This window comes from Pistacia vera, unplaced genomic scaffold, assembly GCF_008641045.1.
Source record: "Pistacia vera cultivar Batoury unplaced genomic scaffold, PisVer_v2 Contig862, whole genome shotgun sequence".
NCBI lineage: Eukaryota > Viridiplantae > Streptophyta > Magnoliopsida > Sapindales > Anacardiaceae > Pistacia > Pistacia vera.
In genome coordinates this window covers 268,905-340,993 of record NW_022196737.1, presented here as the reverse complement: position 1 = coordinate 340,993, position 72,089 = coordinate 268,905, and the positions used below count along the sequence as shown (strand labels likewise).

The window sequence follows — 72,089 nt, the reverse complement described above, 5'->3', positions numbered from 1 at the left end:
GCTCAACGTGGATGTAGTTTATCCTATAATGGGTAAGTAAACCATGGTAAAATATGTGTTCTTGCGTTCTTGATTTCTTTACAGTTTGATTGTGTGGTTGTGTGTGTGGAATTGTGGATTATTAGTTAGTGGATTTGCAGATTATCTATACAGCGGTATTAAAGCCATCAATTTAGGGTTTGTTGATTTTAGGGTTTACTATTGAAATTAGGGTTTGATAATTTTAGGGGTTTCTTGATTTAAAGATTCAGTGTAGTCTACGGTTAGGAAATCTACGAAATTGAGTCCCTAATTTCTTGAGGTAATCAGAATCTGAGCAAAGCCCTTGTTTAGAATCTGTCTGTCAAAATTCACCAAACACCATTCTTTTCTGTTTCACACAATGAGTACCACACGGGTTGAGATCGCACACTATGATGGCAAAATCGATTTCAACACTTGGAAGAAGAAAATGAAGGCACTCATGTCACATAACAAAGTGGCAGTCGCACTGGAGAGGGACTAGACCAAATGGCCCGAGGAAAAGCTGAAAAAGAAAGCCGAAATTGACGAGGAAGCATACAATCTTATCGTCATGAATCTTGCCGACAACGTATTACAAAATTTAGATGGTGTTGAGACACCGATAACTCTCTAGGGTAAGCTTGAATCTCTTTATGCAATTCAATCAGCTCCTAATCTTGCTTATTTGAAAGGTATGCTGTTTTCGTATAAAATGGATAGTGCTAGGACCATAGAAGAAAACTTAGATTAGTTCTTGAAAATGACCCTTGTACTCAAGGGCACTAATCAAGAGCTTAGTGAGTCTAGCTTAGCCATGATTCTTTTGAACTTTATTACCAAGGAATATCAGGTTGTCAAGAATGCTCTGCTTTGTTAGGAAATGATCCATTGACGCAGCGGAAAAAAAAAAATTAATAACATGATAGATCGTTCCTTAGAACCAAGATCAAGGTACAAAAATTACAGTTTATACATTATAATCAAATATGCAGAAAATCAGTTTAAATGTTTAGAAACCATACCCACGTTTGGAGGCTCCTCCAACTTGTCTCGGACCAAGTGTAGGATTGAACCGATGTAGTCTATATGAAGATAATCTTAAGGAACTAAAGAGGGATTTGCTAGATCCTCTTCAGCCTTAAGAAACAAGAAAGAAAAATCAAAGAATACTTTGATTCTAAGCAAAAAGCAATCTGGCGTGGGAGAGTGTTTTTGGGGCTGGAAAGTTTTCTTTCAATGAGTGAAATGAAATAATGAAAAATCTTACTCTCTCTCAATTAAACCTTTTCTTTTATAGTGCAAGTTTAATTTTCCTATTCCCTTATGGAATAGGCTTGGGCTCCAACCCAAACACCCCTTGTTTCTAAACACTCCCATTTATATATTTTAATTTTGTTTATCATTATCTCAATTAAAATCAATTAATATATATTTAATATATTAACATTTAACAATAATGATAATTTATTTAAATATATGTGAACACATATTTAAACGTAATCTCACTTATTTAATTTTTCTAACAAATTAAATAAAGGCTACGACCTCAGCAAATTTAATTGCACTGTGAAATTACCAAAATACCCTTTCGCCTTAAAAGACGAAAACGCCCTTCTTTCTTCTTGCATCTTAAATTGTCTTCTATGTGTGTGACCCTTAGGCTCCTCATCATATCGGCAGTGTATAGTATTGCGATTAACACCAATTAATCGTCTCACTAATACACAGACCAAGATTGGCCCCTAGCAAGGCATCATGGCCACCCGATAGATTCGGATTCAGCAAAGTAGCTACCTGTCAACGATATGGTTACCGTGCAATTCGATCCTTTCATCATACGTTATCTCGACGAGACGAAGGCATAGAAATAGTGTCAACCTTCGGTTACTCTCGATATTATTTATTCAGTTTCTGGACCAATGACCCGTATTATAAACTGGATAGAGCAACAACTCAATCCCACTGTGGCCACAGTTTTAGTGTCATTGCCATATACTGAATTGCGCCGTGAGATAACTTTCTCCCGTACCCGGGAGTGATAAATCCTCTGTCAATCCACCATAGTCTTGATACACTCCTTGATGCAGCCAATCACCACCGTATTGACAGCTCTGAAAAGAACTGCGTTAGGCTAGTGTCAAACTACACCAATCGGTGCACAAGGCGCTCCGGTGATCTCAAGTCTAAGGATCACATGCACCACCATTCGTTAGAGGATTTGTTCCATAGACACTGGGGTTACCATCCATATGGAATCCTCTGGTGGGTCAGTCCAGTGAACTTGCTGTGGTGTAATCGCCTACAACAAACACCCATGTGTTGCACCAGGTTGTCACCAAACAACCTTGACAAGTGAGATCAGTCACTGCCTTTCGACAGGGTCGTTCAACACTATGATAGCCTTACCGTATTATCTGTGCCCTTACTTCAGAATAATACTGGGGCTACGGACGTTTCTAGAATGGCCACCATATGTGCTCATAGGGTTCTCACTATCAAGATTTGAAACACTTGATACCCTCATAATGGTTCTACCACGCTAAAGACATATATCAATACATACAATGATGATTTACGCGATATAAAACAAAATGCCGTTTATTGATCAATGAACATTATTACAAAGAGTCAATTCTACAATAATTGATTGACTATAGGGCATCTACTCTAACATGATTTACACTAGAACTATCGCTAGTATAGACCTAATTGCATCAGGATTGAAAGCTAGAGAACTAGAGTTTAGGGTCCACAAGAAAAATAACAGTAGTTTGTTTGTAAAGGGAAAGGGAGATTCTAGGTAGTCTGGGGGTAATTCACAGTTTAATACTGGGTTTAGAAATAAAAAGAAGAGCAAGAACAATCATAAGACAAAAGGAGAGACAAGGAAATGTTTCTGCTGTAACAAGACTAGTCACCTGAAGAAAAATTGTTATGATTGGATCAGAAAACAAAAACAGAATAGTATAGAGAGTAATTTAGCCTCTAGTAAAAATGATGTCCAAGAATCAGAAGTCTTGACTGTATCTAGGTCTGAAAATATAGATGAATAGGTGTTAAACTCTGGGTGCTCATTTCATATGAGCCCTAATAGAGAGTGGTTTCAAGATTTTGAAGCTAGTACGTTAGAAACTGTGTATATGGGTAATAATAATGCCTACAAGGTTCATGGAATTGGGAGTATAGCTTTAAGACTCAATGATGGTAAATCTGCCAAACTAACTAGGGTGAGATACATACCAGAATTGAAAAGAAATCTAATCTCCCTAGGCACATTAGATGAGTCAAGTTGTTGCTATAAAACTGAATGTGGTTTCCTAAATGTGTATAAGAATAGGAACTTAGTCATAAAAGGTGTCAAACGCAATGGCCTTTACATCCTGTGTGGTAATTACTGTTCAAACTATGTTAATTCTGCTCTGTTTACTACTAACCTTACTGTTACAGAGAAGTGGCATCTCAGAATGGGCCACATGAGCCAGAAAGGACTCAACATTCTGATCCAGCAAGGTATGTTTGGTAAGGATCCTATTGACACCTTAAATTTTTGTGAGACTTGTATATTAGGTAAACAACACAAGGTGAGTTTCCAGAAAAGAACTCACCTGGCCACCAATTGCCTAGAATATCTTTATGCTAACTTATGGGGGCCTGAAAAAACCAAAACACATAGTGGAAGCATTTATTTTCTATCTATAGTTGATGACCATAGCAGAAAAGTTTGGGTTTACCTGCTTAAGACCAAAAATGAGGCCTTTGCTAGGTTTAGAAGTTGGAAAGTGTTGGTACAAAACCAGATTGATAAGAGAGTCAAAGCTCTTAAAACAGACAATGGCCTGGAATTCTGTAATTGTGAGTTTGACCAATTTTGTAGTGACCAAGAGATACTTAGACATAGGACTGTGAGGAAGACTCCACAGCAAAATGGAGTTGCTGAAAGGATGAACAGGACCGTGTTAGAAAAGGTTAGATGTTTATTGTTTACATCAGGTTTACCAAAATCTTTTTGGGGAGAGGCCCTTAACACTGCATCATACTTTATTAATAGGAGTCCCTCAAGTGCTATTAATTCCATATGCCTAGAAGAAAAATGGTCTAATAGGAAGCCCAACTTAGGTCATCTTAGAGCCTTTGGCTGTGCTACTTATGCACACACTAGTGAGGGAAAACTAGAACCTAGGTCTCTAAAATGTGTATTCTTAGGATACCAAGAGGGGACTAAAGGGTACAGGCTGTGGGAAAGAGATGCACCAAGGGTAAAAGTTATTATAAGTAGGGATGTAATCTTTAACGAGAATCTACTTCCTTGTAGAACTTCTAATAATCCTGTAGGTACCTCAACCAGTGAGAGTATTAGTCAAGATCAGCATCATGGGACACAAATTGAGGTGGAGCAGGTTAGAGTTCAAACTAAACTACAGAATCAAGAACAAATACCTGTAGCATCAGACTTGGAACATGAATCAGAGGATGATCAAACTAAAAATTCAGATCAGCCTCAATAGAAGTCATTGGCACAATATCAACTCACCAAAGATAGAACCAGAAGAGAAATCAGACCCCCTACCAAGTATTCGAATGCTGACTTAATCTATACTGCTCTAGTTCCAGGTGCTAAAATCTAGAGAACTGAACCAGATAGCTATGATAAAGCTATAAGGTCCAGAAACAGGGATAAATGGCAAGTTGCCATGGAAGAGGAGATGCACTCCTTGAAGGTAAATATGACTTGGTCCCCAGTAGCCTATCCGAAAAACCAAAAGCTTATTGACTGCAGATGGTTATACAAAGTAAAGGAAGGTATGAATCCCTTTGATCCACCTAGATTCAAAGCTAGACTTGTAGCAAAGGGCTACACTCAAAGGGAAGGGATTGATTTCAATGAAATCTTCTCCCTTGTAGTCAAATATAATACTATTAGGATTATGCTATCTATAGTTGCACACCTAAACCTAGAACTAGAGCAGTTAGATGTAAAAATTGCATTCCTGTATGGTAACAACCTATGGGATTTACTGATAGAAACTGCCCTGATCATGTGTGCTTGTTGCATAAATCTTTGTATGGGCTTAAACAAGCCCCTAGACAATGGTATAAAAGGTTTGATACCTTTATTACCAGTATAGGATTCAAAAGAAGTGAATATGATAGTTGTTTTTGCTATGACTTGAATGCTGGTATGCTTGTGTATTTATTGCTTTATGTGAATGACATGCTATTGATTAGTAAATAAAAAACCAAGATAAATGATTCAAAGTCTAGGCTGAATTCTGAGTTTGATATGAAGAACATAGGGAGTGCTAAAAATATGCTAGGGATAGTTATTGATAGAAAAAGAGAGGATTGTGAACTAAAACTTTAGCAGTCCTCCTACCTACTGGAACTGATATCTAGATTTGGAATGTCTGATTCCAAGTTAGTGTCCATGCCCTTGGCCAACCATTTTACACTTAGTGAGACTCAATGTCCTAAGTCTGAAATTGAATTAATTAGAATGGAAAAGATACCCTATGCTAATGTGACAGGATCAGTCATGTACGCCATGATTAGCACCAGGCTTGACCTATCTTATGCCATTTCTCTACTTAGTCGTTTTATGTCCAATCCAGGTATAAAACACTGGTTAGCATTGAAATGGTTACTGAAATATATTAATAGTACAATATATGTTTGGTTGGAATATACGAAAAGAGGAAACTCACTTGATCTTGTGGGATTTGTAGATTTTGATTTTGCAAGAGACAGGGACACAAGAAAGTCTACCACCTCATACTACTTCACATTGGGAGGAAATTGCATAAGTTGGAAGTCCCAGCTTCAACCCATTGTTGCCCTCTCCTCCACTGAAGCTGAATACATTGTTGTAGCTGATGTATTCAAAGAAGCATTATGGCTTAAGGGGATTCTATCTGAGGTAGAGTTGATTGATGGAGAGATAACAGTGTTTTCAAACAGCCAGAGTGCAATTCACCTAAGTAGGAATCCTGTCTACCATGAAAGGGTGAAGCATATGGATGTGAGGTTCTATTTTGTAAGGGATTTAATGGCTCAAGGAATTATAAATCTAAAGAAGATATCGGCAGAGGACAATCCAGCTAACATGGGCACAAAGGTAGTAACTGTCACAAAGTTCAAACACTGTTTGAACTTGCTGTTTATAAAATAAGCAGCAAACAATAGAGGTGAGAAGGGTTCTTGGAAGGTAGCTGCACTAAGGAGACTTAAACTAAGCAGTGTGGTTGTTTTTGAGCTTCAAGGTGGAGAATGTTAATGTGAAACCCAAAAACGGCATCGTTGAACTTTAAGTTCAACACTGTCGTTTTAAGCAAACTGCCACAAGAAGAGACCTTGACCATTGAAAGTATTCAGCATCTGACGGCTAAATTTATCCCTCCTCAAAACAGTATAGATCAAGACACTCAATCTGTCGAAGTAGAAGCTTTTCATACTGTTCTTTAGATTAGAAAATACTCTGTTAAGTTTTGCTATGAATCTCTATTATTGATTGTAATCTTGAGCGATTGGTTGTAATCGTTGGTTGAGGGTCGAGCTTCCTTCAAGTCTTGAGAATCTGGGTTTAGTATTCTCATAGGAAAGGTTACAATTTGTCTTGAGAGAGTGTTACACAGTGGATGAACTGATTGGGTGTAAATCTTGGTTGTATTAGTGCAGAAACTTAATCTCTAGTGCAGTGAGCCCCAAGTTTACTAGAGCTCAATGTGGATGTAGCTTATCCTATATTGGGTAAGTGAACCACTGTAAGATCCGTGTTCTTGCATTCTTGATTTCTTTACAGTTTGATTGTGTGGTTGTGTGTGTGGAATTGAGGATTGTTAGGTTAGTGGATTTGCAGATTATCTCTACAAATACAATATGTAATTCACATGTTTCTTGCCTTGTTCTTCTTACAACTTTACAAAATTGGGACTAAACTCAAAGTCTAAACCATTGCTTTGACACAATAATTCTCTTACTATGTTTATTGATATTCATACTTTTTTTTCATTCTTCTAGGTTTGGACATGTCAATTCAAAATTCTTTACTTAGTAAACGAAAAAGCTTAGACAAGGTCCATCTACCTTCTGAGTCATCGAAAAAATTGTACTCTAGATCTGATTGGAAGTAACCAAATTCAATCTCCAATTGCAGATATTGAGGAAGAAACACGTGAACAAGATGGTCTCCTTAATGATATTTATGGTAGCAGCGATACTATAAGGTCAAAATCAATTGCATGGCAACATTTTAAGAAAGTTAAAGTTGACGACAAGGATAAAGCAGAGTGTAACTATTGCCTTAAACAACTTTTTGGTGGTTCTAAAAAGGGGACAAGGCACACATTATAAAATTTGTCCTAGGCGAAAGTACAGAGATGTATAACAGAAGATTTTGTCGATGACCCAGATAGAGGATTTAAGTTCAAGGTCACAAATGACCTTACCTTCGCAAAATTTTGATCAAGAGTCGGTGAGGAAGGACCTTGCAATGATGATTGTTCTACATGAGTACCCTTTGAGCAGATTTCATCATTATGGGTTTAGAAGATTTTGTAACAACATACAACCGTTGTTCAAGGTTGTGAGCAGAAACACTATTAAGAAAGACATATTCAGGATTTATGATGTAGAAAAAAAGAAGACAATGAAATTGTTAAATAAAAACTGGAGTAGCATTGCTATCACTTTGAATTTGTGGACTACCAACAATCAAAACAAAGGATATATGACAATCACAACACACTTTATTGACAACAACTGGGTCTTACAAAGTCGATTCATAAGATATTATCTTTTAAGGTTTTATTATTCTTATTTTTTAAAACGATTTTTGCAGTTATATTAATATTATTTTTTATGTATAATTAATGTTGCAGATTTGTATATGTGCCTTGCCCATATACTAAAGATGTGTTTGTTGCGACGTTGATGGACTGCTTTTATGAGTGGAATATTGATAGAAAGTTTTTGACATTGATGCTTGATAACTGCTCCACCAAGGATACGATTGTTGAAGATATCTTGAAGGAACTTCCAAGTGCCTCACTTATGCTATGTGGTTCATTGTTCATATGCGTTGTTGTGTGCATATTCTGAATCTAATTGTTCAGGATGGATTATCAGTGATTGGACAAGCAGTTGCAAGAATCTATGAGAATGTTGCTTATTGGTCAACATCATCCAAAAGAGAGCAAAAATTTGTTGAAGCATCATGTGAAGAAGGCATTGAAAGTATGAAGAAGTTGGCTATTGACTGTAAGACTCGCTAGAACTCAACTTATTTAATGCTTGAAACTGCTTTCATTTACAAAGACGTATTTTTTCATTTAAAGCTTCGTGAGCTACAATATAGATGTATGCCATCTAAGGAGGAATGGGAGTTGGCTGAACAAGTTTGTTCAAAATTGAAAATATTTTACATTGCCTGTTGAAGTGTATAATTCTATATTAGGATATTGGGATTGTAATCAATTTATATTAGGATATTAGGATTGTAATCAATATATATTAAGAACAAAATCTGTAAAATAGGAAGTTAGATTATTCGTTTCTTAGATTAGATTATTTGTTTCCTAAATTAGTTCTTTATTTTCCTCTATATTGATTTATTTTTTTTTATCAATATACAAGTAATAAAACACATTATTAGTTCTCTTTGATTTTCACATGGTATCAGAGCTAGGTTATTAGAAATTTTAAATTTTTTTCTGGCGAAGCTTTCTACTGACGATTAGTCATCTCTCTCCGGTGGTCAAAACCTCCATATGACCATACACATCTCATTGTCTCTATCTCGCCGGCAAAGCCTCACAAAGATTGATGTCATTGGCTGTTGCACGTGCTTCCAAGCGCGGTGTTTCTTTCTGATAGATCCAACTCCGATCTCCTTTTCTGGCGAGCGTCAGTTCTCACCACTGACACCAGCTTGCTCACAAGACGACAGCGAGCAAAACCCACTAAGGTTCTACTACCTGCAACATCAAACTCTGACAACTTCATCGGATTCCGCTGCTGTCCTCACTGAATCTTTTGCTGATTGTTTTTTTGGACTGCTTATTATGTCTGTGATCTGTTTGTTTGATCCATGTTACCTTTGGTTCTGGCTTCTGATCAGATTTGCTAGTTATCATCGTTACTTCCAACTCAAGCTCCACTTCCGGTGGCTTTTCCTTCTTGTCTCTCCTACTAATCACCACTGATAAGTTGATTGGGAGTGCGGATTATTCTTCTTGGGCTGCCTCTGTCGAGTTATAATGTATGGGTCAAGGTTTGGAAGATCACTTGACCATAAAGGCTACTGACATCACATCAGATAAGTCTTCCTAGATCAAAATTGATGCTTTATTGTGTTGTCTATTATGGCAGTCAATTGACACTAATCTACATCCCATTTACAAAACATGCTGCACATGTTGTGAGATATAGAGTCAGGCTAAACTACTATATACCAATGATAGTCAATGCTTGTATTCCATTGTGTCCAATCTCATTCATCTAAAACAATAGGATATGAGTATGTCAGATTTTCTTGGTAAGATGGCCTCCCTCAAGGCATATTACAATCTTCTCCTACCCGCTGGTAAATCTGCTGCAGAAGATCTAGCACAACGAGACAAATTCTTCATGGTTCTAACCATTGATGCTATTAGTCCTTATCTCACTCTTGTACGAGATCAGATTTTAGCTAGCACTATTGTGCCATCTCTTGATGAAATATTTGCTAGGTTACTTCAGGTTTCATCCCCAAGTATTGTCCCAAGTTCTACTATTGTTAACTCTTCTACTCTGGCTTCTCAATCTCAAACTACTTATAAAAGAGAGTGGGGAGATTGTGGTCGAAACGGACGACCCAAGTGTAGTTACTATCATCGTTGGGGGCATAACAGGGGAAAATGCTACAAAGTACATGGTCGCCCTACTCGGACCGCTAATGTTGCTCAGGCTAACCTTTGTTGTGACTTTTCTAAAGAGACACTCAACCATCATTAACTATCACTGGGGCTGATTATGAAGAATACCTCTAGTTTCAGGCAAACAAGCAGTCTTCTTCATCTATTGCCTCTATCGCTTAATCGGGTAATTCAATTGCATGCCTTACTTAGTCTTCTTCTCTTGGACCTTGGGTTCTTGACTTGGGTGCCTTTGATCACATTTCTGGTAACCCTTAATTACTTTCTCATTTAACTAATGTTGCATCTTTATCATCCGTTACTTTAGCCAATGGCTCCAAAGCTGTTGTCAAAGTTGTAGGTCATGCCAAACCACTTTCATCCTTAGAATTAGAATTTGTTCTCTATATTCCCAATTGTCCATTTAATCTTGTGTCTGTCAGTAAACTTACCTGCTCTTTAAATTGTTCTATATCTTTTGATACTGACTCTGTTGTTATATAGGATCGACGCAAAGGACGGATGATTGGCACAAGACATTAGTCACAGGGCCTCTATCATCTCTACCTACCATCTATAGCATGCACTATCTCTGAATCACCAGCACTCCTTCATAATCGTTTGGGTCATCCCAATTTAGTAAAGCTTAAACAGATGCATCCTGGTCTATCTAATTTATCGTCTTTAAATTATGAGTCATGTCAGCTTGAAAAACATTCTAGTAGTACCTTTCCAAAGAGTGTCAATAAACGGGTTGCGTCTCCTTTTGAGTGAGTTCATTCAGATGTGTGGGGACCTTGTCGTGTGTCATCTGTTTTAGGTTTTTAGTACTTTGTTACTGTTAGGAAACGATCATACATCGCAGCGGAAAACAAAAATTATTTACATCATAGATCGTTCCTTAGAACCAAGATCTGGGCACAAATTTACAGTTTATACATTATTTAAGAATCTGCAGAAAAAAATCAGTTTAGAGTTTAAGAAATCAAACGCACGTTTGGAGGCTCCTCCAACTTATCTCTGAACGGGTTTCGCTACCGACCCAAGAGTAGGATCAAACCAATGTAGTCCACACGAAGATAACCCTAAGGAACTAAAGAGGGATTTGCTAAATCCTCTTTAGCCTTAAGAACCAAGAAGAAATCAAAAGATATTTAATTCAAGCAAAAGAGGCAAACTGGCGTGGGAGAGAATGGGCTGGAATTTTTAGTCTAAAATGATTGAATGAAAAACTTATTTTATTTCACAAAGTGTTGCACTTATATAGTGCACACTTTGCCCTATTCCATCATGGAATGGGCTTGAGCACCAACCCAAACACCCCTTGTATCCAAACAGCCCCATTTAGAAATTTCAATTTTAATTATCATTTATCTCAATTAAATTCAATTAATATATATATTATATATTAACATTTAACAATAATGATAATTTATTTAAATATATGCGAACACATATTTAAACATAATCTCACTTAGATAATTTTAATATCAAATTAAATAAAGGCTACGACCTCAGCAAATTTAATTGCATAGTGAGATTACCAAAATACCCTTTTGCCTAAAAAGACGAAAACGCCCTTCTTATAACCTGGTTCTTAAATTATCTTCTATGTGTGACCCGTAGGCTCCTTATCATACCGGTAGTGTGTAGTATCGCGATTAACACCAATTAATCATCTCACTACACACAGACCAAGATTGGCTCTTAGCAAGGCATCATGGCCACCCGATAGATTCGGATTCAGCGAAGCAGCTACCTGTCAACGATATGGTTACCGTACAATCCAATCCTTTCATCATCCATTATCTCAACGAGACTGAGGCATAGAAATTGTTTCAACCTCAGTTACTCTTGATATGTATGTATTCAATTACTGGACCAATGACCAGAATTATAAACTGGATAGAGCAACAACTCAATCCCATTGTAGCCATAGCTTTAGTGTCATTGCCATTTACTAAATTGCACCGTGAGATAACTTCCCCCGTACCCGGGAGTGATGAATCTTCTGTCGATCCACCATAATCTTGATACACTCCTTGATGCAGCCAATCACTACCGTATTGACAGCTCTGAATAGAACTGCGTTGGGCTAGTGTCAAACTGCACCAATCGGTGCATAAGGCGCTCTGGTGATCTCAAGTCTAAGGATCACATGCACCACCATTCGTTAGAGGATTTGTTCCATAGACACTAGGGTTACCATCCATATGGAATCCTCTGGTGGGTCAGTCTAGTGAACTTGCCTACAGTAAGCACCTATGTGTTGCACAAGGTTGTCTTGAAACAACCTTGACAAGTGAGACCAGTCACTGCCTTTCGACAGGGTCGTTCAACAATATGATAGCCTTACCATATTATCTATGCCCTTACTTCAGAATAATACAAGGGCTACGGACGTTTCTAGAATGCCACCATATGTGCTCATAGGGTTCTCATTATCAAGATTTGAAACACTTGATACCCTCGTCACGGTTCTACCATTCTAAGGACATATATCAATACATACAATGATGATTTATGCGATATAGAATAAAATTCTTTTTATTGATCAATGAACATTATTACAAAGAGTCAATTCTACAATAATTGATTGGCTCTAGGGAATCTACTATAACAATCTCCCACTTACACTATAGCCAGTCATTCATATATTTAATACCAAATGATCTCAAGTGCCTTTCATGCTTCTACTGCGACAGAGGCTTTGTCAGTGGATCTACGGGATTGTTGTCAGTATGCACTTTACTGATCTGCACATCTTTCCTCTCAACTATCTCTCGGATGAGATGGGATCATTTGAGTATGTGTCTGGACTTCTAATGGGACCGTGGTTCCCTGGCTTGAGCTATTGCTCCATTGTTGTCACAATAGATGTCTATTGGATCAACAATCGTGGAAGCCATATTAAGTTCGGTGACGAACTTCTTAATCCAGACTGCTTTCTTGGTCGCATCTGATAATGCAATATACTCAGCCTCCATTGTAGGGTTCGCTACGGTGCTTTGCTTGGAGCTCTTCTGTAACGCCCCACTTGAGGTATGTAGTTAAATTTTTGTTGCATTGCTTGAATGTTTATTGATTTGTTCTCATTTGAGCTTGCATGTTGTTATTTTTGGTTGGTTGGCCCTTAGTTGAATTTTGTTAAAGTTATTTTGAGACAAAACTGTGAAGAAAATCCCTTAAACTTTCATTAGGGATAAAATGGTCTTTCACTCAAAATTAGTTGAAAAATTGGGGAGTGAAAAGAGATAGAATTTCATGGAGAATGTAATAAAAATGAGGGCATTATTGTATTGACTAAGGGACATAGATGGAATTCTAAGAAAGAGCAAGGGCAAAATGGGAATGATTGTATGTAAGTTGAGCATAAATTAAGTGTTGAAAGCCTCATTCTCACCATCTCCACCGCCATTCTCATTCCCTAATTTCTCTCAATCCTCCCACAATCTTCCAAGAATTTCTAAGGAGTTTGGGGTAGTTTTAGGAGAGATTTAATCTAAAGCATCCTAAGGTAAGGATTCTTTCTTTAGATGGAATTTGCTTATGATTTGTTAAAGTCTTATGTTGTTATTGTTTAAATTTGTAGATAGAAGACAAGATACAAAAGGGAAGGAGAAGTGCTAGAGAAGCCATTACCCATAAGGTAAGTAAATCCAACCCAAGTTAAGGTTCAGCAATCAAATGATAGAGCATGCTTATGTTTATGAGCTTGAGATTGTGTGAGATGATATTATTGATGAGTTGATGGCTTTTGATGAGAAGATTTGAGCCATGAGAAGTAAAATGAAGTTGTGGTAACCAAGTGAAGTTTGGTTACATTTAGAAAGAATTTAAGTAGAAATTTGAAGTGTTTTTCTTGGCCATGTTTAGATTTATTATGGAGGAGTTTGCCCATGAATGGTGGTTAAGAAAGAAGTAGAGATGTATCAAAAATAGAATTAAGTATGCATGCCTATGTTTGATGAAATGCCTAAGTGAAAAGCTAAGTGAAAACTGCCCTATCACAGCCGTGACCTTCTGAGTGATTTTCGGGTATCTTACAGATTGAACTAGGTTGAGACCAAAACAAAAAAGTTGTAGCCCGGTATCTAAGCTTTAAAACAAGACCAAAATTGTAGCAATCCAATAAGTATAACTCAAGTTATGCCTTCTTGAGTGTGACCTATGCAGAATGACTATCTTGATGGAACATTGCATTTGTGCATTTATGAGTGCATTAATGAGCATGAATCATCCATATGCATTAATTATGCATTAGAGAAAGAGTAGAAAAAAGTAGAGAACTTTGAGTGTGAGCTTTATTAAGAGAAAGAGAGAAAAAGAGAATAGAGTAGGTTGTGCGATGGGAAACCCGTGAGTAATGGTGGTAGAGTATTCCCGCATGTACGTCGCATTGAGAGAGCGGCAGAGTATGGAGAGAGAGAAGTGGTGTGCCTGTGGGAGTGCATGCGGATGAAGGATACCAGAGAGTACTGAGAGAGAGATTAATACTCACATGGCCAAGGGTTCCGAATCTATGCATAACCGAGTCCGATCGGCTAGAAGAGTGAAGCGACGGAGACCAGGGGCGAGTCCGGCCGTGCCCCGGTAAGATGGGGCCGGGACTACCTAAAGAGAGTTAGTAGAAAAGAGTTTAAGAAGAGAAACAGAGAGAGAGAGAAACAGAAAGAGAAAATGGGGAGAAGTATAAAGAGAGAGTAAATGAGAATATAAGAAAGACTAGAGAGAGAGAGTTACGGGGAAAGATGACTAGAGGTTTACTACTGAGTATTATTGTGCTCACCCTGTTGTCTTTCTATGTTTTTGCAGGATTTAGGTGAGGACATGGTCGGATGGACGTCGGCATGCGAGGAGGAATGGCACACTGTCTACATAGTTTTTGATAGTTTTTGTTATGATACTAATTTTGTATAAAGAATGTATATGTTTAATAAAAGAAAAAAAAAAATTGGGCCCAACTACTTATGTTATTATACATGTATTTATTATGTATTTTTATGAGTATTTGAGTAGTAAGTAGTATTACATCTTCCAGCTCATTGCACCCCCGTTGAGACAAAATACAAACCCGATTGCGATCGATAATCATCTTGTCCGTTTGGAAAAACTAGCATCATTGTATCCTCTTATAGTGAGCTCATCTTCCCCTCCATAAACCAAGAACATATCCTTAGTCTCTTCCAGTACTAAGAATGTCTTGACAGCCATCCAGTGGCCATTTGGATATGATTGATATCTACTGCAAGTGCTCAAAGCACTGAGACATCAATCCGAGTATATAGCATGGCTATATGATGGATCCAATTGATGACGCATATGGGATCCACCATCTATCTCTATCATCTTGTGTTCTAGGACACATTTCCTTAGAGAGATAAACACCATGTGACATCGGAAAAATCCCTTTGGATTTTCCATACTGAATCTTTTTAGTACTTGTCAATATATGCGCTCTGACTTGGCCAAGCAACCTACGATCTATCAGATAGATCTTTATTCCAAGGATGTAGGTGGCTTCCCCTAATTCCTTCATGGAAAGCACTTGGATAACCAAGTCTTTACCGACTGTAAGTTTGGTATATCATTCCCGACAGAAGTATGTCATCGACATACAACACTAGGAATGCCACTGCGCTCCCACTCACTTTCTTGTAAACACAGGACTCACTTCGTTCTTGATAAAACCGAATTCTTTTACAGCCTTATCAAAACGATATTCCAGCTCCTTGAAGCTTGCTTGAGGCCATATATGGATCTCTGCAACTTGCATACCTATCAGCTTGCCCATCAAGAATGAAACCATCGGGTTGTGTCATATACACATCCTCTCAAGGTTTCTGTTCAGGAAAGCTATTTTGACATCCATTTGCCAAATCTCTAGTCATGATATGTAGCAACCGCAAGCATATACCGGAGGATTTAATATGCAACCAGCGAAAAGGTTTCTTCATAGTCAATACCATGAATTTCTTTGAAACCTTGGCAACCATTCGTGCCTTATAAGTATGCACCTTGCCATCCATGTCAGTTTTCTTCTTGAAGACCCATTTACACCCTATGGGTTTACCCTTCAGGTGGTTCCACCAAAGACCACACTTGGTTCTGGTACTTGGAGTTCATCTCAGATTTCAGGCTTCAAGCCTTAATGGAATCTGGATCTGATATAGCGTCTTTGTAGGTTCTAGGTTCATCGTCTTGGTAGATTAGTACATTACCATGTTGAGTCAGGAGATAACCTATCTCTCAGGCCCAGGCGTACTCTCCTAGATTACGTAGCTCTTATGTTACTTGAGGTGGATCACTTTGATCCCCAAGTTATGGAGTAACCTCCTCATAATGTTCAACCCCCTCTATGGCACATCATCCCATCTTTTGTCTAGTATATTTGTGGTCTAAACTTTATCGGTTCTACTCTTTCCCACTTGTACTTCTTAGAAAAAATTTCTTATCTAAGAAGACACCAGAACGAGCAACAAAAATTTTGTGCTCTTTGGGTGGTAGAAATAGTATCCTTTGGTCTCCTTGGATACCCTACAAATATACATTACAGGATTTGGGCCCAGCTTATTCGAAGTCAATTTCTTAGCATAAGCATCGCAACCCAAATCCTTAGATAAGACAAGTTGGGCTTCGCCCACTCCATAGTTCATATGAAGTCTTATCTACAGACTTTGACGGAAGGTTCAAAACATGAGTCACAGTCTCTAGGGCATAACCCAAGAATGATGCAGGTATATCATTTAAACTCATCATGGACCTAACCATGTCAAGTAAGGTCCTATTCCTCCTTTCAGACACTCCATTTGTTGGGGTGTATACGGAGAGATGAGTTGTGATACTATCCCACATTCCTTCAGGTATTTAGAAAACCCTAAGCTTAAGTATTCACCTCCTATATCCAATCAAGAGCTTTAATACTTTTGCTCAACATATTCTGTACTTCATTCCTGAATTTTTGAACTTATCAAAGGCTTCAATTTATGTTCATAAGGTAGACATAACCATATCTACTGAAATCATCAATAAATGATGAAATATGAATATCCACATTTGGCTTCAACTGTTAGTGGACCACATATATCATATGGATGATGCCTAACAGTTCAGTAGCCCTTTCACCTTGTCCCGTGAAAGGAGACTTGGTCATCTTGCCTACAGGCATGACTCACATACCTCAAATGACTGAAAGTCAATAGGGTCCAAAACTCTATCCCTTTGAAGTTTTGCAATGGGGTCTTATTAACATGACCCAATCAAAGATTGTCTGGTTTTGATCGCTAGTGTTAGCTTCTTGGTTTCAACATTGAGAATATCTTTACTATTTAAATCAAGAACTATAAACCATATATAACTTGCAATTCCAAACAGAATACCATTAAACTAAAGGAAATAATCCATTAGATATCTCAAAATGATACCTATATTATCCAAAGCGGATATTGAAATAATATTTCTAGAAATAGAAGGTACGTAATAACAGTTATGTAGTTCCAACAACAAGCCTGTAGGCAAAGATAAATAGTTAGTCCCTACAACCAATGCAGCCATATCTACTCACTTTCCAATCGTAGGTCCACCTCTCCCTTGGCGAGCACTCTACTCTGCCTTAGTCCTTGCACATTAGTACAAACATGAGTACCTATCATGTGTCAATGACCCAAGATGTTATGGGAGAGAAGTTAATCTCAATCATAAATATCCTGAAGTCATGCATCTGACTTCTTCTTGCTGCGAAGGAAGCCTTGCGATGTTTCCTCTAGTGGCTAGGCTTGAATAATAGAAGCAAACTACTTTGCCCTTCCTTATGCCACTCCAGGCCCAAGAGCACCCGTCCTTTGGGCTTGGGTTTGGGTTTGGCCTGGCCTTACCCTTGCCATTACCCTTTCCTTTACGAGCAGCAACCCAGTAAAACAAGCTTTGACTTCTTCAAGTCCTGCTCTATAGTCCTCAGCATGTTCAAAAGCTCTAATAGGGTTTTCACCATCGTGTTCATATTGAAGTTCATTATGAACGGTGCATAAGACTCAGGCAAGGATTGCAAAATCAAATCCATTTGTAATTCTGCATCCAACTCAAATCCCAAAGTCTCAAGCCTCTCTATGTGCTCTATCATCTTGAGCACATGAGGACCAACTTGGGCTCCCTTAGTCAGACGACTTCCAAACAGTGCTTTTGATACCTTGTACCTCTTATGTCGAGCATTCCCTTCGAAAAGCTCCTTAAGGTGTAGAATAATGGCAACAACGTCCATATTTTCATGCTACTTTTACAGCACTGGTGTCATCGATGCTAACATCAAGCATTGAACGCCATCAACATCATCAAGGAACTTTTGATAAGTGTCCTTTACTTCTTGAGTGGCATCAGGATTAGGCTCAACCATGTATGGCTTTTCAAGGATATACAATTTCTTTTCCGACTTGAGTATGATCCGAAGATTACGATACCAGTCTGAGAAATTGGATCCATCCAACCTATTTTCTTTCTCGATTATCAGTCGTAGGTTCATAATGCTCATTTTGGTGAATCTACAATTGCAGAAAAGATAAAGTCATTATAAAGTTCATTATTATTTAATATGGTCTTTTATTAAACGACGCTCCCACTATTTTCCTCAAGTCAATAGCCCTCACTATTAACTCGAAAAGCCCGTTGGCTTTCCTAGTGGACTGAGATCCCATTTGGCCCACTTCAAACCTTCGCTTTGGCGAACAAGCCAAAATGGGTTGATTAGGTAGGCCAACAAACTTAATCGACACCAGTTGATAGCTCCTACTATCAACCTCAAATGTGAAGAAGCCAACAAGCCAATCACACAATTCAATGGCCCCAACCATCATCCTCAAGTGTGATTCTCAGTATTAGTAGAGTGGACACTACATGCCACCACGTACACACAATATGTGTACTTCTCTACTATGCCTATGACACATTTATCAACCTTCGCTTTGGCGAACAAGCAAAATAGTCATTTTAAGTCGACCCATCACCATTAAGGAAAACTCCAATGAATTTTAAGCTCCCACTGGTAGAAGTGTACCCTTCGCTTTGCTGAACAAGGTTCCGACGAATAGTGGTTTGATTAAAACCATGGTGATGGAAGGCATACATGACTTAATATACTTTAATTGAGGGTTTATTATTTAATGTCTCACCAGATTATTATCTTTATTAGAATGACATTGTTTGGCATGTTATTGAACATTCAACCTTAGCATGCATTCTAAACAAAATATTAAAACATGCCGGTACATGGCCCAACTAAAACTGATTTCCTCGAGCCTAGAGGAATCGATAGGTCACCTACGGGTTATGTAATAAAATCTTTAGTCTTCAAGTATGATTGTCTCTTCCTTGATCCGTCTTCAAGTACATTACAAAAACATCATTCTAAATTTATAGTGAGAATAATTATACAAAATTTTTTACATCAATAAATTTAGAAACCTCGATTAACATTTGAGGGGAATGAGATGAGAAAAGAATGCACATCGAGAAGGGGAAAAAGGCAGGACATGCAGGCCTTATTTAATAAATTACAACCATACATACCCCAAAAAATTTTAAAACATTAACCATAGGTCTAAGGCTCATGTACCGGGCACCATGCAATATACAAAGAAGTACATGGCATACATTTAAAAAACAATCAATTTTGAATTGGATGGGTGAATTATTAATTACCCTCTGACAATCTATAGATCTACATTTGGTCCAAAAGTTTTGAAACTTTTCATTTTGGCCCCTACACACTCGAAAGTGCACTCCCTGCAGCGATGGATTAGATTGCTGCAGCGTGCCCTGATTTTAGTCGCATACATTCACCACGTGCGATCGCTGCGACGATGGATTATATCGCCATGGCGAGTGCTGATTTTCGTTAGTGCGCACCTTAGAAGACGATCGTCGCGACGATGGGTTATATCGCCGCGACGAGCGCTGATTTTGTAATCACTGAGTACTGCGAACAACACACACCGCGGCGATGGATTATATCGTCATGGCAAGCGTACACTAATCTGTAGCATCATATCAGTTCAACCAGCCAACAAAAATACGCCAAACGGATTTTGCAATCAATCTTAGCAACTGATTTCAACAAAAATCCATAACCCTATATATTCCGAAATTGCAGATCATCAACAAATTAAATTAATCAATCAAAAAATTTCTTAAAACAGCTTTCATGGCAGATTTTGTGCAAATTCATCAAGGCAACATGTTATCAATTAAATACATGTAATCAACCAATCACAAAAAATTGTAAAATCTAGTACCCTAGGCTCTAATACCACTGTTAGGAAATGATCATACATCACAGGGGAAAAAAATTATTTACATCATAGATTGTTCCTTAGAACCAAGATCAGGGCACAAATTTATAGTTTATACATTATTTAAGAATCTGTAGAAAAAAATCATTTTAGAGTTTAAGAAATCATACGCACATTTAGAGGCTCCTCCAACTTATCTCTGAACGGGTTTCGCTACCGACCCAAGAGTAGGATCGAACCAATGTAGTCCACATGAAGATAACCCCAAGGAACTAAAGAGGGATTTGTTAGATCCTCTCTAGCCTTAAGAACCAAGAAGAAATCAAAAGATATTTGATTCAAGCAAAAGAGGCAAACTGGCGTGGGAGAGAAGGGGCTGGAATTTTTAGTCTAAAATGATTGAATGAAAAACTTATTTTAATTCACAAAGTGTTGCACTTATATAGTGCAAACTTTACCCTATTCCATCATGGAATAGGCTTGGGCACCAACCCAAACACCCCTTGTATCCAAACAGCCCCATTTAGAAATTTCAATTTTAATTATCATTATCTCAATTAAATTCATATATATATATATATATATATAATATTAACATTTAACAATAATGATAATTTATTTAAATATATGCGAACACATATTTAAACGTAATCTCACTTAGATAATTTTAATATCAAATTAAATAAAGGCTACGACCTCAGCAAATTTAATTGCATAGTGAGATTACCAAAATACCCTTTTGCCTAAAAAGACGAAAACGTCCTTCTTATAAACTGGTTCTTAAATTATCTTCTATGTCTGTGACCCGTAGGGTCCTTATCATACCGGTAGTGTGTAGTATCATGATTAACACTAATTAATTGTCTCACTACACACAGACCAATATTGGCCCCTAGCAAGGCATCATGGCCACCCGATAGATTCGAATTCAACAAAGCAGCTATCTGTCAACGATATGGTTACTGTACAATCCAATCCTTCCATCATCCGTTATCTCAACGAGACCGAGGCATAGAAATAGTATCAACCTCAGTTACTCTCGATATGTATGTATTTAGTTACTAGACCAATGATCAGAATTATAAACTGGATAGAGCAACAATTCAATCCAACTGTGGCCACAGCTTTAGTGTCATTGCCATTTATTGAATTGCGCCGTGAGATAACTTCCCCTGTACGCGGGAGTGATGAATCCTCTGTCAATCCACCATAGTCTTGATACACTCTTTGATGCAGCCAATCACTACCATATTGATAGCTCTGAATAGAACTGCGTTGGGCTAGTGTCAAACTGCACCAATCGGTGCACAAGGCACTCCGGTGATCTCAAGTCTAAGGATCACATGCACCACCATTCGTTAGAGGATTTGTCCATAGACACTGGGGTTACCATCCATATGGAATCCTCTGGTGGGTCAGTCTAGTGAACTTGCCTACAGCCAGCACCCATGTGTTGCACCAGTTTGTCACCGAACAACCTTGACAAGTGAGATCAATCACTGCCTTTCGACAGGGTCGTTCAACACTATGATAGCCTTACTATATTATTTGTGCCCTTACTTCAGAATAATACTGGGGCTACAGACGTTTCTAGAATGGCCACCATATGTGCTCATAGGGTTCTCACTATCAAGATTTGAAACACTTGATACCCTCGTCACGGTTCTACCATTCTAAGGACATATATCAATACATACAATGATGATTCACACGATATAGAATAAAATGTCTTTTGTTGATCAATGAACATTATTACAAAGAGTCAATTCCATAATAATTGATTGGCTCTAGGACATCTCCTCTAATAGTTACCTTTATTGATGATTACTCACGCTGCACTTGGTTATACCTAATGAAAACTTGTTCCGAGTTATTTTCCATCTTTGAATCTTTTTGTGCAGAAATTAAGACTCAATTTTATTCTGTTATTTGAGTATTACGTAGTGATAATGCTCGCGAGTATTTCTCTGATCCTTTTACTAAATTCATCTCTTCTTAGGGAATCCTTCATCAGTCCTCTGGTGCTTATACCCCACAACAAAATAGAGTTGCTGAGCATAAAAACATACATCTCATTGAAACTGCCTGTACCCTGCTTTAACATAATAAAGTCCCTTTCCCTTTTTAGGCGCATGTTGTTTTGACCGCTTGTTTCTTAATAAATCACATGCCCTCTTCTGTCCTAAAAGACAGGGTACCTCATTCCATTTTATTTCCTTATCAATCGTTATATTCTATCCCTCCTCGTGTCTTTGGGTGCACATGCTTTGTCCATGTTTTCCCTCTTGATCAAGACAAACTGGCAGCCAAATCTACTAAGTGTATTTTCTTAGGGTATTCACGTCTTCAGAAAGGATATAAGTGTTATTCTCCATCAACACATCGATATTTTCTCTCTGCTGATGTTACATTTTTTGAGTCGTCTCCATTCTTTTCTCCTTCTACCTTAGATTGTGAGTCAATAACCATGGTCCTTCCCATACTATACATTATCAATCTTCCTAAGTCTATCATAGCCCCACAGTCTTCTACTACCGAGTCTCCCATTACAAACCATAGTCTTGTTCCATTTACAGGTACTACTCTTGATCCGGCTAGTGTCCCTAAGGCTCCTGTCGATGGCAATCCTGCTTCTGATTCCTCTAATGCCACAGTCTTCTCTCCTGATGATCAGTTTCCCATTGCCATTCATAAAGGTATGCGGTCTACTCGCAACCCTCATCCGATCTATAATTTTTTAAGTTATCATCATTTATCTTCATCATATTATGCATTTATGTCCACACTTTCTTCTGTTTTTGTCTCTTCAAATGTTCATGAGGCACTCTCTGATCTCGGATGGCGTCAAGCAATAGTTGATAAGATGACTGATGTGCATCATAATCACACATGGGAGTTAGTTCCATTACCTCCAGGACATTCGACTATTGGGTGTCGTTGGTTTATACAATCAAAGTTGGTTCTGATGGTCAGGTTGATCGCTTAAAGGCCCGATTAGTTGCTAAGGCCTACACTCAGATATATGGGATGGATTATTTTGATACTTTTTCCCCGGTTGCTAATATGTCTTTTGTCCACTTATTTTTAGCAATGGTTGCTATTCAACATTGACCTCTGCATCAATTAGATATTAAGAATGTATTTCTTCATGGTGAACTTCAGGAATATATTTATATGGAGCAACCTCCTAGCTTAGGGGGAGTCTGCCTTGGTATGCAAACTTTGTTGTTCTTTGTATGGTTTGAAACAGTCTCCTCGTGCCTGGTTTGGATGTTCAATACTGTTATCCAAGAGTTTGATATGATTCGATACGAGTATGATCATTCTGTCTTTTATAGACATACATCACCAAGGAAATGTATCTATCTGGTTGTCTATTTTGATGATATTGTCATTACAGGAAGTGATCAAGATGGTATTGAACAATTGAAGAAGCATTTATTCAGACACTTTCAGACCAAAGATTTAGGACTTCTTAAATACTTCCTTGGTATAGAAGTTTCTCAATCTAAATCTGGTACGGTTATCTCTCAGAGAAAGTATGCACTAGATATTCTTGAAGAGACATGAATGTTAGATTGCATACCAATAGACTCTCCTATGGATGCTAATTTAAAACTCTCACCTAGACAGGGGGAGCCGCTGGCTAATCCTGGAAGATGTCGAAGACTAGTTGGTAAACTTAATTATCTCACTATCACACAACCTGATATTTCCTTTTCTGTTAGTGTTGTAAGTCAATTCCTACAATTTCCATGTGATAGTCATTGGGATGCAGTTGTTCAGATTTTGAGGTATATAAAGGATGCACCAGGCAAAGGCTTGTTATATGAGAACAGGGGTAATTCACATATTGTTTGATATTCTAATGCTGATTGGGCAGGGTCTCCATCTAATAGACGTTCTACTTTGGGTTTTTGTGTTCATATTGGAGGAAACTCAATGTCTTGGAAAAGTAAGAAGAAAGCTGTTGTTGCCCGATCAAGCGCAGAAGCTGAATATTGTACAATAGCCTTAGCTACTTGTGAGCTTATTTGGTTAAAGCAACTGAATAAAGAGCTGAAATTTGTAAAAGTGTCACAAATGAAGTTACTCTGTGATAATCAAGCTGCTCTTCATATTGTCTCTAATCCAATATTTCATGAGAGGACTAAGCACATATAAATTGATTGTCATTTTATTCGGGAAAAAGTTCTATCTGGATGTATTACCACTATTCATGTCAATTCCAACGACCAGTTAGTAGACATCCTCACTAAATCTCTTAGGGGTCCACGCATTGATTTTATCTGTAGCAAGCTTGGTGCATATGACTTATATACTCCAACTTGATGGGGAGTGTTGAAGTGTATGATTCTATATTAGGATATTAGGATTGTAATCAATATATATTAAGAATAAAATTTGTAAAATAGGAAGTTAGATTATTCATTTCTTAGATTAGATTATTTGTTTCGTAGATTAATTCTTTATTTTCCTACATATTGACGTATTATTTTTTATCAATATACAAGTAATAAAACACAATATTAGTTCTCTCTGATTTTCACAATGCCACAAACTTGTTCCCAAGAAAAAAATATCCGACAGCTAATATGTATTTCCCAAAAGTTTGTGAAATTAGAACTGCATTGTCTAGCTGGTTTAGATCTGAGAATGATTTGATAAGGAATATGGCAACAAAAATGAATGAAAAATTTAGCAAGTATATTGGAATCTGATTCACAATGTCTTGGGGGTAGCGAGTGTTTTAGACCCTAGGTACAAAATGAAATCGTTAGATTATATTTTTCTTCTGATCTATGGAGTTGATGGTAAAGATCATATTATGAGAATTCAAAGATTTTGTGCAGATTTATTTAGTCAATACCAATCTAAGCAAGGAATTAGTAAACCTGCTTCTTCCAATGCATCTTCTTTTCTGACTGATATTCCTTATGGTGAGGAGGAGGGGTCCGTTAGTAACTTTGATATGTATATTGAACAAGAATCAAATGTTACTAAAAGAAAGTCAGAACTGGAATGTTACTTAGAGGAGAAACTTTTGCCTAAGACTTCTAACTTTGACATATTGGTTTAGTGGAAGGCAAATAGGCCTAAATATCCAATCCTCCAAAATGTTGCTCAAGATATCCTTGCTATTCCTATTTCCACATTCACTTCTTGAATCTATATTTAGCACAGATGGAAAGGTAGTAAACCCACATCGCAATAGACTTCATTCTAATACATTAAAGGTATTAATGTGTGCTCAGAATTGGTTATGGACGGATATAAAAGGTGATTATATCAAAATTTTATTTCTTTAACATATTAGAATGTTTTTAATGTATATTTTGTATTCTTATTAGGTCAACAATCATACTCCACATTTTCTTGAGGAAGAACAGAAATTATGATGATAAAAAATAAGTATGTAATTGGTTAAATATTAATTTGGTCTTTGATGTGTTGTATGTTTTTTTATGTATTTTATAATCGTAGAGAGTTGGACTTATCCAATTAGAGCTTGCAAAACTTAAAAAGACAACAGCTTAGATATTTTATAATTGCATGCTTCTTATGTATTGCTTCTTATGTAGTCTCAATTTGATTGTTGCTCTCCTGGTTATGTTATACTTTGAAAATTACATAAATGAATGAATGCACTTCTAAGTGGAAATTATATAAAAAGAAATAAGGGTGGAATGTTATCCATATATTTAGTGTGTATTTAAAAATAAATTAATATTTACAAATTGTTTATAAATTAAAAACATAAAACAGAAATAAAATTATAATTATTAAAATTTAAATTTAAATTTAAAAACTGTTTCTTAAATTAAATTTATAAAAATGGGTTGGGAGTGGGCCAGGACTCGGGCTTGAGCTTTACCCATCATGCCTATATCAGGCCCGGACTGAGCACGGGCCTGTGCCATGTGGGTCGAGCCAGGCCTGGGCAAATAGCCCCCCGGACTGGCCCATTGCAATCTCTATTGTCAGTCATTTTTTTTTTTTCAGTTTTGTATCTCCCCAGACCCAGTCACCCAAAAACACTGCTCAATCATCACTACAACTCCGCCCATCACCAGCCCCTTACCATTAAGACCCCACCAACCCACGCAAAACATCTCCACACCAAATTAATTCTCATTCCAAAAATCACACCACAAAATCATTCCAAATCCTCATTAACAGCACTAATAAAGGAGAGAGAAAGAGATAAGTTAAAAAAAAAAAAAAATTAGAGAGAGAGGGTGGTTACCTCGGTTAATTTTGCTTAGGAATTGGTGGAGGTAAACAAAAGCGGTAATCGGTGGGGAGAAAAGAAAAGTGGCAATGGGTATGGAAAGGGGAATGGAAGGGGGGTAGTAGAGACAAGGGCCTTGTGTTAGCACTTAGCACTAGATCTGAGAAAAAATGGTGGGAGCAGCAAGTGAGGAAGAAGAAGATAGTGAAGGAGAAGAAGGATGGGGAGAAAAGGGGAAAAATGCTTATTGAAGAGCCGAAGCTGAAAAAAATAGATCGAACTTCGAAGAATGAAGAAAAAGAACGCACGAAAAATGGCAGAACATGACCAGATGAATGGAGGAAAGAGACTGAAGAGTTCAATTAGTGAATTAGGTTTGATTTGGAATGACTGAATTAGGGGTTTTATTTGGACCGGTTGTTGGTCCAGGCCAGTTGGACCGACGGCCTAATACTGTTTTTGCGGTCCAAGCGGTTCAAAGGCTAATAACAGTATTAAATAAGGCCGAACGACTTACGCATACCCAAGGTTTATCGAAACGATAAGTTGGTATCCAAAAGGTTTTGAAACGACAAATAGGTATCTTTCGTCATGTTCTGTTAATGATTTTCGTTTGATAATAGTGAAAAGACTAAAATGCCCTTAAAAGTTTAATATTTTCGTTTTTTATAAATTCAAAAATTTCTAAAAAACCTCCTAGGTTTGCTAATTTGACTAAATACCTCAATATATAAAAATTTAATAAAATAACAAAAACACCCCTGCCATCCGCAGTACCAGATTCCGGCCACCACCGCCGGAATCTGGTAGGAAAATTGTGTTACGACACAGACCCATCGGATCTGTGTCGTAACGCGTAAATCTGGAATTTTCCGGCAAGATCCGTGGCTGATCTGGCCGTCGAGGCCGAAACTTGTCGGAAAATTGTGTTACGACATAGACCCTTCGAATCTATGTCGTAACACGTCGATCTGGTATTTTCCTGCCAGATCTGGCCGTCGAGGCTGAAAAAGGCCAGATCAATGCGTTACGACACAAATCCGACGGGTCTGTGTCGTAACACAATTTTCCGGCCAAATTCCGACTGTGATGGCCAGAATCTGGCACTGCAGGTGGCGGGGTGTTTTTGTTATTTTATAAAATTTTATATATTGGGGTATTTAGTCAAATTAGCAAACCTAGGGGGTTTTTTAGAAATTTTTAAATTTATAAAAAACTAAAATATTAAACTTTCAAGGGCATTTTAGTCTTTTCACTATTATCAAACAAAAATTACTAACAGAACATGACGGAAGGTACCTATTTATCGTTTCAAAACCTTTTAGGTATCAACTTGTCGTTTCGATAAATCTTGGGTATGTGTAAGTTGTTCCCCCTTTAAATAATACATTAAACTGGTGGATTGTTCGAAACCTTGTCTAGCCTATCCATCCGGTTCAGTTTCAGAACATTTTAACACTATTTGACCCTTAATTTACTACAAATAGTTACTTTATTTTGTGATGGTTGAGATTTCGTCTAAATATTTTAAAGAGAAATTATAGAAAATGACCCAAACTAAAACTGAATTTTAGTGTATCATTAAATAGACATAACTTAAAATTAAAGATGGAAAATAAAAAAAAATATAACAAGTAAGAACTAAGAACATGAATTTATGAAGAATAGCTTTAGAAAACTACGGGTGAATATAATTCTATTATAAACAATAACATTATATTTTGTAGTATTAAATAATTACAACTATTTAACAAGTGATAGTGAAATGTAAAAATATTCATTTTTAAAATACTATAATATAATTTTTTGAGTGATTTTTCACATTTTATTTGTTTTGTTTAATTTTTTTCAGGTCTACCAAACCAAGCCAAACCAATCCAAAGCGAGAGGGGCTACAAGCTCCTCCACTGAGGATTTCAAGATCCGCCATTTTTACTCTCTCCGTAACGCATCATATTTTAACTATTTTCCTCTAAATTTTCTGTTTGTATTTCTCAACATTAATGCGTGATGGGTTCCTTCTTATTACCCTTTTCCTTCTACTGTTTTGGTTAAGTATGAGAATTTTTGGATCTGGGTATTAATCTTTTTGTGAGTTTTAGTTGATCTTATATCAGTATCTGTGTACTTACAGAATTGCCAGTTGCTTTTTTGTTTTTTTTTTTTTTCTCTTTTTAGGGTTTTTAGATTATGGAATTATGCATCTGGGTTGATTTATAAATTTGGTTAGAGTTTGTTTAGGTTGATTTTAGTTTCCTCTTTAAGATTTTAGAGATTATAGTTATGCTAATCACTTCAGTGGGTAATTGAAATATATAGTGTTATTGGGTAATTTATGAGCTTTGTGGGTTGTGGATTGTTGAAGATAGAGTTTTGTAATGTCATGGATTTGTTAGTTGTGTAAATTTGATGTTTTTTGTTTTTGGTGGAGAGCAGAGTTGGAGTGGATAGGTGGTGGTGTTGATTTTAGCAATTTCTTAAGTATTCTTAAGAATTTGTTTTGTTTGAAGTGTTATCGCAATGCCTTCTACCGATCATCAGGGTTCTTCGTTGCCCTTTCATTCATTTGGTCGTTCATTTTGGAGTGGCAGGCGTGAACAGGTTCATTCAATAGAAGGGAATAATGAGCCTAATGCCCATGATTTGGGGCTCGAATCCTTCTACAAACAGGTTACAGACCGTTTTCATGAACTTTCAGTTGTTGGTGCTGATGAAATGCTTTCTATTGAATGGATGAAAAAGCTATTAGATGCATTTGTTTGCTGCCAGGAGGAATTCAGGGCTATTTTGTTGAAAAACAAAGCTTTGTTGTCGAAAGCGCCTTTGGATCGAGTAGTTGCTGACTTCTTTGAAAGGAGTTTGAAGGCACTTGACATATTTAATGCAACTCGTGATGGGATTGAGAAGATCCGTTTGTGGCAAAAGCATTTAGAGATTGTACTGTGTGCCCTTGGTTCTAGTCAGAGGGTGATTGGTGGAGGCCAGATTCGCAGAGCTAGAAAAGCTCTGATGGATTTGGCACTTGCAATGCTAGATGAAAAGGATTCAGGGTCAGTTTTTTCGCACAGAAACCGGTCGTTTGGGCGTCATAATACCAGTAAGGATAATCATCATCGCCCACCTGGCCACTCTCGTTCTCTCTCATGGAGTGTTTCACGATCTTGGTCTGCTGCTAAGCAACTCCAATCAATTGCTAACAATTTGTTGCCACCTCGAGCAAATGATATTGCAGCTACAAATGGGCTTATTGTCCCCTTTTTTGCAATGAGTTCTATACTCATGTTTGTATTGTGGACTTTGGTTTCTGCAATCCCTTGTCAGGATAGAGGCATGAATGTTAATTTTTCAATCCCACGGCAATTCTCATGGGGTGCTCCGCTTCTCGTACTTCATGAGCGTATAATGGAGGAATCAAAGAAGCGAGAGCGAAGGAATTCTAATGGGTTGTTAAAGGAAATCCATCAGATTGACCAATATGCTCGTCAAATTACAGATTTGGTGGATTCGCCTCAGTTTCCACTTCCAGAGGAGCAGAAAATTGAGGTTGAACAGGGGATTACGGAGTTAGCATCGGTTTTTGAAGCTATTAAGAGTGGATTGGATCCGCTGGAACGCCAATTGAGGGAAGTATTCCGTAAGATCATGAATATGCGATCAGAGGGTCTTGATCTCCTAGGGAGGGGAAGTGAGTAAATTTGAGATGGTAATCTGCTAGTGAGCATCAAATGTACAAATTCGCGAAAATGTTATTATAGACTATGCAAGCCATTTGCGAGGAGGAAGAATGACTTCAGATGGTGTGCAACAATAAACTTGAGTAGGTAGCTTTCTTGTATTTATTTATGTATTTTCTGTAAAGAACATAGTATCTATATTCTTCTTTCTATTGTAAGGTGCTGATTACTGGTTTGGTTTGATATCATTTTGTATCTGATAATTGCCGTTCTTTTGAGTGTAGTTTTAGACCAGTTGTGATAATATACTACTAATTCTTGGTTGGATTTTAGAGTATTAATCCTCAAATTTGGACTTTTGCTTTATTTTGAATAAGCAGAAACAATATAGAATCTTGTACCTCACCATACATTAAGTTGTTTGTGATTTGAATTTAGCGGCTGGTAATGTATAGTTTGAAAATTAGAAGTTGTCACTTGTCAGCAGGCTATTCTTTTTTCTTGAATTGCATCTTCTACAATGTGTACATGTTACTTGCTGCCTTTTTATATGGTACCTCCTTTCAAAAGCAATCGAGGGTTAGAATTTTGCAAATTTTGAAGCTCGGAGTAATAAAAATAAAATAAGACTTGGTGGTGTAAATGGGTAAGATTATGAAAGTGGCTTTCTTCTGTTGAATCAGCTCTCTTATTTACATATGCAATTCATTCCATCCCTTCATTGTATTGTACAAAGATTGATTTTAGAAAATTTCCCAACTTTTCCCTTAACTAACCAACTATGGTGGGAACTTCTCTTTTTGGTTTTTAATGCATTGATGAACATAGCGGTACGAAGATGAGGCATATCAAAACAAACCAAAATAATAGAAACCGACCCTCAGAATAACATTCTAATCTACTTAAAGTTCAAAGCCCAAATACGAAAGTCCCAAAATTACTTGAATGGACCTTTATCTCTTTCAATTGCAAATCTTTTTGTCCAAAAGCCAGTGATCATGCAAGTCTGGCTGTCTAAGAACTGAAGAATTCATCAACCATATCAAGGAAACAAGTGAAAATGGGGCAGGCAAAGAACGTTTTAAGACTTGAATACATCTCACCTTTAAGTTTACAGAACAAAAATATTACCTGCAACTTAAAATTAAAAAACATATTACAAGAATAGTTTGTTTTCTTCTTTTGTACTAAGAGATTGGTACAATTACAGGCAGAAAACTAATCCACGATGTCCAATCCGCCCTTGAAATCTAGAGGCTTGAAATACAACAGGTAATACCACAGAATTAAAAGGCCTGTAGTATCACTGAAAATTCCCATAGAAAGAAAAACTTTCTTCTATCGTGAACCAAAATTTCAAGCCAATAATTTACAGTGGCCCGACATTTCAGTGTCATTCACTAGGCAGCTCAGCCCTGAAAATCTATCCTTCGACCCGTATTAAATGACAGGGTCTGCCTAGAAGCCGTGCAAAATTAGGACTTCCAATGATGGTTAGACCTAGTCATTCAGCTTCTGCAGTTTTTCATTCCTCACTTGGCCCGGTTCAACATACCTGAAATATCATCAGAAGCAGGTCTCCTGCCCAGCAGAAATGGCAAAGAAAGCAAAATGATGGGAGGCACTTATGCAAGTGTAATTATCGAAAAAGTTCTGGGAAAGACCACATTATGAACCTAGCAAAAATGTCAGACTCCAGAAATTCAATATGAGCAGCCCGTCCAATCAGAGTATTTAAATTCCTACCTTGAGAAGTGGTATCAAAGTTAATGTCAAAGCGCATGAAGACTCTATGCTCAGATGGAGTGTGTATCTGGTCCAAGCAATTATTTAACATCTCCAAGAAGGCGGCACGCTTTTTTGAATTGTCCCAAAGAGATGCTTGGGCCATTTCGATTCTAGCTGAATGATACGGAACATACCCATCCTGAGGCATTGGCTCACATATTAGAATCATCTATGAAAAAATTATGAACTCAAGGAAAATGAGCAGGGCAATGTTTCAGTACGAATGTGCTATCTCAATCATCAATAAGATGACCCAACAAGTTTCAATTAATATTAAAAACAAACATCCAAATCAAATCACCTAACTTTCCCCCAATTAGACGCTTAACACTGGAAGGCACACCTGATGTCAATTAGGTCAGCCCTCTTTGTTTTTATTCACTTCATAGAATACTGAGCTAATAAAACAGGATAAAACAATCAATATCCTAAAACCAAACTAGAGTTTCCATAGCAACCCAGCCCTCATCATAACAAGTCATTGATCCAGAAATTTTATTTCACACAAAAAGATTTTTTTTTCTGGAATAGAGGTCAAAATGAGATAGAATGGAATCTGAAGTTTAAGCAATATGAGTTTCTACACTTAATAATTCAAATAGACGGCAAATCAAATGAAGAATAATTAAGATAGTTATCCAATTTAAACTTTCTCTTCAATTATCACATACAAAGAATTTGATAATGCAAGCATTGTCATTTTCTGAGACAACTACAGCACATATCAGGAATGCTATTGTGTCTAAGCCTGCTGTAGAAGAGCAATACCTGGGGTGAAGATAACAGGATTATATTTCTGAAGAACTCCAGCGTCCTATGCTGAAATAAGGATAAAGGGAAAAAAAAGTTAAACTACTAGAACTAAGTGTAAAACGATAGCATTTAACTACTATTCTTCAAAATGCACAATTTCATGGTGAGCACAACTTTTCTCACTCATCCAGCAGACTTGCATATTATAAAATTTCATCTGGAAGATAAACAAGATCTCTGAAACCATAGTCCTTTTTAATACCTTACAAAGATTATAGAAGAAAGTATTCTGGAGATCTGGATCATCTGAGAAAGTAAGTTGATGAATGCATTGTGTGCCCCTGAGCTTTTTTAAGAGCCATAACCCAGAGTTAAATAAAGAGTTTGAGCTATACAGATACCCCAAGTGCGGACCAGATATAGAAACATATGTATACAAGAATCTCAGGTATGGTTCCATCATGCTCTCTGCAGTAACATAGGCACATATTAAGCACAGAATAAAAATTTATTACAAAATATGACCTCAAAATGTACATATACCTGTTAATGCACTTCTTATAATAACATTTCCAATAGAATGCCCAACAAAGCTAAGCTTGATATCTCTTAAATTTCCACTTCTTGAGACTTTATCCATTTTCTTTTTAAGGAAAGAAATCACTTCCTCCGCCAGCCTTAGTCCCATTTCTCTGAAGTCTCCATCTGTTTTATCCTCATTTACCTCTGACATAAGAAACTCTATCTTGGGATCAATTAAAAGCCATTGATTTCGAACAAGCCGTAAATCCAAATGGTGTCCCTATTCATATTTGAATTGTTACGAGTATTATTAATCACTGATTTGAAACTACAATGCAATTCTAAACATGCAATAAAAGGACTGCATAAAAATTTCAGACACCAAGCTTATTACAAATACAGAAAAAGTCACTGTTTGCTTATAACAAGAAAGGAAGTATAATGCAGTACCACACATTTATTTCCCACAATATTTTGTATATCTAACTTGTTTCACAGATAAAACTTACTATAATAAATTGCTCGAACAATAATTTTACAAATAAGGAAATACAAATAAATTATATGTAATATATGCAAACAAAGGTGTGACAGTCATTACAATAAATAAACATGAATAATTTTTACATAAGAAACCTGAATTCTGTATCTAATAAAAGACATTGAATTCCAAATGATGTAGGCTAGAAAAAAATCAACTTTTAAAAATTGGAGAGAAGGAAAAGAAAGGAATAAAAATAAGATGAACTTAAGGAACAACAAACTTTTATAAATACAGTAAAAGAGGGAAATAAGAGAAAGACCTAATAGCCCTCTGTCTATCCCTAACATATGTGAACACAGCCCAATGATGTCCAACATCAACTCCAAAGTTTTTAAAAGAAAAAAGAGAGGTATCCATATCTTAACCAACTTGAATGTAACTTTGGACCTTTAGACTGCATATAAGGAAATTGTTACTCTAAAAGTAGTAGTAATTTAACATGCAAACTGCATTAAGAGCTAAATTTTAATTTAAGATGTTATTTTATTCTCATTACAGTTTTTCTGTCACTTCGACAAACTATTGCCAGGCTCTTCTAGTTGTTTTGAAAGCCAATTAATGCAGCTCATTAATGGAGTTTATGCTTGTTAGCCAAAACTCCTTTGCTATAACTTATAGCAGAAAAAACCAATATCATACGGACACAATTCACAAATTATGGGTTCTTATGTGGCATTACAATGAAAAAGTGTATACGAACATATATACACATGCCTTGGTGTATGCGCGTGTTTATGTAGCTCTAGAGTTCACATTTCAAACTGTAAATGTATAATGTCACTGATTTTAGAGTAGGAAATTCCTATAGCAACAAACTATGGCAGCAATTGATAGCTGACAATTCAAAATATGTTTAATTACTGGACAACTTCCCAGTCAATCCTACAGTCCAGTATCTACCACTTATCACATATTCTTTCCACAAGGGTTGTTTTACATGCATCTACCAGTTTCTTTTTCTATCTTTTATAAGACGCAAAAAAATATTATTAAAGAAAGATTAACTGACAAAGAGGCGGAGCAGAAGTCCACAGAATAAGAGACAAAAACAAGACTTGGGATTTAAAAGAATTAAGAAACACTTGCCCAATCCCTTTGAATAAGGAAAAAAGAAATGCCCTCAAATTGCTTTGCAACCAAAGCCCACAAAGAAGCAAGAGTATGAACTCTCTCCAGTAGAAGCTCCACTCCTAAGGACAAAAGCTTTCTCATCTCAACCAAATGCACAGAGATATTCAATAAACAAAAATCTGAAGTCTTTGCAATGTCCCAAACCAAATCAACCTCACTAAATCTTGAACCATAGTTTTAAAGCTATAGGAAAATGAATAAGCAAATTATTAAAGTTTTTTGCTTCCTTTCTATGCATAGCCCACCATTTGGGAAAGATAAATCCCAGGTCACCAAAATTATATTAGATCTATTGCATTGATATTTCCATGAGCTACCAGCCAAGAAAGATTTTGGACATTGTAAAGAAAAATCAGCGGCAGAAATTTATCTTATGAAGCAATTAACAGTCTCTTTCATATCATCTCTTTCAACAATTAACCAATTAAAGAATGATTTACAGGAAAAACATGCAGATGGTTCCACTTCCAAACTGTAAAATAAACGTAATGAATATACACTCTACTATATTATTAGCTTAAAAGGATACATATTTATATATACTTGTAGTGTTCTAAACTAGGTAGGTGATCATCTAAATTAGGATAGTAGTGATCCCTATAATCAGGATTTTAATGTGATCCCTATCATTTAAAGTCATGTACATCTGTAACACTCCCCCTCAAGCTGGAGTATAGATATCAATCATACCCAGCTTTACAAAGATAATCAACTCGAATCCCAGTTAGAGCCTTTGTGAGATATCTCCCAATTGTTCTCCAGTCTTCACATACCCAGTGGAAATCAGACCTTTTGTAGTTTCTCACGGACGATGGCAATCGATCTCAAGTGTTTTGTTTCGTTCATGGAACACTGGATTAGATGCAATATGAAGAGCCGCTTGGTTATCACACCATAATTTCGCTGGTACTGATTTTCAAGGCCTATTTCAGTCAGGAACTGATATATCCACATTATTTCACAAACAGCTTGTGCCATAGCCCTATATTCCGACTCTGCACTTGATCGTGACACAACATTCTGCTTCTTGCTCTTCCATGATATTAAATTTCCTCCGACAAAGACACAATAGCCTGATGTGGATCTTCTATCTACCTTGGAACCTGCCCAATCTGCATCTGAGAAACATTCAATGTGAGAGTGACTATGATTGGTATATAATATACCGCGTCCAGGGGCTCTTTTCAAATAACAAGATCTGCTCCAAAGCGCCCAATGATGAACTGTTGGGGAGGCCATAAACTGACTGACAACACTTACTGAATATGCAATATCTGGACGAGTCACCGTAAGATAGTTCAACTTCCCAACAATCTTCTATATTTCTCAGGATCTCCAATAGCAACCATCCTTCGTAAGTTGCACATTAGGAACCATCGAACACTACATGGTTTTGCCCCCAATTTCTTGTCTCAGTTATAAGTCGAGCACATATTTCCTCTAGAGAGGTATATACTCTTTTGCTCCTTGTAACTTCAACCCCTAGAAATACTCAATATCCCTAAGTCTTTTGTGGGAACTGGGTATGGAGAAAAGACTTAAGAATGTATGCCCCACACTGTCACTCCCAGTAATAACAATATCATCCACATACACAACGAAGAAGAATGCACTACAGACTTTCAACATCGATTCAGCATCCATCCTTCACACCTGACTAAACTTTCCAAACCAAGCACGAACTGTTTTAAACCATACGAATTTGCGAAGATAACATACTTTCCCATACTCCCCCTGAGCACAAACCCAGAAGGTTGCTCCATATAACCTCTTCCTGAAGACGCCGTGAAGGAAAGCATTCTTGATGTCTAGCTGATGCAAAGGCCAATCATAGTAGCTGCCATAGAGATAAACAGCCGAATAGAGGTAAACTTAGCCACAGGGGAAAAAGTATCAGAAATCAACTCCGTATTCTGACATATCCTTTAGCAACCAGACGAGCTTTTAGTCGAGCAACTGACCCATCTGGATTAACTTTAACAAACCCCATGCTCCAAGTCCTGTTTCCCTGAAGTAAATCTACCAATTTCCAAGTACCATTGTCATCTAAGGCATTCATTTCCCTATCATTGCATTACGCCAACCAGGATGAGGGCTTCATGAACAGTTTTAGGATAGTAATAGAATCAAGGGAAGCAATAAAGGAACATGATGAGTGTGACAAATGATCATAAGAAACACAAGAAGAAACAGGATAAGTACACTGTCTTACGTTCCTTTTCGCAATCAATAGGAAGATCATCACTTGAACTGGATCGGATGCGAAAAGTTGGTGCCGGACATGAAACGGAGGAGGTGGACGACGGAAGTAACTTTGACAGGAGCAGAGTAGGAGCAGGAGCAGAGCAGGACAGATCAGGATCAGAGATAGGAGCCGATGTAGGAATCGTAGGAATAGTGACGGATCAAAGACAGATGCTGGTTCAGATATTGGTGCAGGGAAGTGAAGGTATAAACTAACAAATCATCATTATCATCACCTTCGGACGATCTGCAGGAGAAAAGGGAAAGTATGTGTGTCTTCTAGAAGGTAACATCACTGGAAACAGATACTTATTAAGACTTGGACAATACACCGATATCCTTTCTGAGTCGAGAATAACCAAGAAAGACACATTTAATGACTTGGGATCTAATTTGTGACTGATGGTCGAACATCCCGAACAAAGCAAGTGCTACCAAATACCCTAGGTTCAAGAGGAAATAATCTTTGTTAGGAAAAAGAATACTGTACGGTCTCACCATGAAGGACGAAACGGCATGCGGTTAATCAAAAACAGGGTGGAAACGGCATCAGCCCAAATGGTTTAGGAACATTCATCTGGAATAATAAGGCTCTTGCAGTTTCAAGAAGATGTCTGTTTTTCCGTTCGCTATTCCGTTTTGAGATGGAGTATCAACACATGAAGTTTGATGAAGAATGCCTTCTGGGTCTGAATTTTGAAAAGAACTGACAATATTCTTTGGCATTATCACTGCGCAATGTAAATAGAAACATTGAATTGAGTTTTAATCTCAGTACAAAAAGCACAGAATAAGAGAACAAATCAGAACGATTTTTCATTAAAATAACCAAGTCATACGAGAGTAATCGTCCACAAATGTAACAAAATATCTAAAACCAGTTTTAGACAGAACTGACAAGGACCCCAAACATCAGAGTGAACTAACTCAAAGGGAGAATTAGCTCTTTTATTGACTCTAGGACTAAAACTGACACGATGATGTTTAGCAAACTGACATACTCACACTCTAATGTAGACACTTTTTAAACTGAGGACACAATCTCTTCAATGAAGGAAGAGATGGATGGCCCAAACGACAATGTGCTTGAAACGGGGATGCAACATAAACAAGCGACAGGTGTAGATTTTGGTCTGTCGAGATGTATAAACCTCCAGATTCATGTCCTTTACCAATAATCTTCTTCTCGTAAGATCCTAACAAGCAATAATCCGGAAAAAATAAAACACAACAGTTAGAGCACGAGTAAGTTGGCTAACAGAAATCAAATTGAAAGAAAAATCTGGTAAATGTAAGACATTTGACAAGGGAAGCTGTGGAATAGGGGTAACTGTGCCAGACCCAAGAACGTAGATGGTGACCCATCTGCTAAAGTCACATTCGAAAGGGTTTTTGATTGATAAGTAGCAAAGAGACTGGGATTACCTGACATGTGATCTGTTGCACCAGAGTCAATGACGAATTTGGAGGATGAGGAAGGAGACATGTATTTGCTTACCTGAGTCAGCCATAGCCGTGACAGGAGTAGGTGAAGCCTTTAATGATTCCTGGTACAATGAAACTTGGCAAATTCATCTGCAGAGATAAGAACTGACTGATCCGAAGTATCATTGGTGGATGCAACATGGGAGAGGGATTTCTTCTATTTCTGTTCTGAAGCTTTCTACAATAATGTGTCCTGGCTTATGCAATGACACACAATTCCTCCATATTACTATTTGACCCTCCTCCTTTGTTGCCACTCCAATTGTGATCGCCCAGATTCATAGTCATTCTTTTGACTGAAGAGCACTACTAAACTGAACGTGGGGTACCTTCTGTGCGAAGTACCCTACTAGACATCCTGCAATGAAGAGATCTCTGGACTGGCTAGAACCTGAGATTTAGCATTCTCAAATTCAGAAGGAAGACCTGCAAGAAAACTCATGACGCCATTTGCTCCCGTTGTTTTTGTTGAACTTGACATCACACTGAAGGGTAACAACATGTTCAACACTTCATAAGTCTTCTTAAACTCCATAAAATAAGCTGTAAGTGACTTTCTTGTTTCTCTGCACGGTAGAATGCCTTACACACTTCATAAATCTGAGAAACATTCCCTTTTCCAGAATACAGAAACTCCAAATAACTATCAGTTCTTTAATAACTCACAATAATTAATTAGGCCAAGTACCTCACCGTCAATAGAGTTCCGTATTTGTAGAATCAATCGAGCATCATCCCGGAGCCATGTCTTCTTCGAATCATCCCAGGTGGATCATCAGTCATATGATCATCTTTATCAATACTCGCAAATACAGTATAATAGTTTTACGCCAATCATGGTAATTAGTTATACCAATGAGCTTAGTTCTGTAATTTTCGACATCGTCGGTATCATTTCCATTACTGGCTTTGTATCAGACATGTCTTAAAAGGTTAATCCCAATGCACACCACCAAACGGTTAAACAAAGCAAACTAATTAAATTTCAGTGACACACCAATCATCAACAGTCACCACCAACCAGAGGCCACAGCAAGAAAAGAACCAATAACCAAACGAAAACGAAGTGCCGAAGATCACAACTAAGTCCTCAGAAATATCCAAACAAAGAACAGCAATAAACCAGTAAGAGATTACCCAATCCAGCACGAAAATGTGCTGTAAAAGTACCGATGAAGCAGACGAAGAGAATCAGAGGAGAAGTCTGTTGTGCACGCGCTCCTCACGCGCCGGCGCGTGAGCTATTCACCAGTTTCGGGTGGCGCGTGGAGCCACGCGCAGTGATTCTGATGGCCGGAACTCAGGATTTTGCCGATCGGCGGCTTCTGAATCTCCCTTGGGTGGCGATGTTGAACAAATCTCAACCTAAACAGGTTTTCCCAATTTGAAACCTAAACCCTAATTTCCCAATTTTGAAACCTAAACCCTAATTTCCCAAATTTGAGACCCAAACCCTAATTCTCTCTTATGGCTCTGATACCATGTAAACGTAATGAATATACACTCTACTATATTATTGCTTAAAAGGATACATATTTATATACACTGTAGTGTTTCTAAACTAGGTAGGTATCAATCTAAATTAGGATAGTATGATCCCTATAATCAAGGATTTTAATGTAATCCCTATCATTAGGAAGTCATGTACATCTGTAACACAAACTTATAATACTCTTTCTATCATCCAAATAACATCCTCAATAACAAAGAGTAGAGATGTTAAATCAGTTACTCCCTCATCTTTCAAATTTCTGGAAAAATCAAAATTTGAACCAATGTATAATTAAATAAAACCACTTCACACTTTAAGTTCCTTGTGAGCTTTACAATCTTGTAAATGATAAAAAACAAAGTATCTCCGGACCAACAATCCTCACAAAACAAATTATATTCCCTCTCACCTACTAATCTTAAACATTTCAGAAAAACAGATAGATTAGCAAAATATACTTCCATAACTTTTTCAAAAGAGTAATGCTAAACTTACAAAAAGAAATACAAAGTGACTTGGTAGCTGACATGGAAAGCATATCAACTGCCACAAATCACTTGCTAGATCATCAATTCTTTTTTTTTTTTTTTTTTTTTTTTTTTTTTTTTTTGGAATTCTCTTCTTCTTCTTCGACTTTCTCTCTTTTTCCCCCTTGCTTTATTTTTTCTTCTCTTTCCTCTCTTACCTCTCCGTTTTATTCTCTCCTCTTACCAATTAAAGAAAACACCGCAGCCAACTCACTTGCCAACTCAGCTCACCATTGCAACCAGTTGCTGCTGCCGCCACCACCACCATCATCATTTAAAAAAAAAAAAAGAAGAAAAAAAAACTACATTTTAAAATTGGATTAGTAACTAAAGTACGTTCTCAACCCCAAAAATACCATCTTGATTCACCATTGCAACTAGCTCGGCCGCCGCCACCCACCACCACTACAACCACAAACACAACAACCACCGCAAACACTCATCACTGCAACTCTAAACACCCAACACTACCAGCCACAAAACACTTACACTACCCGCCAACAAATCACCCAACACTAATTTAAATTTCACAAGGAGTAAAATCAACAAATAAATCTAACAAAGTCAACAAATTCTTTTCAAAATCTCTAATTTTTTTTCAAATAAAAATCACAAGGCCAGAGTGTGGCGGCTTAGAAAGAAGCGTAGTCACGAGTTAAAGGCTTCAGCTTGGGTCAAGCCGTGATGGACTGCCGTTCGCCGGCAACCTTCCTGGCAGCAACCCATGCTCGCCCTTGCTCAAATAGACAAAATACGGTCATGGCGCAGTGTTTTCTTTAATTGGTAAAGAAAGAAATAAAGAGAGGAAAGGAAGAAAAAATCAAAGAAAGAAGGGAAAAAGAGAGGAAAGACGAAAAGAAAAGAAGAAGAGCAGAGAGAAAGAAGTAGAGAATTCAGAAAAAAAAAATTGATTACTTGGCAACGTGACATGGCAAGTAATGTGGCATTGCCACATCAGCTACCACGTCACTTTGTATGCCCCTATTTGTTTTTCTCTTGTAAGTCTAGCATTTCTCTTTTCAGAAACCCCTGGTCATGACATAGTTACTGCTTTCAACCGACAAAAGATGCCACTTTCACTGACAAAGATGCTTTCAACCGCAAAAGATGCCTCTTTAGACCGAATAGATTAAAGTACACTTTCCGTTTTGAACAATGTATGGCAACAGAGCTTAAAAAAATTTAAAATAGAAAAGAACAATCTTTTGACATCAAAATAGTTTGTACACACATACCAAGTAGCTGCTTTTACGCTATCGTCCTCTGAAAGCAGGTCTATAGTTTTGCTGGACATTGTCATTCAAAATATTATATACATCACTGTCTATCACAGATAGTTCCAATAAGATATAGACGAATTTGAGACTCCGTCTTTGTGCAATCTCTCCTATCTATATGTAGAAAATCAGAATCTAATTTACAGCTGTGTAACTACAGCTGGTGTTCAGCCTTGATTCTAGTATGAAAATCAGGGATCTTCAGCCTTGATTCTTGTATTAAAATCAGGATTTTTTATTTCTTTCTTTTTTTAGTTTGTCCTAAACTTGTATAAATAGCTGGTCTGTTTCCAGCCTAATCATCCAAAATAAAGCATTGTTGTTCTCTCAAAAATCTACATGGTATCAGAGCAAGGTTGCTGAAACCTCTCTGCCATCTGTTGCCTCAGTTCTTCCTACTGAAATCTCTCAGCTCTTCCTGCTGAAACCTCTCTCAACCTATTGAAAGCTCTTCTCTCAGCCTAAATACCATTCTTTCAATCTGCCATGACAAATACGAACGGCAATTGATAAAGAAGCAACTAGCGAGAACATCTCTGAATCACAACTGGTCAAAGAATTACTAGTTCAACACGCAACCAGAAGTTTCTGAGTCCATAGTCAGGGTGGATCCGATGGCTCAGGTTTTCCCATTACAAGGCACAAACTGAATGGAAAAACTACATCCAATAATCAATTCACTGATGATGTTGTAAGAGGCTGACGAAAGGATGATTATCTTACTGGAACAACAGTTCATACACAGCTGAGATGCTCCGATATCAAAAGGTGGAAGGCAGAAAACAGCACAGTTATGTCATGGCTGATCAACTCCTGAATACCGATATTGGGATGATTTCCTGCTCTACGAAACTGCTCAAGAAATCTGGAAGCAGCCAAGCAAACATACTCAGATAAAGAAGATACTGCAGAATCCTTGAGATGGAAGAAATACTTCATGATTTGCATCAAGGGGATTTACCAATCACTCAGTACTACAGCCGTCTCAATCGCTATTGGCAGCGCTTGACTTACATAGACCCACAAGTGGAACTGTAGTGCTGATGCAGCAAGATTCAAAAGATTGTGGAAAGAAACGAATATACAAATTCTTATTAGGCCTAAATAAGAATCTTGATGAAGTTCGAGGCAGAATTTTGGGAACAACCTCTACCTAACATCCGGGAGGTAGTTTCAGAGGTCCTCCAAGAAGAAATCGAAAGAAGTGTATGTTAGGTACTCAAACAATCAACAGATTACTGAGGGATCTGCTCTTGTTGTAAGGGAGCAATTTTCCCATCCAATGACAACCGTCAAAGGAGAGGAAGACCCTAGTGCATCATTGGAAAAACCAGGTCACACCAAGGATACCTGCTGGAAAATTCATGGCAAACCAGCAAATTGGAAGCCTAGGGAAAGTCGTGGCCACCATGTTTCAATTGAGGATAACCAGCAGATCCAAACCCAAGTCCATTCAGCAAGGAACAATTGGAAATTCTACAAAAATTGATCACTCAATCCACACAAGGTCCATCATCCCAATTCCATTCTGTCCTGGATCTGGATCTTTGGCCCAAAAAGGTAACTCTCTCATAGCCCTAAATGTAAGAAAAGAACATGGAAACTATTGGATTATCGACTCCGAACATCTGATCACTGTTCAGGAGATATTACAATGTTTAAAAATTATACATCTTGTGCTGGAAATTTCATTGTTCGTATTGCAGATGGTTCTCTCTCAAATGTAGCTGGCTTGGGTCTATTGTTATTTCCAAGGACCTAACTCTTATCTGATCTGTTCTTTTGTTCCTAATCTTGATTGTAATCTGCTATCTATCAGTAAACTCACTCGAGATAAGAATTGTGTTACTAAATTTTCCCATTATGTGTTTTTCAAGATCTGGATTTGGGGAAGACGATTGGCAGTGTTGATATGTTTCGGGTCTCTATATCCTCAAGACCACTGATTTTCCTGAAAACAACCTCAGTCCACAGGTGGTGAAAAATTCTTTTTCTGTTTTGTTCCAAATAATGAGATAGTGTTAGTTATGGCACTATCAATTGGGTCATCCTAATTTCATGTATCTCAAAAACTTTTCCCACATTATTTAAGAATATTCCAGAATTTTCAGTATGAAATATGTCAATTACTAAACAAGTTCACAACTCTTACCCAATTCAGTTTTATGAACCATCTTACCCTTTTTCAATGATTCATAGTGATGTCTGGGGATCACTAGAATAAGAAATGTTACTGGCACTAAATGGTTTGTTTATTCATTGATGATCACACTAGAATTTCTTGGGTATTCTTAAGAAAAGACAAATCTGAAGTAAGTCAAATTTTCAAAACTTTCATACCATGATTCAAACACATTCCATGTCAAAATACAAGTTTTGAAAACGACAATGCAAAGGTTATTTCAATTCTTTTCCAGGTAATTACTTGTTAAAAGAAGGAATAGTTCATCAAAATTCATGCATTATACCCCACAACAAAATGGGGTAACTGAAAGAAAAAATAGGCACTTGTTAGAAGTTGCAAGATCACTCATGTTCTCCACCAATGTCCCAAAATTTTTTGGAGAGAAGTTTTTCTCACTGCCACTTATCTCATAAATAGAATGCCTTCCATGTGTTAATTTCCAAACTCCTTGTCAAATCTTACTCAATCATATCCTCATCTCGGCTAATTTTCACTCTTCCACCAAAGTGTTTGGTTGTATGCGTTTGTTTATAAACAACCAACCAAAGTAAACTTGATCCAAGGGGTATTAAGTGCATCTTTCTAGGGTATTCATCGAGTCAAAAATGATACAAGTATTACTCCCCACTCACAAGAAAATTCTACAACACAATGGATGTAAACTTTTTAGAAAACCAGACATATTATCCCAAAATGATATTCAGGGGGAGAATAGAATCTAGGAATACCAATTTGGGAAACAGAACCAATCGAGACACCATAGCTCCCATAGTCGGATACCAATAAGAATCCCTGCATCCGAAATGCTCATTATCGATTCTGAGTCTAATTCTTCTAAAGCCAGTCAAGTACTCCAACTCCACTCATTTCTCAATCAACTCCCTCAAACTGTGAAAAACAGCGAGTTCATTGTCTATTCCAGGAAAAAAGGAAAATCAAGAAGATTAGAGGACCAACACTCCCAAGCCAGTCCATGAAGATGAACTGAATCAAATCCAGAGGGAACACCTTCAGGTAACATAACAAGATCTCATCGTTCTACAGATAGTGAATAATAATCTTGATTTACCTATTGCAAAAAGAAAGAACCAGATCATGCACACCACCCAATCTCTATAACTTCCTCTCTTACAAAATTGTCAATAAGATATCGGCATTTGTTGCCAATCTTACTGGTTATCAGATTCCAACAATGTTCAAAGAGCACTACAGTACCTAGTGGAAGCTGCCATTGAAGATGAAGTCAAAGCTTTAGAAAAGAATGACACATGGGAACTTGCGAACTCCCAGAGGAGAAATCCAGTGGGATGCAAGTGGATTTTCACAGTAAAATACAAAGGACGGAAGTATTGACAGGTTCAAAGCACACTTGTCAAAGGGCTTCACTTAGTCCTATGGAATTGACTACCAAGAGACTTTTGCACCTTTGCAAAATTGACACAATCAGAGTCTGTTATCCCTGTGCAAACTGTGACTAGTGTCTTCATCAACTAGATATCAAGAATGCTTTCTTATGGTGACCTAAAGAAGATATATGCAAATTCCCTCAGGATTGGAGACTCAAGCTAATATTAACAAAGTATGCAGATCAGAAAATCTCTTTATGGCTCAACAGTCCCCTCGAGCTTGGTTTGACTGTTTTACCAACGCTATGAAAAAGTTCGGTATTCACAATGTCAGTCTGATCATACCTTATTCGTAAAACAATCTATTGGGGGAGCATTAGCCATCATCATTGTATTGTAGATGATATAATTTTGACAGGAGATCATGAGGAGGAAATAATAATCTCAAGAAATTCCTTGCTAAAAAGTTCGAAATCAAAGACTTGGGAAATCTTAAATACTTCCTCGGAATGGAAATTGCTCGATCAAAGAAGGGAATTGTTGTCTTGCAGCGAAATATGTCCTTGATTTATTGAAGGAAACTAGCATGCTATCTGTAAACCTGCTGATACACCTATGTACTATACTACAAAGGTGGGTTGCAGAAGGAAGTGCTCCAGTTGACAAGAAATATATCAAGACTTGTTGGAAAACTTATCTATCTTTCTCACACTAGGCCTGATGTCAGTTTTTCTGTCAGCATGATTAGTCATTCATGAATAATCCAACTGAGGAACACATGGAAGCTGTTTATCGGATTCTAAGATATCTAAAAATGACTCCAAGAAAGGGATTGTATTTCAAGAAAACACAAAAGAGATGTGGAGATATTTACCGATGCTGATTGCTGAATCATCTCAATGGTTTACATTCCAACACTTTCCAAACAGCTAACATCCTCACTAAGGCTCTTCCTAGAATGAGTTTTGAAGATTTGAGATCCAGCTGGGTATGACTAATATCTATAACCCAGCTTGTGGGGGAGTGTAGAAAACAGAATCTAATTTACAGTTGTGTAACTACAGCTGTTGTTCAGCCTTGATTCTAGTATGAAAATCAGGGATCTTCAGCCTTGATTCTTGTATTAAAATAGGGATTTTTTATTCCTTTCTTTTTTCAGTTTGTCCTAAACTTGTATAAATAACTAGTCTGTTTCCAGCCATAATCATCACAGAATAAAGCATTGTTGTTCTCTCAAATCTACACTATATAATGGGAATATGCAATATTTCTTCATTGATTCTTTCGGGTCAACAATTTTGCTTTTACAAAGAGTCGTCGTCTTTGGTTGGGTCAGACGATAGGACTAGTGTCGCATAACGCCAATACCGGACAGAATGCATAGCCCCATTTACTATATGTAGCAATGAAAGTCACAAAGGTCATAAAAAAATTACCTTATAACCTCAACACAAAACTACAGTAACTTCTCAAAAGATTTGACTGGCATATACAATGAACTTAGAGCTTAAAGAATATAAAGGAAAACAAAAAGTAAGATAAGAAAAACAGAATGAAAAATGGACACAATCTGCTTTGGCCTGAGGCATGAAAAAATGGAAAGAGACTCTTCAATCGTTAAAGGCTGGGCCAATGAAAGGAATACATGTTTGAAGACAGATGATAGTATCATCAGTCAGATCGTGGAAATCTTAACCAATTTGCAGTTTACTTTTGGTTAGATAGATATAACAAGATGAGAAAAGCAACGCCACAAACAAGCATTGTGGTATGGCCCTGAAACCCATCAAACTTACCAAGAGAATATACATTAATCAGAAGCTTCACCTTCCTAGGAAAAAGTTACTAGTTCATATTCAATGAACTACATATTATCAAAGCCACCAGAAAAGATAAATTAATAATTCATTCAAGCTGAAATGAGTAGAACAAACCTGAAACCCATGTACAAAGACAACTATTTTCAAAACATGATCAGATGGTTGTGAGCTAGCTCCAGTTGACTTTTTTATAGCTTCAACGCTAGGTCTAATGAGAAATCCATGGTTCTCTCTCTGGTCTAACTGGCTAAAATATGAATTTCCACTGGTTGTAAGTAATGGTGCACTCGTGACATGTTCTACTATTACAATAGGAATATGTGAAGGATCTCCAAAAATGTGCATGTCCTGAAGTGATCGATTGTTGATCTGCTCAGATGCCACAGCAATTCATAAAATGAGCAAAAAGTGTAAGTAGAATGAAGCACTAAAAACCAATAACTCACTCTCATCTGAGCAATGCTTCGCCAATGTAGCTCAGCACGCATAGCTGCACTTTGTGCAGGCTGTCCAGAGAAAAAAAAATGGCTAGAATTAGAGGTTATGCTGTGCATCATGTACAGATAGGTATGATAGGAGTGCCTAACAGTTGCAAACACGATCTTAGCTTTAACCTAAAGCTTTAGAAAAGACTCAAAATTCTGTACAATTTACTACTGAAATGAGAAAGGCAAAGTAGATGTAGAAGTTGATGTTAATTACATCTTCACTGACGCTATACTTCCGCAAACTCAAAGCTTTTGCATGGAAGGGCTGGTAAGATTCATCAACTCCAGTACTTAAGAAGTGACTAGGCATTTCAACTTTGGAGTACACCATCCATATTGACCATTCAGCTTTCCGATCATTAGCCCATGTATCACACAGAAATTCCATTACCTTTGCTCTGTTAGCCCTGGAGTGATTTAAACAAAAGAAGGAAATAGAACAAATGACAATTTAGCAGAATATACAGGTTCAACTCTTTATCTACAACATAACTACAAGATAAGCACACAATATAGATCAATAATCAAGTAAAATGATGTTAAGTTGTTTATTTAGGCTAAAAAGGAGTCCTTGTCTTTTTCAAAACAAAAAATACGAGTACTTCTAATAAGGGCAAAACTTATTAGGTGCAAGTCTATGATAATTATTACCAACTATTTGATGCAGTTAGGCACCTTATTTCATTAACTAGCCAATCGTATACAGTCACAAGCAGTCTTAGCAGGGACCACATTGGAGCACCAAGCATATGAGAGTAAGACCATGTGCAAGAGTCTCAAATAGCTATCATGAGAGTCCCTACGCTAGTATATACCACCTAGGGTTCCCTTGATAAGTAGAGACCTTTCAGGTAAAGAAGCCCCAAAACAAAACCATAAATGCTATTGACTTTCTTAATGACCTTAAGGAAACGCAATAATAGGAGTTTTTAGGAGCAAGGTTGGTGCATGCTAAATAGTTTCTCAAAATCAAACTCCATATCACTTTTCACTTGTCTTCATGAATGTATAAATAAACAATTCACTAATAAATCTACTAGCATTAATTTTAATTATAACTCTATAAGCAGTCTGGCTAAAACATTCCCTAAAATTTGCATAATTCTTTGAGTGCCAAGTTTGACAGAGCTTTGATCATCACTACATCTCACGACATAAAACTGAACTACAAAAAGCACTGTATTCAAGCTGGAGTTGTCAATTAACAACACTCCATCCTTTACCAACACTGTTGGTCAGATTGAATTCCCTAAATTAGTGAAACAATTAGCTTCAGCCACAAGGTCATGATAGTTCCTATGCTACATACTTTACATCAATAAAGGCGAGTTGGACAAGAAAGAATATTAAATATCATGACATGACAATAAATAGTACATATAGGTCATATATAATGTAATTCTCTATAGCTACTATGAAGTTCATTTGTAGAAATATTTAATATCAAAGACATAAATGAAAAGCACAACTAACAAAATGAAATTAAAAAAAAAAATGCTAAAATTAATATAATTTAATGTGAAACATACCGGTGAAACATCAAAAATGTATTCCACAAGTACAAAATTTGATTGCCCAGTATTTGAAAAGCATTTAATAGATCATCCCATGATATAGAGTAAGACAGTTCATCACTTAAATCAGTTTTAACTTTGGCCTTCTGCGAAAGGAGAGGAAAATATTAAGTAAAATAATGAAGATTATGGAAAAGAATTGAAAACAGTCCACTCTCAGAAATAAATCAAAGACCTCAACACCATTCTGTTGCATGCCTGAGAATTGTCCTAAAACTGTGCAGTCCACAGAACCAACAAACTTCATATCATCCAGCTTGGAAGTACAATCAGTCAAATCAAGTGCATGGTCAATTGCCTTGCTGATTCTTTGTAGATCTCCAAGAAGAATTTCATAGGCAGATATTAGGGCTTTAATGAGCATGACCTGTTTGCGACCTACAGAAGCCAACGGACCCCATGCATCCCCGGTTTTGAAGCCTGACTGTGAATAACAAAAGGACAATTATTGAGCACTTGCTTAACAAAACATAAACAAAAAGTGAAAAGAAAATAAACTCTCAAATCGCCTTAAAATTTGTTAACAGTAGTAAATTTGCATAGTTTAACAAAATAAATTCAAAGATCTAACTTCATACAAAACCGTAAATTCTAAAATCTAAAAATTTACATGAATCTACCCAATACAAAAGATGTTGTAGAAACTTCATCGCATAGGCTGAGTGATGACAGCCAAACAATTACATCCCTTCAACTCATTTCTAACGTCTCTCTCTCTCTGTCGAGCAACCAGAGGGTATGGTCTACCGTAGGAAGAAGAGAGGGAAGAAGCAGGGGAATATTGGTTAGGCAGGAGGTTAGAGTTTGTTATAAGTGGGACAGGTGGCTTGTGAGGAGTGGAGAGAAGAGAATTCTGTTAGAAATCAAAAGGTGTCAGGAGAGAATAAAAAGGGCTGGATGCAAGAGGGAGGGTATTCAGAGATTTAAGCCATTTTGGAAGGGAGGCTACTGACCCTCGAAGTCAGTCATTGTGGAGGCTGCTGACCCTCGAAGTCAGTCCTGCAATATCCATTTTCGTTTGTACTTGTTATTTGATCTCTGTCATAGGCCATAGAGTACTGCTAGGACATTACTATTGAATGAATATTCTGTGGACGTATGGTACTGTTGGTTAGTAATATAACAGGATCTTTGTCATTTGAGTGTGTGTTGATTGTGTGTGGATAGATTGCTGGACTGTCTGTGGATTTGCAGGTGGGGTGTTCATCACTCTCTCTCTCTCTCTCTCTCTGTGTGTGAGTAATGTACTGAAGATATGAAAAAAATTAATTAATTATTTTTAACAGTTATATGAGGAAGGGCAATAGTGAAAAATGATTATTTCTCACCTCAGAATCAGGCAGTGTAAAATGTTTTTTATGGTATTCTCACTATTTTGGTTTTCTTGAGTTCTGCATACATCAGTGAGCCAGCAAATGGAATATGAAAGGGGAAAATTTTACTTCTTTGTAGCTAGGAAAGTGATTCGCTCAATGTGGAATGTTCAGAGAGAAAAGAATGTAAGACTGGGCATTTCAACGAGTTGAGTTGCACATTCATGCTGTCATCTTAATTTTGACGAATCTTAATATTTGGTTCTCACCACACATCCCCCGAGGTATATTTCAAGTATGAAAAAGGACAGCACTGACTTCAAATTTCTTTGTAAATCATTTAGTCAAAGATTCAAAGGAGAAATTTAGTTGGTAAACAAATCGACACTTATTTTGAGCACACGTAGAGCAATTGAAGAATTTTAGACCTCCATGATGTGCTTCCACTTTTTCCTCTTTGTGCTTGTTGTAGATAATCATGTAAAATCTTACAGATATTGTCTGATTAAGTGTATAAATCTATAATAGGATATTAGGATTGTAATCAATATATATTAAGAACAAATCTGTAAAATAGGAAGTTAGATTATTCATTTCCTAGATTAGATTATTTGTTTCCTAGATTAGTTTTTTATTTTCCTATATATTGATGTATAATTTATCAATACATATATAATAAAATTACAATCAATTCTCTGTTTTTCACATGGTATCAAAGCAATTCTAGGTTGTTTCTCAATTTTGTTTTCTTTTCTCTGCCCAAGTGAGCATTATTTGTAAGTCACCCTGGAGAGTGGCCTTTTTTTCTCACCACCTGTCTAGGAAGAAGCCCCTCCTGCCAATCGACCATTCCCTGAAGTCCGGTCACCGGAGGAGCAGCGCGTGAGTCTCACGCGCCACCTTTTTCATCTACGGCAATCTTCACGCGCTGGTGCGTGGGGGCACGTGTGACGGAGGACAGTGCTCCGATCACCCTTCCCGGCTTCATCTTGATATTTCCGACAAGTCTGTGTGACCGATTCCTCAATATCTCAGCCAAGTCAAATAAGTTTTGTTGATTTCTGTTGGTATCAGATTTTGTTCTTTGAAGAGTTGTGTTGACTATTTGTGTTGAGATCAATTTTTCGTCTTCTTACCATGGCTGATAAGCCTATAACTGATATGGTTCCTGTAATATCAAAAATTACGGAACATAAGCTTAATGGGTCTGATAACTATTTTGATTGGAGTAAGACAATTCGTCTCTACTTGCAAAGCATTGGTAAAGATGATCATCTCACAAAAGATTCATCTGAAGACGATTCACAGCAAACATGGTTGAGAGAGGATGCCCGGTTGTTCTTGCAGATACGGAACTTCATCAACAGTGAGGTACTTGGTTTAATTAATCATTGTGAATATGTGAAAGAGTTGATGGACAATCTAGATTTTTTTATTCTGGGAAAGGGAATGTTTCTCATATTTTTTATGTATGCAAAGCCTTTTATCAAGCTGAGAAACAAGATAGGTCTCTTACGGCCTATATTATGGACTTTAAAAAGATATATAAAGAACTTAATGTCATTTTACCGATGAGTGCTGATGTGAAAGCTCAACAAACTCAACGAGAGAAAATGGTGGTTATGAGTTTCCTAGCTGGACTCCCTTCTGAGTTTGAATCTGCTAAATCTCAGGTCCTTGCCAATTCTGAGATCGCTTCCCTCCAAGATGTATTTACTAGTGTTCTTCGTACAGAAAGCACTCCATATGTTCAATCGAGTTGTGCTCTTGTAAGTCAAAATAATGACACCGAGCGTTCATATAACAAGAGCAATAATAGAGAAGGGGGTTCGAATAATCATGATAATCAGAGTCAGGAGTCAAGAGGGATTGTGTGCTACTACTGTCATGAACCCGGTCATACAAAGCGCACGTGTAGAAAATTGCAAAATAAGGCCTAGAAACCTCAGCCAGCTCATGCTGCCGCTACTTATACTTTTGAGAAGAAGGTTATGATTTCAGCTAATGAGTTTGCCAAGTTTTCTCAGTATCAAGAATCATTGAAGTCCTCATCTACTTCCATCACTGCTCCCGCTGAGTCAGGTAAACCAAATACATGTCTTATTTCCTCATCCTCCAAATGGATCATTGATTCTGGCGCCACAGATCATATGACAGGTAATCCTAGTCTCTTTTCATCATCTCAGTCACATAATTCCTCGTCTAATGTTACTTTAGCTGATGGGTCAACTTCTTGTGTTCTTGGGTCTGAGTCTGTTAACCCTACTCCGTTAATTTCCCTATCCTCTGTATTGAGTCTACCACAGTTCGCTTTTAATTTAATTTCTGTGAGTAAACTCACTCGTGCTCTTAAATGTTGCATCTCATTTTTCCCTGATCATTGCCTGTTTCAGGATCTTACGACGAGGCAAATTATTGGTAAAGGACATGAATCTAGAGGGATCTACATCCTTGACACACAAGTGTCCAGAACCATTGCATGTTCCAGTATTTCGACCCCTTTTGAGGCGCATTGTCAGTTAAGACATCCTTCTTTACTGTTGTAGATAATCATGCAAAATCTTACAGATATTGCATGATTAACTGTATAAATCTATAATAGGATATTATGATTGTAATCAATACATATTAAGAACAAATCTGTAAAATAGGAAGTTAGATTATTTATTTCCTAGATTAGTTCTTTATTTTCCTATATATTGATGTATAATTTGTCAATACAATATGAAAACTATTACAATCAGTTCTTTGTTTGTAACATGGTATAAGTTTTGTTGGTTTCTGTTGGTATAGAGTTCGTTCTTTGAAGAGTTTTTTGTTGGCTATTTTCATCTTCTTACCATGACTGATACGTCTATAATTGATATGGTTCCTGTAATATCAAAAATTACAGAACATAAGCTTAATAGGTCTGATAACTATTTTGATTGGAGTAAGATAATTCGTCTTTATCTGCGAAGCATTGGTAAAGAGGATCATCTCACCAAAGATTCGTCTGAAGACGATTCAAAGCAAACATGGTTGAGAGAGGATGCTTAGTTGTTCTTGTAGATACGGAACTCTATCAACAGTGAGATACTTGGTTTAATTAATCATTGTGAATATGTGAAGGAATTGATGGACTATCTAGATTTTTTGTATTCTAGGAAGGGGAATGTTTCTCGTATTTTTTATGTATGCAAAGCTTTTTATCGAGCTGAGAAACAAGATAGGTCTCTTACGGCCTATTTTATGGATTTTAAAAGGATATATGAAGAAGTTAACATTCTTCTACCAATGAGTGCTAATGTGAAAGTTCAACAAGCTCAACGAGAGAAAATGGCGATTATGAGTTTCCTAGTTGGACTCCCTTCTGAGTTTGAATCTGCTAAATCTCAGGTTCTTGCTAGTTCTGAGATCACCTCCCTCCTAGACATATTTACTAGGGTTCTTCGTACAAAAAGCACTCTATTTGTTCAATCGAGTAGTGCTCTTGTAAGTCAGAATCATGACACCGGGCGTTCATATAACAGGAGCAATAATAGAGGAGAAGGTTCGAATTATCGTGAGAATCAAAATCAGGAATTAGGAGGGATTGTGTGCTACTATTGTCATGAACCCGGTCATACAAAGCGCACGTGTAGAAAGTTGCCCAAAAACCTCAACCAGCTCATGTTGACGCTACTGATACTTCTAAGAAGATGGTTATGATTTCAGCTGATAAGTTTGCCAAGTTTTCTCACTATCAAGAATCATTGAAGTCCTCATCTACTTCCATCACTGCTCTCGACGAGTCAGGTAAACCAAAAACATGTCTTATTTCCTCATCCTCCAAATGGGTCATTGATTCTGGTGCCACAGATCATATGACAGGTAATCCTAGTCTCTTTTCATCATATCAGTCACATAATTCCTCGTCTAATGTTACTTTAGCTGATGGGTCAACTTCTTGTGTTCTTGGGTCTGGGTCTGTTAACCCTACTCCGTTAATTTCCCTATCCTCTGTATTGAGTCTACCACAGTTCGCTTTTAATTTAATTTCTGTGAGTAAACTCACTCGTGCTCTTAAATGTTGCATCTCATTTTTCCCTGATCATTGCCTGTTTCAGGATCTTACGACGAAGCAGATTATTGGTAAAGGACATGAATCTGGAGGGCTTTACATCCTTGACACACAAGTGCCCAGAACCATTGCATGTTCCAGTATTTCGACCCCTTTTGAGGCGCATTGTCGGTTAGGACATCCTTCTTTACCATTGTTAAAGAAACTATGTCCTCAGTTTAATAAATTATCTTCGTTAGATTGTGAGTCATGTCAATTTGACAAACACCACCGTCTTTCTTCTAGTCCAAGAGTCAATAAACGGGCTAGTGTCCCTTTTGAATTAATTCATTCAGATGTTTGGGGTCCGTGTTCTATTATGTCTAAACCTGGATTTAAATATTTTGTTACCTTTGTTGATGACAACTCTCGTGTAACTTGGCTTTATTTAATGAAAAATCGTTCTGAGTTGTTTTCTCATTTTTGTGCCTTTTGTGCTGAAGTTAAAACTCAATTTAATACTTCTGTCCAAACATTAAGAAGCAATAATGCCAAAGAATATTTTTTGAGTTCTTTTCAATCTTATATGAGCCAGCATGGCATTCTTCATCAATCCTTTTGTGTTAACTCACTGTCCCAAAATGTAGCCAAGAGAACAATAGGCACCTTCTTGAAACCGCTCGAGCCCTACTATTTCAAATGCAAGTTCCTAAACAGTTTTGGGCCGATGCAATTTCCACGGCCTGTTTTCTAATTAACCGCATGCCTTCCTCTATTCTAAATAGTTCCACTCCTTACAGTGTTCTCTTCCCGTCTAAGCCTTTGTTTCCTATTGCCGCAAAGATATTTGATAGTACTTGTTTTTTTCGTGATGTTCGACTCCAGGTAACCAAGTTAGATCCCAAATTTCTTAAATGTGTTTTTCTAGGTTACTCTCGCCTTCAGAAGGGATATCGATGTTATTGTCCTAGTCTTAATAGATATATGGTATCACCTGATGTTACTTTCTTAGAAAACACCCATTTTTTTCCTACTTCGCGTACCTATATGCGTCTGAGGGAGGACGATGACTTACTAATCTATACTACCACATCCCTACCGCCTACTCCCACACCTGAGGCTTCCCCACCTACTGTTCCTCCTCCGGCACCACCACATGTCCGTCCACTACCTCCAATTCGCATTGTCTATTCTCGTCTACAGGAACATCCTATATCAGTCCATTCGTAGTTAGACCCAGTCTCCAGTGATCCCGATACCTGTGTTCCTCGTCAAGAAGACACTTAGACTTCATGTCCTACCCAAGACTCTTCGTTCGTTGGATCCAATCTTAAGTGATCTTGATCTTCCTATTGCTCTTCAGAAAGGTAAACGTCAGTGTACTAATCCTATCTCTTCATTTGTTTCTTATGATCACCTATCATCTTCTTGTTCTTTTGTGGCATCACTAGACTCTGTCTCCCTTCCTGCAACTGTTCATGAAGCCTTATCTCATCCTGGTTGGCGTGATGCTATGATAGAAGAGATGAATGCTTTAGATGTTAATGGTACTTGGAACTTGGTTGACTTACCTACTGGAAAGAAGCCTATTGGATGCAAATGGGTGTTTGCTGTTAAAGTAAATCCTGATGGGTCAGTGGCTAGGCTTAAAGCTCGTCTTGTAGCTAAAGGCTATGCTCAAACTTATGGAGTGGATTATTCTGACACTTTTTCCCCTGTGGCTAAATTGACTTCTGTTCGCTTATTTATCTCTATGGCAGCTACTCATTCCTGGCCATTACATCAGTTGGACATAAAAAATGCCTTTTTACATGGTGACCTTCAAGAAGAAGTCTATATGGAGCAACCACCTGGATTTGTTGCTCAGGGGGAGTATGGGAAAGTTTGTCATCTTCGCAAATCGTTGTATGGTTTGAAACAGAGTCCACGTGCTTGGTTTGGAAAGTTTAGTGAGGTAGTTGCAAAGTTCGGAATGACAAAGAGCAAGTCTGATCACTCAGTCTTTTACAAACAATCGGCAGTTGGCATTATTCTTCTTGTTGTATATGTTGATGACATTATCATCACTGGGAGTGACACTACAGGGATTTCATTACTTAAGTCATTTCTTCACACTCAGTTTCATACAAAAGATTTAGGAGTGTTGAAGTATTTCTTAGGGGTTGAGGTAACAAGGAGCAAGAAAGGCATCTTCCTCTCTCAAAGAAAATATGTACTTGACTTATTAACTGAGACAGGAAAATTGAGTGCTAAGCCATGTAGTACGCCAATGTTTCCTAATTCGCAACTTACCAAAGATGGTGAACTATTTGAAGATCCTGAGAGGTACAGAAGATTGGTTGGAAAGTTGAACTATCTAACGGTCACTCGTCCTGATATTGCGTACTCTGTCAGTGTAGTAAGTCAATTCATGTCTTCTCCTACTGTTGATCATTGGGCAGCGTTAGAACAGATTCTGTGTTATCTGAAAGGAGCTCCAGGACGTGGTATTTTGTACGGAAATCATGGACATAATAATATTGAGTGCTTCTCTGATGCAGATTGGGCGGGTTCCAAGATAGATAGGAGATCCACTACAGGCTACTGTGTTTTTATTGGTGGAAATTTGGTCTCATGGAGAAGTAAGAAGCAAACTGTTGTGTCCCGATCTAGTGCAGAATCGGAATATAGGGCTATGGCCCAGTCTGTGTGTGAAGTAATATGGATATATTAGTTTTTGACTGAAGTTGGTCTTATGGCCTCTTTGCCAGCAAAATTGTGGTGTGATAACCAAGCCGCTCTTCATATTGCTTCTAATCCCGTATTTCATGAACGAACTAAGCACATTGAAATTGACTGTCATTTTATTCGTGAGAAAATACAGCAAAGTTTAATTTCTACAGGATATGTGAGGACTGGAGAGCAACTAGGAGATGTTTTCACTAAAGCTTTGAATGGGGTTTGGATTGATTATATTTGTAACAAGCTAGGCATAATTAACATCTATGCTCCATCTTGAGAGGGAGTGTTGTAGATAATCATGCAAAATCTTGCAGATATTGCATGATTAAGTGTATAAATCTATAATAGGATATTAAGATTGTAATCAATATATATTAAGAACAAATCTGTAAAATAGGAAGTTAGATTATTCATTTCCTAGATTAGATAATTTGTTTCCTAGATTAGATCTTTATTTTCCTATATATTGATATATAATTTATCAATACATATATAATAAAATTACAATCAGTTCTCTGTTTTTCACAGTGCTCAAGGCCTCTTTCGAATACATACAATCATGAAGAGTTGGACATCCATGAGTGATACAGTTGAGAACCAAAAATACAAACCATATATAGAAACTTAATAACATGCTAACCAAGAACACCAGGTAACAGTTTCAAGAAAAAATTATTTACAGTTAGAGAAAATTGTTAATTTGACCCAAGGGACGTCTTCCATGGTATAAGAATCACTGGAATAATTTTATTGAGCAAGTTACCTTAATAAAAAAATAATCCATAATTATCAGTAGGCAATCAAGAGTAACTTCAATGAACTGACAGTAAAGCTGTCAATATAGGGTAGAAATAGATAGAGTTCGTGACTAGCTTAATGGGTACCTTCAATGAGGCCGTGGACGAACTAGCTTTTAGTAGACTGATGTGTACACTTACGTCAACAAGGACAGTGTGCAAAGCATCAAAATGAACAGGGCAATAAGAATGCAATCCTAGAAGTGCTTTGGGAGGAATTCGGAATTCATGAACGGCAGCAGGACATGCACCAAGAGATGATTGCAACTCAGGGCTGCACAAATACAATCACCATTTCAGCCTCAAAGAATAATTAAATGGACATCCTATTCCATTCACCAAGTGTGTAACTTCATTTTGTTGGGCAAAAACTAGAAACTAAGTATTGTTAACTAACCCACTCTCCAGCCCAGGAGAATACATGAGCTCAAACTTCAATATAACAGCAGATGTTGATGGGCCCTGAAAATTAAATGCTATATCAGTTCCAATGACATTGTGAGAAACATTAAACTCTAGTAACCAATAGGAACATGCCAAGGAGCAGAAATAGATAATATAGGTTACATTGAATGTTAGACTGGAGTTATTTCTAAATATCATAAAGGTACAAACTTCCAATTTTGTTCTAAACTATTTCAGTTTTAAGATCCTCCAACAATGACTAAACCCCACCCCACCCACCCGCCCGCTCTCTCAGGGCACAAGATATACAACATTCAGCATTGTTTTTCCAGTGATGGTGGCTAAGATAACTGGCATTTGGATAAAACAAACTGTTTTAAATTCAACGTTCCAGTCACCGTTCTTTGTTTATTTTAAATTGGCTTTACTTCCCTGGCCATTTGAAGATCTCCAAACTTTAGTCAATAACATAGTTAATTTCATATCAAATCTGCGGTTAAAAAATGTTTAACAAAAAAAAATAAAAAAAAAAAAAAAAAAAGAAGGAAGAAGAATGAGGTAACTACCTCATGTCTACTATCAGATAAATTGAATGCAATCATAATTGATAGATAAACATCCTGCCTTGCATATCTGATCCGGAAAGGTTGTGTCGAAAAACTGTTTTCCATATCATCAATCCTCCAAACCCCATAAGTATCTTCAGGACCCAGTTCAGGAGCTGCAGCCCCAAAAAGTGTTAATATTTCTTAGCTCTTAATTTAACTGAAAGAAACATCAAAGGACAAGCTCATGAATAGATCAAATATAATAAAATGACAAAATGCAGAGCATTAACAAGCATATTAAAAGATGACAAAAAGACTTTAGAAAATTCAAAAAGACATCAAACACTGCAGAAAACTGAAAATGTCAAATAAAATAAAACAGAAAACAGCTTTTGTAAGGTTTTATAAATACCAATATCAAAGAAGCACTCTTCACACTATATTCAAAAGTAATGTAATGTTTCAACAAACAAGTTAAAGATTGGTCAATTTGCTGGTGATTGATAAGAGCAAAAAGTGACAGAAGACATTTAGTGTGGCACTGCTTCTTGATATAGATTCTGTTTTAAGTTAATCTTAGGTCAGACCGTAACTTGAAGGCCATCCTAAGTCATCAGTTCAGTGTTTGTCAGTGGAGTGGTTATGGATTTCTTAACATTCTCTATCTTCTCTCTCCTATAGTCACCTTCCCTCCTAACTTCTGTTCTCTCTGCAATTTCTATTCTTTCTCTAATTTTTGTTCCTTTCCATCAATTTCTCTATTATCTTCTCTCTTCTTCTCTCCTTTTTTTCCACATTAATTAGTATATAGAGAAACTTTTATTCCAAATGCTTCCTTAAAACAGCAAAACGAAGTCAATAAAATTCCACAGCCTTCATAAAGAAAGCACCCACTTCCCATCTAGACACTGTCAAACACATTCTGAAAACGCCTTCATGTAAATAGTCAAGCATTCATGCTAGTAAAATTCCACAGCCTTCATAAAGAAAGCACCCACTTCCCATCTAGACACTGTCAAACACGTTCTGTAAACGCCTTCATGTAAATAGTCAAGTGTTCATGCCAGGACACAGATCTCACATTGTAATCCGATACCAAACACCCACATTGTCATTGCCACTTCCAGTCCACTGATCCTGGACAACCACGAGATTCCTGCCATCACAGTCACTATTCAGTCTCAGAATTGTTATCTCCACTATTATTGACCCAAAAAACCATCTATGAGACATCTCACATACTAATATGCTAACCAACTTGTACGACACTTGATTCTGTTACACTAGAATATTTTTTATGCTCTTTGGCCAACTTGATCAGTTTCACCAGTGTTTCAAGCTCAAACATCCATTTTTGTGGATGTTTGAGAAAGACATTCTTTTGATTCAATAAAGTTTTTAAAATGGACAACAGATCTTTAGTTGACAAATTTTCAAACCTTATTACAAATTTCATGAACATACCAACCTGCTTAAACCATTCCTCAAAACTCTGGGCTTCCAATATAGAGAGCCTTTAGACAATTTCTTAGTGATTCAAGCCCCCAGTCCTTCCATAGCATGTACTTGAAGTACTCTATCAGCACACAACTGTTTCAGATTGAGACTCGAAAAGTTCCAAACCCCAAGAATACTCGAGTCCCAACTAATTTCTGAAAACTCCCCAGATTGTTGATTCATTGATTCATCCTATGTGTAAGATCCTACGAGCCTCATTAGGTAAAATTGTCTTCAAATCCTTGAGGATGATAATGTGCACACCATTAAGACATCTTAGTCTAGTGAATATGCAAACAAATGTCTGTATACATTCTCTCAAACATTATGCGCATCCTATCGTGTCAAAAACTTTATACACTTGGTTTGCCTTCCAATATAACTCTAGTTTAGTGTTTAATGAGGCACCTTTATTTACTGACTAAGGCCCTCTCAAGCCTCCTGTGTTTCTATTTATGTTTCTACAGCTAGTTCATCTGTTCCAACTTCCTAGCTAGCAAGTTCTTCCAATATCGCACGTGTTTAGTGTACCATTTTACTGATATCTATGTTAATCAAATTGCTATATCCACAAGCAATAATTTAATGTGTCATAGTCAATCGGCAGTATACACCTAATACTAACTTAATTTGCATAAAGTCAAGTTTTTCTCAGACTTGAGAGAATGATACCAAACTTAAACCTAAACATACATTTAATTTAGAAAATTCTTCCTTTGGAATTTTACTTGTTAAAATAAAAATGTTTTGTGTCTCATTTAAGTAACATTGGAATTGTTTTCTCTCAACTTCGGATACCAAAAATAACAACAAACATAATACAATTAAAATATCTTCAAACTCTTTCCCCACTCTGATTCTATACATATCTACTTAACTTCCAATCTCTGCATGTTCAGTTAAACTTTCTGTCAATGATCTCAAAAACTATTACATGCATCAAAATCACCACATTTTGCTTAATCACCCAGCCATAGTAGAAAACCGAGAAAGAGATACCAACTATAAGCTCAAATAATCAAATTTAAACAAAAAAAAAAAAAAAATGTACCTTCATATTGAACAACACGTGCCGGTGTTCCCATCGACTCGCTGTCCTCCCATCTCATACTAATCTTAATTTGATACCATCTAAATTTTCATTTTTTGGTTAATTTTCAAACAAGTAAGCATTATTAGCAAAAATAAAATAAAATATTAAAAAACGAAGACTGTGAACTTACCCTTGCTGGAAAAGATCAAGATTATGAAACCTGTGAATGTAAACAGCGATTTCATGAAGAGTATCTAAAGTAACATCGACCGCCTCCGTCCGTGTGGCCGTAGGTGTCGGTGCTGACGACAGAGGCGAGGCGGGAGACTTAGGGTTAGGGAAGTGATGAGCATTTGGCAAGCGTTTAATCGACCAACTTCTATGGGAGAAAGTACTGAACCATTTTAGTTTCCGAAACATATGTAAACCTTCGTCTTGATTGTTATTTTGATTTTCAATTCCTTTTTCATTCCTCGCTCACTCTCAGCTCTCCACTCTATTCACTCTTTCTCATTTCATTTACTTTCTAACCAAACACTCTTTTTATTCTTTTTAACATCAGTTCATACCAATTCCAAAATTATATATTATTGTTATTCTTCAGTCACTAAAAATTTTAAACTTTAAACTAAAATATCGTTATTAAATAATCTCCACTTGGTTTTAACATTTTGGAGAAATTCCCATTTTTAACTTTACATCATCATACATAACCCCTCGTAAATACCATTTTTATGACATAATATATATGTGTGTATTTTCTTGTTTTGTTTAGATAAATTCCGTTTATATAATAAAGTTTATAATCATCTTTCGTGATTAATGTTTGTCTTAAGGACATATATATACTGTATCAAGATTACCTTAATACAATATATTTTATAATAGGACACACACACACACACACACACACACACACACACATATATATATATATATATATATATATCAAAGATTACCTTGATATAGTATATTTTATAATTCGGTTTGGAAACTAACCATTCATCCACCTATTTGATAATATTTTTGTTAAAAATAGATGAAATTATGTAATTTTCATGTTTTGATTATCTTATCATATGCTTTAAGAATGCATATTAAGATTTTAAAGGGACAAGTTTGTTTATTATATAATACAATTTATATAAAATATATCATTTTCATAAATATTATATATGATTTACTCAATTAAAACAAGAGCATTTTTCATCATTAAAATAACTTATGTCGACAAAGTCTTAAGTTCGAGTATCTAATATCTATCACTAAGCTTTGGTGAGATGGTATATCTACATGCACTATATGACTCATCCCAGAAAGTACTCTTAGCTTTGGCCCCAACATAGATGTGATGATGGTATCTTTAGATGTGTGTAGGGAAATGAGCACAATGTTCCTTGTCGGATATAGGGTTAACCCCTCTTCTAAAGGTAGAAAAGTGGCCCGCCAGGCCCGACCCGTGGTGGGTAGTCCAAATTATGGATCAGGCCTAACCCAGCTCACCAACAGGCCCGCCTCTTTATCCAAAAGGATATCGTCGATAACCTCGTATTAATTTTGATGGCGCGACCGTTCCCAATCTTGAAGACATGGGAGGACTTCAATCAATTTTGGTGAAAGTTTAGTCCTTCTTTCATTTAAAAATTTTCCACTTACACTAAATGTTTGTTCGGATGAGACGGTTGAGACAAGAACAGAGAAAATATTCAGGGCAAGTCTTGATAGTACTAGAAAAATATATTTTTTGGTTTTTCAATAATCTAAGACATCAAAGTTGGCTTTTTATTGTGGATTTGCTGGTAGCAAGTCAGGGGTTCCCAAATATTGGTAAAGCTCATTACTTTGCAGCTGCATGGAGGACATTATATTCGTTGTTGATGCTTTTGAAGAGGAGGTTGTGCTTCAGGTTCAGATCTTCTTCCGCCTATTAATTGCACTCCAAGAGTTAAAGACTTCATTTGTGTCTTCTACTAGTACCTCAGGTATTGCGCCTCTTTACTGGTTCACAGTTCACATACTTGCTTTTATATTACAAATTTACCTCTTCAAGACACTCTCTTATCTCTCCTTGTTGATTAGCATACACTTCTTCACTCTCTTATCTCTCCTTGTTGATTAGCATACACTTCTTCTTGTAAATTTTCACTTAACATGTCTAAAACATTTTTCTAAACCCACTAATTTAATCCTATGATCAAATATGACAACTAAACAAAAAAGACAAGGAATGAGTTTCTAATATTTTTTAAATTTTAATTCTATTGCTTCTATTAGTCCTGCTAAAATTTCATTGTTTCTATTTCGAGCAAATAAATCTGAAATTTTTATAATTGTATGTGTATGTATCACCAATTGACAGTAGGATAATACACACCAGAAAGTTTTAAAGTGACAAGATAAAAAGTTTTAAGAAAAAAATGAAATTTTTGAGCTATATGCCAATCACTCTCTACCAAATAATGAGGATCCCTATGATTTGCTACAAAATAACTAATTAAATTTGTATAAGATAAACATGAATCAAGCATTAAATAAGTACTATTTCACCTAACATACATGTCTAATGCAAAAGTTTTAGGAGACAAATTTGATTTTTTACAAGCATCTTGAAATTAAGAATTTCTTGTATTACTAATAGTAATCCAAACTAAAGAATCCTTAATTCTATCAATATTATTTCTAATTCTTTTCATACTACTTTTTATAATTAAATTAATAATGTGACATGCATACCGTTGATGAAAAAACTTCAAATTATCATAAAAAGGAAAATTTATTTTAAAAAATCTACAGTTTTACTGTTAGCACTTGCATTATCTAAAGTTAAACTTATTACTTTGTGAACAATATCATAATCTTCTAAAACTTTAACAATTTTATTATAAAGTTGTTGACCACTATGATCTACATCCATTAATTTAAATCCCAATAAAGATTTAATTTACATTCGTTATCAAAATAATAACTAGTCACAAATATAATCTTGTTTAGCTCTACCACTCCAAACCATACTAACATAACAACTATGTATTTTTTTTTAATTCTAATTTTATTTTCTAAAACAATTTTATTAAATCATTTGTAGTTGAAGTTTTTGCTAAATTTTTTTTTAATCTTTTATTGTTGCCAACCCGTTGGGTTGACCCGCCAATCTGGCAGGTTTGACGGTTTTTTTTTTTAAAATTGACTCGTCGGGTTGCTGGGTTGGCCTATGAAGGTTCAGCTTGCTCGGCGGGGGATATGCGGGTTGAGTTGAACTCGACCCACCCTAAAGCCGCCTAGGTCGGTCCCAAGTTGAGGCGAGTCGGGTTAGGGTTGACCTGCCTAACCCGACTCATTTTTTCCACCTCTACCCTCTTGATTTCTATATATATATACTCATTAAGATCATTTATATCTTTTAAAACTTTTATTAAATATTATTTTAATCAAATTTTATGAAATTAAATAGATTTTGACTCTCAAAATCAATCCTAAATAACCCTTAATTAAAATAATAAACTAAAAATGTAACAAAAATAAAAGAGTTGTTTTAACATGTGTGGATTATTCCACCACTAAAGCCACCATGTTTTTAAGAGGTTATGGCCAAGCTTGACACATGATCTTATGCTGGCAAATTTCAATTGGCTTGGACAGTGATTCAGCTCCCATGATCTCCTATAAATAGACCCAATTCTTCTCATTTGTACACACGATACTCGAATTGGGTTATTAGAGAAAGTAAAGAAATAATATTCGAGCCCCTTTAATTTTGCTCTATCACTTTGAGTCTTGTTATTTTTATATTACTACAATTTACATTATTAAAACGATAGCTTGTGTACACCCTTATTGTTAAACGTTTTATTTATTATATGTATTTAATTTATACATATTACTTATTATAGCTATCATTATGACTTTATGAGTATGCTCTATGGACCTTCCACATAAGAAAAAAAGTTTAGCATATAATAGTTTATGAATATAATAAGTTTAGCATATAATAGTTTATGAATATAGTAAGTTTAGCATATACATATGAATATAATAAGTTTAGCATATCATAATTGATGAATGTATTGTCTCTAAATTAAAATTTTAATTTATCCCATTTGCAACTTGAACTTCGCAAAATTGCGGAAATTTATGGACATGATGTCCGAAATGTCACTAGAACTAAGGTTTTAAATAACAAATATTTGAACCTTAAAGTTATGGATATTAATTACAAACCTGAAGTTCTAAATGTCCTGAATATCAATCTAGATGTGGATTTGGAACCTGAAGTTCTAACTACCAATGGCAAACCTGAAGTATTGTTAACAAGAACATTTTTATATTTGTAGTTTGGACTAGACTTGGCAAACGGGGGAGTTGGGTGGGCACGAGTCGAGTAACAACATATACGGGTCAAACGGGTAAAAAATGTGAACAAGTAAGGAAATACATCACTCATACCAAGTCATGCAGGTACGGGTGGACCCGTGGGTCATTTGTTTCTTTTAATTTTAAAATTTTTCCTCTCCATTTATTTCTTTATTATTTTCATCTCCACATATTTCTCTTTCATCTTCGTCTTCTTTTTCTTTGTCTTTTTCTCCCTCTCCACTTTTTCATATTTCTTCTTCTTCAGTTCGTCTTCTTCTTCTCCCTCTCTCCAATTCTTTTTCGTCTTTTTCTCCCTTTCCACTTTTTCATATTTCTTCAGTTATACTAGGTGTCTTAGAGTCAATCGCATTTTGTAAATTGACTCTATGTATCATGTTATTCCATTAATAAAAGACATTTTATTATATTAGGTAAATCGTTATATATGTGTGTATGTGTGTGTGTGTGTGTGTGTGTGTGTATTGATATATGTCCTTAGAATGTAGAACTGCGATGAGAGTATCAAGTGTTATAAACCTCGATTGTGAGGACCCTATGAGCACTTATAGTGGTCATTCTAGAATCTTAGTATTATCTTGATCAAGGACACAGGTAATATGGTAAGGCTATCATAGCGTTGAATGACTTTACCGAAAGGTAGTGACAGATCTCGCAAGTCAAAGTTGTTTAGTGACAACTTGTTGCACGCATGGGTGCTTGTTATTCATAAGTTCACTAGACAGGCATATAGAGGATTCCATATAGATGGTAACCCCAACGTCTATGGAATACATCCTCTAATGGATCGTGGTGCATGTGATTCTTAGACTTGAGATCACTAGAGCGCTATGTGTAAATATTGGTGTAGTTTGACACTAGCCTAATGTAATCCTATTAAGGGTTATCAATATGGTAGTGATTGGCTACATTGAGAAGTACACTATAGCTATGGTGGATCGACAAAGGATTCGTCACTTCTAGGTACAGGATAAATTGTCTCACTGAGTTATTCGGTAAAAGATAACGACCTTAAATCTGTGGCCATAGTAGAATTGAGTTGTTGCTCGAGTCCAATTTCGTTTAGTCGTTGGTCCCATAACCGAATACGAATATGTCAAGGTAATTCATACTTGAAGCTGACACTATTTCTGTGTTTCAAACATTGATGAGATAATAGATGATGAAATGATTAAATTGCACGAGAACCATACTATTGATAGATAGCTATTTCGCTGAATAATTGGGTAGCCATGATGCCTTGCTAGAGGTCAATCTTAGTATGTGTGTAATGAGACAATTAATAGGGTATTAATCGCGATATTGTCCACTCACTACTAAAAAAACCCCCTTCCTTGACAGAATGAGTTGACAGATTTTCTTGACCATTCTAAAAAACTGTCAAGAATTATAATTCTTGACAAATTGTTGACAGTTTATGAACTATCAACAATTTGAAATAATCCTTGATTGTTTTAGATGATTCTTGACAGTTATTAACTATCAAAGAATTGGTTAAAAATAAATTTTGCGAATCTTGTTCTTGACTGTTGTAGTCTCAATCCTTGACAATTTTTAATTGTCAAAGATTAATTATATATATAAAAAAAAAAATTTGCCTAAAACTTTTCTCGCCCATTTTTCATTAATTATTCCCGCTATTTTTTTCCTAAAACTTATGCTTACCTGTTATTCTAAAACTTATGCTTACCTGTTATTTCACTCATTTGTGCAAACCCTCATAGTTGACCTATTTCCAGCACTGGAAAAAAAGTTCTTGTTTCTACCACTCTCATTCAGTAGACGACGACTCGCTTACTGATTCCGACGCTTACTTCGTGCCTATTATGAAGGAGATTGTTAACTTTACTGAGTTCTTGACGAGGTGTATCCCAACACCCAAATGTAGGGTGTTTAAAAAAATGTAGAAACTGAACCGATTTTTCGTATAAACGAAAAATCGATTCAGTTTTCGTCCACAGAAATATAGAAAACCAAATTTCTGATTTTATTAAAAAAAAAATTAAAAAGTAAACAATTTTTCCTTAAAATTTAAAAAGTAAACAAATTAAAAAGTCGCTAAATCCTTACAATTAAAGAAAAACAAAACCCCAAACCCGGTTTCAGGGTAAATAAAAAAAAGAGTAAACAATTTTACCCGAGAATTGTTTGAATCGTTAAAATTAAAAAAAGTAAAAGTTAAAAAAAAAAAAAAAAAAAAAAAGTAGACCTAGTTATACAAAATCCCCAAACAAATTTTACCCTAAGACGCAAAACACTCTCTACTTCTCCACTCCGTTCGGATCTTCTCTTTCTTTGATTCCCTAAAATTTGTTCTTCTCCAATTGTCCTTGTTAGTTTGACTGTCGTTTGTTGAACCTCATCTGTTCTCAATCTTTTCACAGCCGGCTTCTATGCAAACGCTCTTACAACAGCTAACAGCCACTCTTTGTCAGTCCTCTATAAAAGGTATTTCAGTCTTCTTTAATTTTTTTCTACCCATTTGTTTCTTTAATTTGTTTGTGGATGTGTTGATTCTCGACTACTTAATGGAATGCTGTCATTTGATTTGCGTTCATGGCGTCTCACAATCTTAACAAGCAACTCAAAGAACAGTATTCACCCTGTCTCTCGCAATTAATTCTCCAACTCTTTCACCATTTCATCTAAATTTTTCTTCTTTTCTTCTCTTCTCTTCAGATTCATCGACAATTTGACTGGATCTTCTTTTACCAAAATCTTTGTGCTTCTAGCAATTGTACTTGTAAGTTCCACATTTTCTTTTTTAGATTTGTTCTCATTGCTTCATTCATTGATTGATTTACATTTTATTTTGTTTTCAGACTTCAATACTTCTGCGATAGTCCTTCAACTCTTATCACTCAATTGGTAAATTAAATTTAAATTACCAAGCTCGTGTAGAATCTTTGAACAAACTAGACCTTGTTTCACTAGATGAATTTTACCGTAACGAACTTCTCGACACCAACTCCGCCGCCTTATCCACCACGAATTTTATTCTCTTTCTCTCTGTTTGTGTTTATATACATGTAGGTTCTTGTTTAGTTCCTTGTGGGTGTTGAGGAAAGTAGTTAAAGTTTCAAAATTGTGTGTCTTGATGAGTAAAATTTTCGTTTTTTTGGTAATTTTATCATTTCTGTCTTGGGTCTTAGAATGTGAAGATTGAAATTTAATGTTAATATGGTACCTTTCTTTCTTTTTTTATGTTAATTTATGTGATTTTTGTTTCTGTTTATTCATTTAGTTAGACTTTCTTTCTCTTTGTGATTCTAGGTACCACATGCCGCTGGCTTTTCTTGGGTTGATCTCAAGTTTGGCGATTTGGGATTTGTTCAAGCTCTGTAGTGATAAATGGAAATTTGATCAATATCCTGTGATTCGGCAAGTTCTGGTTCGTATTGCACAATGTGGTGAGTTATCATATCTTCAAGAAATGGCTACCTTCAATGAGAGAACTTGATGTGGTCTTCTCTTCATCATCATATATTGATGCCATAATAATATATATATATAGAAATTATGCTTAGATGGTGATTGAATATATATATATATTCTTTAATAAATAAGTATAGATTATCTCATAGTTATGATTTGGTGTCTTGTATTTTACATATATATTCTTTAATATATAAGTATAGATTAGCTTCCTCTCAATATATATATATAAATTATGCTTAGATGGTGATTGAATATTTATACTCATAGGTGGAGTTTAGATGAGGGTTTTTGAATTGCATAAACAAAGGTAGAAATCACTGTTAGTGTTTTACCTGCAGGTCTTGTTGACCCCTACTATTTTGCTATTGTCATGGAATATGCGGTTGGTAGCGAATTGCTTGCTAGAATATGTAGTGCTGGTCGGTTTAGTGAAGATAAGGTTGTATTATGGAGCTTGCTTCTTTGAATTACATCTTAATAGGAACCTACTCCAATAACTCAACAATTTGGGCTGGGTCATGGGTCTTTCATGGGCTTCGGTAGAACTCTCCTTGGAAAACCGGCTTGCCAAGGAAGGGTGCCCAAGCCTTTATAACCCACATGCTCACCCTTTTTCCCTTTCAATATGGGATCCTAACATTCTACCATGTTTTCGCAACCGACGTCCACGTCGGCCTCTTTACCCCTTGGGTGACTACGCGGATCCCCTTTCCCTTGATCCTCCATGCCCTTTCTCGGGGTAGCAGCCTGGGCCTAAGGTCAGCTTGCCACGCGTGCGCTATCACATAGGCGTAGGATCATGCGCTGATACCAATTGATTGGAACCCACTCCAATAATTCAACAATTTGGGTTGGGCCATGGGTCTTTCATGGGCTTGGATCAATGGGTTGAATCAAGGGCACCAATCAGTTCATGTGAAGCTTTTAAAACCACTGTGGTTGCGAGATTTCGTCCATCTTTCAAAGGCTCAACATATGAGGCACTAGTAGCCTTAAACAAACTGGAACAGTAACATAGTTTAGAGAAAATTTTGAAGAGCATTCAGCTCCCTTGCGTGAGGTAGGAGAAGATTAACTAATGGGAATTTTTTTAAATGGACTCAAAGAAGAAATTCGGGCTGAATTGCATTTGGCCCAACCAACTAGCCTTTTTTCACTTATTGAGCAGGCCCACAGAGTTGAGGAAAAAAACTGGATTTTGGAAAAACATAGGCCCAAACCCTTTAAGACCCAACCAATTAAAATGGAGCCATACTAGCGGTCACACTCAACCCAGAAAATTTGTGCACAAGTGCGTGGTCTTCCAACACATTTTCACGCATTCTAGATCTGAACTCAAGCAAAGTGAATGAACGACAAAAGCTCTCCGACACACCTATGCAGGGATTTCGCGGCGAGGGCTTCTGGCGACTGACTGACTGACGCTGAGATCCAGAGCAAGAGGGAGCATGGACTTTGCTTCAAATGTGATGAAAAATATGGCCCCACGCATCGTTGTAAAGCGATCATTGCAAATCCTTTTAGTCACCGATGAAGACTCGTCGGAAAAGGAAGAACCCAACTCTGACAACGACGATGACGCCAACCCAATAGGTAATCTATTGGCTTTGTCAAAGAACTCAATTATGGGTATGACGATGGACAAAACTTTGAAGATCCGGGGAAGGATTGGAGATGAGACAGTGATTGTGTTGGTAGATAGTGGGGTATCCCACAATTTCATCTCAAAGGAGTTGGTACAAAAGTTAGGCTTGAACTTGGAGAAGGAGAAACAATTCGGAGTAATGGTAGGAAATGGATTTACCATCCAAGGAGAAGGAATTTGCAGAAATGTGAGTATCAGGATTCAGGAGGTAGAGTTGACATAGGATTTTTTCGCCTTTGATTTGGATGGTGCTGATGTGGTGTTGGGGATATCTTGGTTGAGCATGTGGGGAGATGTGTGCTCTAACTAGAAAAATTTAACCATTGTGTTCGATAATAACGGGAAGAGAATTGTTTTGCAAGGTGATCCTTCGTTGGTGAAGACTATAGTTTCTCTAAAAGCCATGCTCAAGAACTACAGAGTGAGGGTGCAGGGTATGTAATAGAGTGTTGTTCTATTGAGAGGAAAGGCGAAGAGCAGAATGAAACCATAGAGCTGGAAGTGGCTGCCTTACTTAAAGAATTCCACCAACTGTTTGACCAACACCCTTATCTACCACCGAGGAGACCAATTGACCATGCCATAACCCTCCAACATTCCTCCAAACCCCCTAACCTATGCCCCTACAAATATTCCTACATCCAAAAGAATGAGATAGAAAGGTTGATGGGTGAAAGGCTGGTGTCTGGAATAATCCAACCAAGTACTAGTCCTTTTGCAAGCCCGGTGCTGTTGGTTAAAAAGAAAGATGGAAGTTGGCATTTTTGTGTTGACTATTGCGCCTTTTCCAACATAACCATACTCGACAAATTTCCCATACCTTCAATTGATGAGTTGTTAGATGAGTTGGCTGGAGCGACAGTTTTTTCTAAGCTGGATTTGAAATCTGGATATCATCAGATCAGAGTTAGGCTCGAGGATGTGTCAAAAACAGTTTTCCGAACTCACGAGGGGCACTACGAATTCCTGGTAATGCTGTTTGGGTTGACTAACGCCCCCTCCACTTTCCAGGCCCTGATGAACACCATTTTCAGACCAGTTTTAAGGA

General features: G+C 36.8%; 3 protein-coding genes across 6 annotated transcripts; 1 reads left to right on the top strand and 2 right to left on the bottom strand.

The window, feature by feature from the left end:
* Nucleotides 1-28,565: 28,565 nt before the first annotated feature.
* LOC116118897 lies at nt 28,566-30,339 on the top strand. The gene is made up of 2 exons (XM_031404850.1): nt 28,566-29,072; nt 29,172-30,339. Exons 1-2 carry the CDS (start codon nt 28,923-28,925, stop codon nt 30,093-30,095), a joined length of 1,074 nt encoding a protein of 357 aa, XP_031260710.1. The 5' UTR covers nt 28,566-28,922; the 3' UTR covers nt 30,096-30,339.
* Nucleotides 30,340-31,090: 751 nt separating this feature from the next.
* On the bottom strand, nt 31,091-50,264 carry LOC116118895. The gene is made up of 11 exons (XM_031404849.1): nt 50,238-50,264; nt 49,428-49,676; nt 49,208-49,338; nt 47,893-48,085; nt 47,637-47,696; nt 47,305-47,559; nt 33,161-33,419; nt 32,880-33,085; nt 32,633-32,683; nt 31,753-32,003; nt 31,091-31,657 (listed from the first exon to the last, which is right to left on the bottom strand). The coding sequence occupies exons 1-11, from the start codon at nt 50,262-50,264 to the stop codon at nt 31,609-31,611; spliced, it is 1,731 nt and encodes a 576-aa protein (XP_031260709.1). The 3' UTR covers nt 31,091-31,608.
* Nucleotides 50,265-51,613: 1,349 nt separating this feature from the next.
* LOC116118890 (protein FAM135B-like) lies at nt 51,614-62,125 on the bottom strand. Of its 4 annotated transcripts, none has more exons than XM_031404843.1 (7): nt 61,778-62,125; nt 61,606-61,685; nt 60,139-60,213; nt 59,076-59,230; nt 58,502-58,566; nt 58,192-58,378; nt 51,614-51,733 (listed from the first exon to the last, which is right to left on the bottom strand). In XM_031404843.1, the coding sequence occupies exons 1-7, from the start codon at nt 62,005-62,007 to the stop codon at nt 51,716-51,718; spliced, it is 810 nt and encodes a 269-aa protein (XP_031260703.1). In that variant the 5' UTR covers nt 62,008-62,125; the 3' UTR covers nt 51,614-51,715. The 4 variants fall into 4 exon arrangements, with proteins under 4 accessions (XP_031260703.1, XP_031260704.1, XP_031260705.1 ...); XM_031404844.1 differs by having other exon boundaries at nt 61,808-62,125; XM_031404845.1 differs by lacking the exon at nt 60,139-60,213.
* Between the last annotated feature and the right edge of the window lie 9,964 nt (nt 62,126-72,089).

Bases quoted from the DNA above. Each gene is read 5' to 3' on its own strand.
- LOC116118897 (XM_031404850.1), top strand. From the start codon at position 28,923: ATGCCTTCTACCGATCATCAGGGTTCTTCGTTGCCCTTTCATTCATTT. The intron at 29,073-29,171 runs GTTACAGACCGT...GTTTGCTGCCAG, and splicing joins TCGAATCCTTCTACAAACAG to GAGGAATTCAGGGCTATTTT.
- LOC116118895 (XM_031404849.1), bottom strand. From the start codon at position 50,264: ATGGATATTGCAGGACTGACTTCGAGG. The intron at 48,086-49,207 runs GTATGTTTCACA...AAATCACTCCAG, and splicing joins ACATTTTTGATGTTTCACCG to GGCTAACAGAGCAAAGGTAA. The intron at 32,004-32,632 runs GTATTGCTCTTC...CCAATGCCTCAG, and splicing joins TCCTGTTATCTTCACCCCAG to GATGGGTATGTTCCGTATCA.
- LOC116118890 (XM_031404843.1), bottom strand. From the start codon at position 62,007: ATGTTTCGGAAACTAAAATGGTTCAGTACTTTCTCCCATAGAAGTTGG. The intron at 58,567-59,075 runs GTAGTTACCTCA...TTTAATTTTCAG, and splicing joins TATCTGATAGTAGACATGAG to GGCCCATCAACATCTGCTGT. The intron at 58,379-58,501 runs GTTAGTTAACAA...GTATTTGTGCAG, and splicing joins TCTCCTGGGCTGGAGAGTGG to CCCTGAGTTGCAATCATCTC.